Here is a 70,490-nt window from a genome sequence, read left to right as displayed (position 1 = left end):
TGACCTGCTAGGTCCTGAAAAGCTACGATAGGCAGGATGGTGACCAGACCCATGGTGGCACCAGTGCCAAGTTGGGCTGGTTTGATAGTACCAAGTGGCTCCTGCAATCCGCCATCAAAAAGTGGGAGGGCGAGTTTTGTTTTCCAGGGAAAAGCGCCGTTGTTTGTGTTTGGGTGCCTGTGGCAGGGAGTGGCCGGCTGGCTGCTTAGAATCCACGATACGCAGGATGGTTCCCAGACCCAAGGTGGCACCAGTGCCAAGTTGGGCTGGTTTGATAGTACCAAGTGGTTCCTGCAATCTGCCATCCAGAAGCGGGGTAGCTTACTTTTTTTTGCCAGGGAAACGGGCCGAGTATTGTGTCTGGGGGCCTATGGCTGCGAGTGACCGGCTGGCTCCTGAAAACTACGATAGGCAGGATGGTGACCAGACCCATGGTGGCACCAGTGCCAAGTTGGGCTGATTTGATAGTACCAAGTGGCTCCTGCAATCTGCCATCAAAAACTTGGCAGGCGAGTTTTGTTTTCCAGGGAAAAGCGCCGTTGATTGTGTCTGGGGGCCTGTGGCTGGAGTGGCCGGCTGGCTCCTTACAATGAACGATACGCAGGATGGTTCCCAGACCTGAGGTGGCACCAGTGCCTAGTCGGGCTAGTTTGATGGTGCAAAGTGGCTCCTGCAATCTGCCATCCAGAAGCGGGGTAGCTTACTTTTGTTTGCCAGGGAAACGGGCCGAGCTTTGTGTCTGGGCGCCTATGGCTTGGAGTGACCGGCTAGGTCCTGAAAAGCTACGATAGGCAGGATGGTGACCAGACCCATGGTGGCACCAGTGCCAAGTTGCGCTGGTTTGATAGTACCAAGTGGCTCCTGCAATCTGCCATCAAAAAGTTGGCAGGCGAGTTTTGTTTTCCAGGGAAAAGCGCCGTTGTTTGTGTTTGGGGGCCTGTGGCTGGGAGTGGCCGGCTGGCTCCTTAGAATCCACGATACGCGGCATGGTTCCCAGACCAGAGGTGGCACCAGTGCCAAGTTGGGCTGGTTTGATAGTACCAAGTGCGTCCTGCAATCTGCCATCCAGAAGCGGGGCAGCTTACTTTTGTTTGCCAGGGAAACGGGCCGAGGTTTTTGTCTGGGGGCCTATGGCTGGGAGTGACCGGCTGGCTCCTGAAAAGCTACGATAGGCAGGATGGTGACCAGACCCATGGTGGCACCAGTGCCAAGTTGGGCTGGTTTGATAGTACCAAGTGGCTCCTGCAATCTGCCATCAAAAAGTTGGCAGGCGAGTTTGTTATCCAGGGAAAATCGCCGTTGTTTGTGTTTGGGGGCCTGTCGCTGGGAGTGGCCGGCTGGCTCCTTAGAATCCACGATACGCAGGATGGTTCCCAGACCAGAGGTGGCACCAGTGCCAGGTCGGGCTGGTTTGATGGTGCAAAGTGGCTCCTGCAATCTGCCATCCAGAAGCGGGGTAGCTTACTTTTGTTTGCCAGGGAAACGGGCCGAGGTTTGTGACTGGGGGCCAATGGCTGGGAGCACCGGCTGGCGCCTGAAAAGCTACGATAGGCAGGATGGTGACCAGACCCATGGTGGCACCAGTGCCAAGTTGGGCTGGTTTGATAGTACCAAGTGGCTCCTGCAATCTGCCATCAAAAAGTTGGCAGGCCAGTTTTGTTTTCCAGGGAAAAGCGCCGTTGTTTGTGTTTGGAGGCCTGTGGCTGGGAGTGGCCGGCTGCCTCCTTTGAACCCAGGATACGCAGGATGGTTCCCAGAGCCAAGGTGGCGCCAGTGCCAAGTTGGGCTGGTTTGATAGTACCAAGTGGTTCCTGCAATCTGCCATCCAGAAGCGGGACAGCTTACTTTTGTTTCCCAGGGAAACGGGCCGAGGTATTTGTCTGGGGGCCTATGGCTGGGAGTGACTGGCTGGCTACTGAAAAGCTACGATAGGCAGGATGGTTACCAGACTCATGGTGGCACCAGTGCCAAGTCGGGCTGGTTTGATAATACTAAATAGCTCCTGCAATCTGCCATCCAGACGCGGGGCAGCGGATTTTTGTTTGCTGGAGAAAAGTTCCGTGGTTTTTTTTTGGGGGTATATGGCTGGACGTGGCCGGCTGGCTCCTTAAAAAGCTCGATACGCAGGATTGTTCCCTGACCCAAGGTGGCATCAGTGCCAAGTCGGGCTGTTTTCGTAGTACCAAGTGCGTCCTGCAATTTGCCATCCAGAAGAGGGGCAGTTGAGTTTTGTTTGCCAGAGAAAAGGGCCGTGGTATATGTTTGGGGGCATATGGTTGAGAGTGGCCGGCTGGCCCCTGAAAATCCACGATAGGCAGGATGGTTCCCAGAGCCAAAGTGGCACCAGTGCCAAGTTGGGCTGGTTTGATAATACCAAGTGGCTCCTGCAATCTGCCATCCAGAAGCGGGACAGCTTACTTTTGTTTCCCAGGGAAACGGGCTGAGGTATTTGTCTGGGGGCCTATGGCTGGGAGTGACCGGCTGGCTACTGAAAAGCTACGATAGGCAGGATGGTTACCAGACTCATGGTGGCACCAGTGCCAAGTCGGGCTGGTTTGATAATACTAAATAGCTCCTGAAATCTGCCATTCAGACGCGGGGCAGCGGATTTTTGTTTGCTGGAGAAAAGTTCCGTGGTTTTTTTTGGGGGTATATGGCTGGACGTGGCCGGCTGGCTCCTTAAAAAGATCGATACGCAGGATTGTTCCCTGACCCAAGGTGGCATCAGTGCCAAGTCGGGCTGTTTTCGTAGTACCAAGTGCGTCCTGCAATTTGCCATCCAGAAGAGGGGCAGTTGAGTTTTGTTTGCCAGAGCAAAGGGCCGTGGTATGTGTTTGGGGGCATATGGCTGAGAGTGGCCGGCTGGCCCCTGAAAATCCACGATAGGCAGGATGGTTCCCAGAGCCAAGGTGGCACCAGTGCCAAGTTGCGCTGGTTTGATAGTACCAAGTGGCTCCTGCAATCTGCCATCAAAAAGTTGGCAGGCGAGTTTTGTTTTCCAGGGAAAAGCGCCGTTGTTTGTGTTTGGGGGCCTGTGGCTGGGAGTGGCCGGCTGGCTCCTTAGAATCCACGATACGCGGCATGGTTCCCAGACCAGAGGTGGCACCAGTGCCAAGTTGGGCTGGTTTGATGGTGCAAAGTGGCTCCTGCAATCTGCCATCCAGAAGCGGGGCAGCTTACTTTTGTTTCCCAGGGAAACGGGCCGAGGTTTTTCTCTGGGGGCCTATGGCTGGGAGTGACCGGCTGGCGCCTGAACAGCTACGATAGGCAGGATGGTGACCAGACCCATGGTGGCACCAGTGCCAAGTTGGGCTGATTTGATAGTAGCAAGTGGCTCCTGCAATCTGCCATCAAAATGTTGGCAGGCGAGTTTTGTTTTCCAGGGAAAAGCGCCGTTGTTTGTGTTTGGGGGCCTGTGGGTGGGAGTGGCCGGCTGGCTCCTTAGAATCCACGATACGCAGCATGGTTCCCAGACCAGAGGTGGCACCAGTGCCAAGTCGGGCTGGTTTGATAGTACCAAGTGGCTCCGGCAATCTGCCATCCAGAAGCGGGGCAGCTTACTTTTGTTTGCCAGGGAAACGGGCCGAGCTTTGTGTCTGGGCGCCTATGGCTGGGAGTGACCTGCTAGGTCCTGAAAAGCTACGATAGGCAGGATGGTGACCAGACCCATGGTGGCACCAGTGCCAAGTTGGGCTGGTTTGATAGTACCAAGTGGCTCCTGCAATCCGCCATCAAAAAGTGGGAGGGCGAGTTTTGTTTTCCAGGGAAAAGCGCCGTTGTTTGTGTTTGGGTGCCTGTGGCAGGGAGTGGCCGGCTGGCTGCTTAGAATCCACGATACGCAGGATGGTTCCCAGACCCAAGGTGGCACCAGTGCCAAGTTGGGCTGGTTTGATAGTACCAAGTGGTTCCTGCAATCTGCCATCCAGAAGCGGGGTAGCTTACTTTTTTTTGCCAGGGAAACGGGCCGAGTATTGTGTCTGGGGGCCTATGGCTGCGAGTGACCGGCTGGCTCCTGAAAACTACGATAGGCAGGATGGTGACCAGACCCATGGTGGCACCAGTGCCAAGTTGGGCTGATTTGATAGTACCAAGTGGCTCCTGCAATCTGCCATCAAAAACTTGGCAGGCGAGTTTTGTTTTCCAGGGAAAAGCGCCGTTGATTGTGTCTGGGGGCCTGTGGCTGGAGTGGCCGGCTGGCTCCTTACAATGAACGATACGCAGGATGGTTCCCAGACCTGAGGTGGCACCAGTGCCTAGTCGGGCTAGTTTGATGGTGCAAAGTGGCTCCTGCAATCTGCCATCCAGAAGCGGGGTAGCTTACTTTTGTTTGCCAGGGAAACGGGCCGAGCTTTGTGTCTGGGCGCCTATGGCTTGGAGTGACCGGCTAGGTCCTGAAAAGCTACGATAGGCAGGATGGTGACCAGACCCATGGTGGCACCAGTGCCAAGTTGCGCTGGTTTGATAGTACCAAGTGGCTCCTGCAATCTGCCATCAAAAAGTTGGCAGGCGAGTTTTGTTTTCCAGGGAAAAGCGCCGTTGTTTGTGTTTGGGGGCCTGTGGCTGGGAGTGGCCGGCTGGCTCCTTAGAATCCACGATACGCGGCATGGTTCCCAGACCAGAGGTGGCACCAGTGCCAAGTTGGGCTGGTTTGATAGTACCAAGTGCGTCCTGCAATCTGCCATCGAGAAGCGGGGCAGCTTACTTTTGTTTGCCAGGGAAACGGGCCGAGGTTTTTGTCTGGGGGCCTATGGCTGGGAGTGACCGGCTGGCTCCTGAAAAGCTACGATAGGCAGGATGGTGACCAGACCCATGGTGGCACCAGTGCCAAGTTGGGCTGGTTTGATAGTACCAAGTGGCTCCTGCAATCTGCCATCAAAAAGTTGGCAGGCGAGTTTGTTATCCAGGGAAAATCGCCGTTGTTTGTGTTTGGGGGCCTGTGGCTGGGAGTGGCCGGCTGGCTCCTTAGAATTCACGATACGCAGGATGGTTCCCAGACCAGAGGTGGCACCAGTGCCAAGTCGGGCTGGTTTGATGGTGCAAAGTGGCTCCTGCAATCTGCCATCCAGAAGCGGGACAGCTTACTTTTGTTTCCCAGGGAAACGGGCCGAGGTATTTGTCTGGGGGCCTATGGCTGGGAGTGACTGGCTGGCTACTGAAAAGCTACGATAGGCAGGATGGTTACCAGACTCATGGTGGCACCAGTGCCAAGTCGGGCTGGTTTGATAATACTAAATAGCTCCTGCAATCTGCCATTCAGACGCGGGGCAGCGGATTTTTGTTTGCTGGAGAAAAGTTCCGTGGTTTTTTTTTGGGGGTATATGGCTGGACGTGGCCGGCTGGCTCCTTAAAAAGCTCGATACGCAGGATTGTTCCCTGACCCAAGGTGGCATCAGTGCCAAGTCGGGCTGATTTCGTAGTACCAAGTGCGTCCTGCAATTTGCCATCCAGAAGAGGGGCAGTTGAGTTTTGTTTGCCAGAGAAAAGGGCCGTGGTATATGTTTGGGGGCATATGGTTGAGAGTGGCCAGCTGGCCCCTGAAAATCCACGATAGGCAGGATGGTTCCCAGAGCCAAAGTGGCACCAGTGCCAAGTTGGGCTGGTTTGATAATACCAAGTGGCTCCTGCAATCTGCCATCCAGAAGCGGGACAGCTTACTTTTGTTTCCCAGGGAAACGGGCTGAGGTATTTGTCTGGGGGCCTATGGCTGGGAGTGACCGGCTGGCTACTGAAAAGCTACGATAGGCAGGATGGTTACCAGACTCATGGTGGCACCAGTGCCAAGTCGGGCTGGTTTGATAATACTAAATAGCTCCTGAAATCTGCCATTCAGATGCGGGGCAGCGGATTTTTGTTTGCTGGAGAAAAGTTCCGTGGTTTTTTTTTGGGGGTATATGGCTGGACGTGGCCGGCTGGCTCCTTAAAAAGATCGATACGCAGGATTGTTCCCTGACCCAAGGTGGCATCAGTGCCAAGTCGGGCTGTTTTCGTAGTACCAAGTGCGTCCTGCAATTTGCCATCCAGAAGAGGGGCAGTTGAGTTTTGTCTGCCAGAGCAAAGGGCCGTGGTATGTGTTTGGGGGCATATGGCTGAGAGTGGCCAGCTGGCCCCTGAAAATCCACGATAGGCAGGATGGTTCCCAGAGCCAAGGTGGCACCAGTGCCATGTTGGCCTGGTTTGATAGTACCATGTGGCTCCTGCAATCTGCCATCCAGAAGCGGGGCAGCTTACTTTTGTTTGCCAGGGAAACGGGCCGAGATATTTGTCTGGGGGCCTATGGCTGGGAGTGAGCGGCTGGCTCCTGAAAAGCTACGATAGGCAGGATGGTGACCAGACCCAAAGTGGAACCATTACCAAGTTGGGCTGGTTTGATAGTACCAAGTGGCTCCTGCAATCTGCCATCAAAAAGTTGGCAGGCGAGTTTTGTTTTCCAGGGAAAAGCGCCGTTGTTTTTGTTTAGAGGCCTGTGGCTGGGAGTGGCCGCCTGTCCTCGTAGAATCTACGTTACGCAGCATGGTTCCCAGAGCCAAGGTGGCACGAGGGCCAAGTCGGGCAGGTTTGATAGTACCAAATGCATCCTGCAATCTGCCATCCAAAAGCGGGGCAGTTTACTTTTGTTTGCCAGGGAAACGGGCCGAGGTTTGTGTCTGGGGGCCTATGGCAGGGAGTGACCGTCTGGCTCCTGAAAAGCTACGATAGGCAGGAGGTTTACCAGACCCATGGTGGCACCAGTGCCAAGTTGGGCTGGTTTGATAGTACCAAGTGGTTCCTGCAATCTGCCATCCAGAATCGGGGTAGCTTACTTTTTTTTGCCAGGGAAACGGGCCGAGTATTGTGTCTGGGGGCCTATGGCTGCAAGTGACCGGCTGGCTCCTGAAAACTACGATAGGCAGGATGGTGACCAGACCCATGGTGGCACCAGTGCCAAGTTGGGCTGATTTGATAGTACCAAGTGGCTCCTGCAATCTGCCATCAAAAACTTGGCAGGCGAGTTTTGTTTTCCAGGGAAAAGCGCCGTTGATTGTGTCTGGGGGCCTGTGGCTGGAGTGGCCGGCTGGCTCCTTACAATGAACGATACGCAGCATGGTTCCCAGACCTGAGGTGGCACCAGTGCCAAGTCGGGCTAGTTTGATGGTGCAAAGTGGCTCCTGCAATCTGCCATCCAGAAGCGGGGTAGCTTACTTTTGTTTGCCAGGGAAACGGGCCGAGCTTTGTGTCTGGGCGCCTATGGCTTGGAGTGACCGGCTAGGTCCTGAAAAGCTACGATAGGCAGGATGGTGACCAGACCCATGGTGGCACCAGTGCCAAGTTGGGCTGATTTGATAGTACCAAGTGGCTCCTGCAATCTGCCATCAAAAAGTTGGCAGGCGAGTTTTGTTTTCCAGGGAAAAGCGCCGTTGTTTGTGTTTGGGGGCCTGTGGCTGGGAGTGGCCGGCTGGCTCCTTAGAATCCACGATACGCGGCATGGTTCCCAGACCAGAGGTGGCACCAGTGCCAAGTTGGGCTGGTTTGATAGTACCAAGTGCGTCCTGCAATCTGCCATCCAGAAGCGGGGCAGCTTACTTTTGTTTGCCAGGGAAACGGGCCGAGGTTTTTGTCTGGGGGCCTATGGCTGGGAGTGACCGGCTGGCTCCTGAAAAGCTACGATAGGCAGGATGGTGACCAGACCCATGGTGGCACCAGTGCCAAGTTGGGCTGGTTTGATAGTACCAAGTGGCTCCTGCAATCTGCCATCAAAAAGTTGGCAGACGAGTTTGTTATCCAGGGAAAAGCGCCGTTGTTTGTGTTTGGGGGCCTGTGGCTGGGAGTGGCCGGCTGGCTCCTTAGAATCCACGATACGCAGGATGGTTCCCAGACCAGAGGTGGCACCAGTGCCAAGTCGGGCTGGTTTGATGGTGCAAAGTGGCTCCTGCAATCTGCCATCCAGAAGCGGGGTAGCTTACTTTTGTTTGCCAGGGAAACGGGCCGAGGTTTGTGACTGGGGGCCAATGGCTGGAAGCACCGGCTGGCGCCTGAAAAGCTACGATAGGCAGGATGGTGACCAGACCCATGGTGGCACCAGTGCCAAGTTGGGCTGGTTTGATAGTACCAAGTGGCTCCTGCAATCTGCCATCAAAAAGTTGGCAGGCCAGTTTTGTTTTCCAGGGAAAAGCGCCGTTGTTTGTGTTTGGAGGCCTGTGGCTGGGAGTGGCCGGCTGTCTCCTTTGAACCCAGGATACGCAGGATGGTTCCCAGAGCCAAGGTGGCGCCAGTGCCAAGTCGGGCTGGTTTGATGGTGCCAAGTGGCTCCTGCAATCTGCCATCCAGAAGCGGGACAGCTTACTTTTGTTTCCCAGGGAAACGGGCCGAGGTATTTGTCTGGGGGCCTATGGCTGGGAGTGACTGGCTGGCTACTGAAAAGCTACGATAGGCAGGATGGTTACCAGACTCATGGTGGCACCAGTGCCAAGTCGGGCTGGTTTGATAATACTAAATAGCTCCTGCAATCTGCCATCCAGACGCGGGGCAGCGGATTTTTGTTTGCTGGAGTAAAGTTCCGTGGTTTTTTTTTGGGGGTATATGGCTGGACGTGGCCGGCTGGCTCCTTAAAAAGCTCGATACGCAGGATTGTTCCCTGACCCAAGGTGGCATCAGTGCCAAGTCGGGCTGTTTTCGTAGTACCAAGTGCGTCCTGCAATTTGCCATCCAGAAGAGGGGCAGTTGAGTTATGTTTGCCAGAGCAAAGGGCCGTGGTATGTGTTTGGGGGCATATGGTTGAGAGTGGCCGGCTGGCCCCTGAAAATCCACGATAGGCAGGATGGTTCCCAGAACCAAGGTGGCACCAGTGCCATGTTGGCCTGGTTTGATAGTACCATGTGGCTCCTGCAATCTGCCATCCAGAAGCGGGGCAGCTTACTTTTGTTTGCCAGGGAAACGGGCCGAGATATTTGTCTGGGGGCCTATGGCTGGGAGTGACCGGCTGGCTCCTGAAAAGCTACGATAGGCAGGATGGTGACCAGACCCATGGTGGCACCAGTGCCAAGTTGGGCTGGTTTGATAGTACCAAGTGGCTCCTGCAATCTGCCATCAAAAAGTTGTCAGGCGAGTTTTGTTTTCCAGGGAAAAGCGCCGTTGTTCTTGTTTAGAGGCCTGTGGCTGGGAGTGGCCGGCTGCCTCCTTTGAACCCAGGATACGCAGGATGGTTCCCAGAGCCAAAGTGGCACCAGTGCCAAGTTGGGCTGGTTTGATAATACCAAGTGGCTCCTGCAATCTGCCATCCAGAAGCGGGACAGCTTACTTTTGTTTCCCAGGGAAACGGGCTGAGGTATTTGTCTGGGGGCCTATGGCTGGGAGTGACCGGCTGGCTACTGAAAAGCTACGATAGGCAGGATGGTTACCAGACTCATGGTGGCACCAGTGCCAAGTCGGGCTGGTTTGATAATACTAAATAGCTCCTGAAATCTGCCATTCAGACGCGGGGCAGCGGATTTTTGTTTGCTGGAGAAAAGTTCCGTGGTTTTATTTTGGGGGTATATGGCTGGACGTGGCCGGCTGGCTCCTTAAAAAGAACGATACGCAGGATTGTTCCCTGACCCAAGGTGGCATCAGTGCCAAGTCGGGCTGTTTTCGTAGTACCAAGTGCGTCCTGCAATTTGCCATCCAGAAGAGGGGCAGTTGAGTTTTGTTTGCCAGAGCAAAGGGCCGTGGTATGTGTTTGGGGGCATATGGCTGAGAGTGGCCGGCTGGCCCCTGAAAATCCACGATAGGCAGGATGGTTCCCAGAGCCAAGGTGGCACCAGTGCCATGTTGGCCTGGTTTGATAGTACCATGTGGCTCCTGCAATCTGCCATCCAGAAGCGGGGCAGCTTACTTTTGTTTGCCAGGGAAACGGGCCGAGATATTTGTCTGGGGGCCTATGGCTGGGAGTGACCGGCTGGCTCCTGAAAAGCTACGATAGGCAGGATGGTGACCAGACCCAAAGTGGAACCAGTACCAAGTTGGGCTGGTTTGATAGTACCAAGTGGCTCCTGCAATCTGCCATCAAAAAGTTGGCAGGCGAGTTTTGTTTTCCAGGGAAAAGCGCCGTTGTTTTTGTTTAGAGGCCTGTGGCTGGGAGTGGCCACCTGTCCTCGTAGAATCTACGTTACGCAGCATGGTTCCCAGAGCCAAGGTGGCTCGAGGGCCAAGTCGGGCAGGTTTGATAGTACCAAGTGCATCCTGCAATCTGCCATCCAAAAGCGGGGCAGTTTACTTTTGTTTGCCAGGGAAACGGGCCGAGGTTTGTGTCTGGGGGCCTATGGCAGGGAGTGACCGTCTGGCTCCTGAAAAGCTACGATAGGCAGGAGGTTTACCAGACCCATGGTGGCACCAGTGCCAAGTTGGGCTGATTTGATAGTACCAAGTGGCTCCTGCAATCTGCCATCCAGAATCGGAGCAGCTTACTTTTGTTTTCCAGGGAAACGGGCCGAGGTTTGTGTCTGGGGGTCTATGGCTGGGAGTGAGCGGCTGGCTCCTGAAAAGCTACGATAGGCAGGATGGTGACCAGACCCATGGTGGCACCAGTGCCAAGTTGGGCTGGTTCGATAGTACCAAGTGGCTCCTGCAATCTGCCATCCAAAAGTTGTCAGGCGAGTTTTGTTTTCCAGGGAAAAGCGCCGTTGTTTTTGTTTAGAGGCCTGTGGCTGGGAGTGGCCGGCTGCCTCCTTTGAACCCAGGATACGTAGGATGGTTCCCAGAGCCAAGGTGGCACCAGTGCAAAATTGGGCTGGTTTGATAGTACCAAGTGGTTCCTGCAATCTGCCATCCAGAAGCAGGGCAGCTTACTTTTGTTTGCCAGGGAAACGGGCCGAGCTTTGTGTCTGCGGGCCTATGACTGGGAGTGACCGGCTAGGTCCTGAAAAGCTAAGATAGGCAGGATGGTGACCAGACCCATGGTGGCACCAGTGCCAAGTTGAGCTGGTTTGATAGTACCAAGTGGCTCCTGCAATCTGCCATCAAAAAGTTGGCAGGCGAGTTTTGTTTTCCAGGGAAAAGCGCCGTTGTTTGTGTCTGGGGGCCTTTGGGTGGGAGTGGCCGGCTGGCTCCTTAGAATCCACGATACGCAGCATGGTTCCCAGACCAGAGGTGGCACCAGTGCCAAGTCGGGCTGGTTTTATAATACCAAGTGGTTCCTGCAATCTGCCATCCAGAAGCGGGGCAGCTTACTTTTGTTTGCCAGGGAAACGGGCCGAGGTTTTTGTCTGGGGGCCTATGGCTGGGAGTGACCGGCTGGCTCCTGAAAAGCTACGATAGGCAGGATGGTGACCAGACCCATGGTGGCACCAGTGCCAAGTTGGGCTGATTTGATAGTAGCAAGTGGCTCCTGCAATCTGCCATCAAAAAGTTGGCAGGCGAGTTTTGTTTTCCAGGGAAAAGCGCCGTTGTTTGTGTTTGGGGGCCTGTGGCTGGGAGTGGCCGGCTGGCTCCTTAGAATCCACGATACGCAGCATGGTTCCCAGACCAGAGGTGGCACCAGTTCCAAGTCGGGCTACTTTGATGGTGAAAAGTGGTTCCTGCAATCTGCCATCAAGAAGCGGGGCAGCTTACTTTGGTTTGCCAGGGAAACGGGCCGAGGTTTTTGTCTGGGCGCCTATGGCTGGGAGTGACCGGCTGGCTCCTGAAAAGCTACGATAGGCAGGATGGTTCCCAGACCTGAGGTGCAACCAGTGCCAAGTTGGGCTGATTTGATAGTACCAAGTGGCTCCTGCAATCTGCCATCAAATAGTTGGCCGGCGAATTATGTTTTCCAGGGAAAAGCGCCGTTGTTTCTGTTTGGGGGCCTGTGGCAGGGAGTGGCCGGCTGGCTCCTTATAATCCACGATACGCAGCATGGTTCCCAGACCCAAGGTGGCAACAGTGCCAAGGTGGGCTGGTTTGATAGTACCAAGTGGCTCCGGCAATCTGCCATCAAAAAGTTGGCAGACGAGTTTTGTTTTCCAGGGTAAAGCGCCGTTGTTTGCGTTTGGGGGCCTGTGGCTGGGAGTGGACGGATGGCTAATTAGAATCCACGATATGCAGGATGGTTCCCAGACCAGAGGTGGCACCAGTGCCAAATTGGGCTGATTTGATAGTACCAAGTGGCTCCTGGAATCTGCCATCCAGAAGCGGGACAGCTTACTTTTGTTTGTCAGGGAAACGGGCCGAGCTTTGTGTCTGGGGGCCTATGGCTGGGAGTGACCGGCTGGCTCCTGAAAAGCTACGATAGGCAGGATGGTGACCAGACCCATGGTGGCACCAGTGTCAAGTTGGGCTGGTTTGATAGTACCAAGTGGCTCCTGCAATCTGCCATCAAAAAGTTGGCAGGCGAGTTTTGTTTTCCAGGGAAAAGCGCCGTTGTTTGTGTTTGGGGGCCTGTGGCTGGGAGTGGCCGGCTGGCTCCTTAGAATCCACGATACGCAGCATGGTTCCCAGACCAGAGGTGGCACCAGTGCCAAGTTGGGCTGGTTTTATAGTACCAAGTGCGTCCTGCAATCTGCCATCCAGAAGCGGGGCAGCTTACTTTTGTTTGCCAGGGAAACGGGCCGAGGTTTTTGTCTGGGGGCCTATGGCTGGGAGTGACCGGCTGGCTCCTGAAATGCTACGATAGGCAGAATGGTGACCAGACCCATGGTGGCACCAGTGTCAAGTTGGGCTGGTTTGATAGTACCAAGTGGCTCCGGCAATCTGCCATCAAAATGTTGGCAGGCGAGTTTTGATTTCCAGGGAAAAGCGCCGTTGTTTCTGTTTGGGGGCCTGTGGCTGGGAGTGGACGGATGGCTAATTAGAATCCACGATACGCAGGATGGTTCCCAGACCCAAGGTGGCACCAGTGCCAAGTTGGGCTGGTTTGATAGTACCAAGTGCGTCCTGCAATCTGCCATCCAGAAGCGGGACAGCTTACTTTTGTTTGCCAGGGAAACGGGCCGAGGTTTGTGTCTGGGGGCCTATGGCTGGGATTGACCGGCTGGCTCCTGAAAAGCTACGATAGGCAGGATGGTGACCAGACCCATGGTGGCACCAGTGTCAAGTTGGGCTGGTTTGATAGTACCAAGTGGCTCCTGCAATCTGCCATCAAAATTTGGCAGGCGAGTTTTGTTTTCCAGGGAAAAGCGCCGTTGATTTTGTTTGGGGGCCTGTGGCTGGGAGTGGCCGGATGGCTAATTAGAATCCACGATACGCAGCATGGTTCCCAGACCTGAGGTGGCACCAGTGCCGAGTCGGGCTAGTTTGATGGTGCAAAGTGGCTCCTGCAATATGCCATCCAGAAGCGGGGCAGCTTGCTTTTGTTTGCCATGGAAACGGGCCGAGTATTGTGTCTGGGGGCCTATGGCTGGGAGTGACCGGCTGGCTCCTGAAAAGCTACGATAGGCAGGATGGTGACCAGACCCATGGTGGCACCAGTGCCAAGTTGGGCTGATTTGATAGTACCAAGTGGCTCCTGCAATCTGCCATCAAAAAGTCGGCAGGCGAGTTTTGTTTTCCAGGGAAAAGCGCCGTTGATTGTGTCTGGGGGCCTGTGGCTGGAGTGGCCGGCTGGCTCCTTAGAATCCACGATACGCAGGATGGTTCCCAGACCTGAGGTGGCACCAGTGCCAAGTCGGGCTAGTTTGATGGTGTAAAGTGGCTCCTGCAATCTGCCATCCAGAAGCGGGGTAGGTTACTTTTTTTTGCCAGGGAAACTGGGCGAGGATTTCTCTGGGGCCCTATGGCAGAGAGGGACCGTCTGGCTCCTGAAAAACTATGATAGGCAGGATGGTGACCAGACCCATGGTGGCACCAGTGCCGAGTTGGGCTGATTTGATAGTACCAAGTGGCTCCTGCAATCTGCCATCAAAATTTGGCAGGCGAGTTTTGTTTTCCAGGGAAAAGCGCCGTTGTTTGTGTTTGGGGGCCTGTGGCTTGGAGTGGCCGGCTGGCTCCTTAGAATCCACGATACGCAGGATGGTTCCCAGACCAGAGGTGGCACAAGTGCCAAGTCTGGCTAGTTTGATGGTGCAAAGTGGCTCCTGCAATCTGCCATCCAGAAGCGGGGCAGCTTACTTTTCTTTGCCAGGGAAACGGGCCGAGGTTTTTGTCTGGGGGCCTATGGCTTGGAGTGACCGGCTGGCTCCTGAAAAGCTACGATAGGCAGGATGGTGAGCAGACCCATGGTGGCACCAGTGCCAAGTTGGGCTGGTTTGATAGTACCAAGTGGCTCCTGCAATCTGCCATCAAAATGTTGGCAGGCGAGTTTTGTTTTCCAGGGAAAAGCGCCGTTGTTTGTGTTTGGGGGCCTGTGGCTGGGAGTGGCCGGCTGGCTGCTTAGAATCCACGATACGCAGGATGGTTCCCAGACCAGAGGTGGCACCAGTGCCAAGTCGGGCTGGTTTGATAATACCTAGTGGATCCTGCAATCTGCCATCCAGAAGCGGGACAGCTTACATTTGTTTGCCAGGGAAACGGGCCGAGCTTTGTGTCTGGGCGCCTATGGCTTGGAGTGACCGGCTAGGTCCCGAAAACCTACGATAGGCAGGATGGTGACCAGACCCATGGTGGCACCAGTGCCAAGTTGGGCTGATTTGATAGTACCAAGTGGCTCCTGCAATCTGCCATCAAAATGTTGGCAGGCGAGTTTTGTTTTCCAGGGAAAAGCGCCGTTGTTTGTGTTTGGGGGCCTGTGGCTGGGAGTGGCCGGCTGGCTCCTTAGAATCCACGATACGCAGCATGGTTCCCAGACCAGAGGTGGCACCAGTGCCAAGTTGGGCTGGTTTGATGGTGCAAAGTGGCTCCTGCAATCTGCCATCCAGAAGCGGGGCAGCTTACTTTTTTTTCCCAGGGAAACGGGCCGAGGTTTTTCTCTGGGGGCCTATGGCTGGGAGTGACCGGCTGGCGCCTGAACAGCTACGATAGGCAGGATGGTGACCAGACCCATGGTGGCACCAGTGCCAAGTTGGGCTGATTTGATAGTAGCAAGTGGCTCCTGCAATCTGCCATCAAAATGTTGGCAGGCGAGTTTTGTTTTCCAGGGAAAAGCGCCGTTGTTTGTGTTTGGGGGCCTGTGGCTGGGAGTGGCCGGCTGGCTCCTTAGAATCCACGATACGCAGCATGGTTCCCAGACCAGAGGTGGCACCAGTGCCAAGTCGGGCTGGTTTGATAGTACCAAGTGGCTCCGGCAATCTGCCATCCAGAAGCGGGGCAGCTTACTTTTGTTTGCCAGGGAAACGGGCCGAGCTTTGTGTCTGGGGGCCTATGGCTGGGAGTGACCTGCTAGGTCCTGAAAAGCTACGATAGGCAGGATGGTGACCAGACCCATGGTGGCACCAGTGCCAAGTTGGGCTGGTTTGATAGTACCAAGTGGCTCCTGCAATCCGCCATCAAAAAGTGGGAGGGCGAGTTTTGTTTTCCAGGGAAAAGCGCCGTTGTTTGTGTTTGGGTGCCTGTGGCAGGGAGTGGCCGGCTGGCTGCTTAGAATCCACGATACGCAGGATGGTTCCCAGACCCAAGGTGGCACCAGTGCCAAGTTGGGCTGGTTTGATAGTACCAAGTGGTTCCTGCAATCTGCCATCCAGAAGCGGGGTTGCTTACTTTTGTTTGCCAGGGAAACGGGCCGAGTATTGTGTCTGGGGGCCTATGGCTGCGAGTGACCGGCTGGCTCCTGAAAACTACGATAGGCAGGATGGTGACCAGACCCATGGTGGCACCAGTGCCAAGTTGGGCTGATTTGATAGTACCAAGTGGCTCCTGCAATCTGCCATCAAAAAGTTGGCAGGCGAGTTTTGTTTTCCAGGGAAAAGCGCCGTTGATTGTGTCTGGGGGCCTGTGGCTGGAGTGGCCGGCTGGCTCCTTACAATGAACGATACGCAGGATGGTTCCCAGACCTGAGGTGGCACCAGTGCCAAGTCGGGCTAGTTTGATGGTGCAAAGTGGCTCCTGCAATCTGCCATCCAGAAGCGGGGTAGCTTACTTTTGTTTGCCAGGGAAACGGGCCGAGCTTTGTGTCTGGGCGCCTATGGCTTGGAGTGACCGGCTAGGTCCTGAAAAGCTACGATAGGCAGGATGGTGACCAGACCCATGGTGGCACCAGTGCCAAGTTGGGCTGATTTGATAGTACCAAGTGGCTCCTGCAATCTGCCATCAAAAAGTTGGCAGGCGAGTTTTGTTTTCCAGGGAAAAGCGCCGTTGTTTGTGTTTGGGGGCCTGTGGCTGGGAGTGGCCGGCTGGCTCCTTAGAATCCACGATACGCGGCATGGTTCCCAGACCAGAGGTGGCACCAGTGCCAAGTTGGGCTGGTTTGATAGTACCAAGTGCGTCCTGCAATCTGCCATCCAGAAGCGGGGCAGCTTACTTTTGTTTGCCAGGGAAACGGGCCGAGGTTTGTGTCTCAGGGCCTATGGCTGGGAGTGACCGGCTGGCTCCTGAAAAGCTACGATAGGCAGGATGGTGACCAGACCCATGGTGGCACCAGTGCCAAGTTGGGCTGGTTTGATAGTACCAAGTGGCTCCTGCAATCTGCCATCAAAAAGTTGGCAGGCGAGTTTGTTATCCAGGGAAAAGCGCCGTTGTTTGTGTTTGGGGGCCTGTGGCTGGGAGTGGCCGGCTGGCTCCTTAGAATCCACGATTCGCAGGATGGTTCCCAGACCAGAGGTGGCACCAGTGCCAAGTCGGGCTGGTTTGATGTTGAAAAGTGGCTCCTGCAATCTGCCATACAGAAGCGGGATAACTTACTTTTGTTTGCCAGGGAAACGGGCCGAGGTTTTTGTCTGGGGGCCTATGGCTGGGAGTGTTTGGCTGGCTCCTGAAAAGCTACGATAGGCAGGATGGTGACCAGACCCATGGTGGCACCAGTGCCAAGTTGGGCTGGTTTGATAGTACCAAGTGGCTCCTGCAATCTGCCATCAAAAAGTTGGCAGGCGAGTTTTGTTTTCCAGGGAAAAGCGCCGTTGTTTGTGTTTGGGGGCCTGTGGCTGGGAGTGGCCGGCTGTCTCCTTATAATCCACGATACGCAGGATGGTTCCCAGACCAGAGGTGGCACCAGTGCCAAGTCGGGCTGGTTTGATGGTGCAAAGTGGCTCCTGCAATCTGCCATCCAGAAGCGGGCTTGCTTACTTTTGTTTGCCAGGGAAACGGGCCGAGGTATTTGTCAGGGGGCCTATGGCTGGGAGTGACCGGCTGGCTCCTGAAAAGCTACGATAGGCAGGATGGTGACCAGACCCATGGTGGCACCAGTGCCAAGTTGGGCTGGTTTGATAGTACCAAGTGGCTCCTGCAATCTGCCATCAAAAAGTTGTCAGGCGAGTTTTGTTTTCCAGGGAAAAGCGCCGTTGTTTTTGTTTAGAGGCCTGTGGCTGGGAGTGGCCGGCTGCCTCCTTTGAACCCAGGATACGTAGGATGGTTCCCAGAGCCAAGGTGGCACCAGTGTCAAGTTGGGCTGGTTTGATAGTACCAAGTGGCTCCTGCAATCTGCCATCCAGAAGCGGGGCAGCTTACTTTTGTTTCCCAGGGAAACGGGCCGAGGTATTTGTCTGGGGGCCTATGGCTGGGAGTGACCGGCTGGCTACTGAAAAGCTACGATAGGCAGGATGGTTACCAGACTCATGGTAGCACCAGTGCCAAGTCGGGCTGGTTTATAATACTAAATAGCTCCTGAAATCTGCCATTCAGACGCGCGGCAGCGGATTTTTGTTTGCTGGAGAAAAGTTCCGTGGTTGTTTTTTGGGGGTATATGGCTGGGCTGGGCCGGCTGGCTCCTTAAAAAGATCGATACGCAGGATTGTTCCCTGACCCAAGGTGGCATCAGTGCCAAGTCGGGCTGTTTTCGTAGTACCAAGTGCGTCCTGCAATTTGCCATCCAGAAGAGGGGCAGTTGAGTTTTGTTTGCCAGAGAAAAGGGCCGTGGTATGTGTTTGGGGGCATATGGCTGAGAGTGGCCGGCTGGCCCCTGAAAATCCAAGATAGGCAGGATGGTTCCCAGAGCCAAGGTGGCACCAGTGCCATGTTGGCCTGGTTTGATAGTACCATGTGGCTCCTGCAATCTGCCATCCAGAAGCGGGGCAGCTTACTTTTGTTTGCCAGGGAAACGGGCCGAGGTATTTGTCTGGGGGCCTATGGCTGGGAGTGACCGGCTGGCTCCTGAAAAGCTACGATAGGCAGGATGGTGACCAGACCCATGGTGGCACCAGTGCCAAGTTGGGCTGGTTTGATAGTACCAAGTGGCTCCTGCAATCTGCCATCAAAAAGTTGGCAGGCGAGTTTTGTTTTCCAGGGAAAAGCGAAGTTGCTTTTGTTTAGAGGCCTGTGGCAGGGAGTGGCCGCCTGTACTCGTAGAATCTAATTTACGCAGCATGGTTCCCAGAGCCAAGGTGGCACCAGGGCCAAGTCGGGCTGGTTTGATAGTACCAAGTGCATCCTGCAATCAGCCATCCAAAAGCGGGGCAGCTTACTTTTGTTTGCCAGGGAAACGGGCCGAGGTTTGTGTCTGGGGGCCTATGGCAGGGAGTGACCGGCTGGCTCCTGAAAAGCTACGATAGGCAGGATGTTTACCAGACCCATGGTGGCACCAGTGCCAAGTTGGGCTGATTTCATAGTACCAAGTGGCTCCTGCAATCTGCCATCCAGAATCGGGGCAGCTTACTTTTGTTTTCCAGGGAAACGGGCCGAGGTTTGTGTCTGGGGGCCTATGGCTGGGAGTGACCGGCTGGCTCCTGAAAAGCTACGATAGGCAGGATGGTGACCAGACCCATGGTGGCACCAGTGCCAAGTTGGGCTGGTTTGATAGTACCAAGTGGCTCCTGCAATCTGCCATCAAAATGTTGGCAGGCGAGTTTTGTTTTCCAGGGAAAAGCGCCGTTGTTTTTGTTTGGGGGCCTGTGGCTCAGAGTGGCCGGCTGGCTCCTTAGAATCCACGATACGCAGGATGGTTCCCAGACCCAAGGTGGCACCAGTGCCAAGTCGGGCTGGTTTGACACTACCAAGTGGCTCCTGCACTCTGCCATCCAGAATCGGGGCAGCTTAATTTTGTTTGCCAGGGAAACGGTCCGAGGTTTGTGTCTGGGGGCCTATGGCTGGGAGTGACCGGCTGGCTCCTGAAAAGCTACGATAGGCAGGATGGTTCCCAGATCCAAGATGGCACCAGTGCCAAGTCGGGGTGGTTTGATGGTGCAAAGTGGCTCCTGCAATCTGCCATCCTGACGCGGGGCAGCGGATTTTTGTTTCCAAGAGAAATGGTCCGTGGTTTGTTTTTGGGGCTATATGGCTGGGCGTGGCCTGCTGGCTCCTTAAAAAGCTACGATAGGCAGGATGGTTCCCTGACCCAAGGTGGCACCAGTGCCAAGTCGGGCGGTTTTCGTAGTACAAAGTGCGTCCTAAAATTTGCCATCCAGAAGAGGGTCAGTTGAGTTTTGTTTACCAGAGAAAAGGGCCGTGGTTTGTTTTTGGGGGCATATGGCTGATAGTGGCCGTCTGGCCCCTGAAAATCCACGATAGGCAGGATGGTTCCCAGACCAGAGGTGGCACCAGTGCCAAGTCGGGCTGGTTTGATAATACTAAATAGCACCTGCAATCTGCCATGCAGAAGCGGGGCAGCTTACTTTTGTTTGCCAGGGAAACGGGCCGAGGTTTGTGTCTGGGGGCCTATGGCTGGGAGTGACCGCCTGGCTCCTGAAAAGCTACGATGGGCCGGATGGTGACCAGACCCATGGTGGCACCAGTGCCAAATTGGGCTGGTTTGATAGTACCAAGTGGCTCCTGCAATCTGCCATCAAAAAGTTGGCAGGAGAGTTTTGTTTTCCAGGGAAAAGCGCCGTTGTTTGTGTTTGGGGGTCTGTGGGTGGGAGTGGCCGGCTGGCTCCTTAGAACACACGATACGCAGGATGGTTCCCAGACCCAAGGTGGCACCAGTGCCACGTCGGGCTGGTTTGATGGTGAAAAGTGGCTCCTGCAATCTGCCATCCTGAAGCGGGGTAGCTTACATTTGTGTACCAGGGAAACGGGCCGAGGTTTATGACTGGGGGCCTAGGGCTAGGAGTGACCGGCTGGCTCCTGAAAAGCAACAATAGGCAGGATGGTTCCCAGACCCAAGGTGGCACCAGTGCCAAGTTGGGCTGGTTTGATGGTACCAACTGGCTCCTGCAATCTGCCATCTAAAAGTTGTCAGGCGAGTTTTGTTTTCCAGGGAAAAGCGCCGTTGATTTTGTTTGGAGGCCGGTGGCTGGCAGTGGCTGCCTGTCGTCTTAGAATCCGGGTTACGCAGCATGGTTCCCAGAGCCAAGGTGGCACCAGTGTCAAGTTGGGCTGGTTTGATAGTACCAAGTGGCTCCTGCAATCTGCCATCCAGAAGCGGGGCAGCTTACTTTTGTTTGCCAGGGAAACGGGCCGAGGTATTTGTCTGGGGACCTATGGCTGGGAGTGACCGGCTGGCTCCTGAAAAGCTACGATAGGCAGGATGGTGACCAGACCCATGGTGGCACCAGTGCCAAGTTGGGCTGGTTTGATAGTACCAAGTGGCTCCTGCAATCTGCCATCAAAAAGTTGTCAGGCGAGTTTTGTTTTCCAGGGAAAAGCGCCGTTGTATTTGTTTGGGGGACTGTGGCTGGGAGTGGCCGGCTGGCTCCCTAGAACACACGATACGCAGGATGGTTCCCAGACCCAAGGTGGCACCAGTGCCAAGTCGGGCTGGTTTGATAACACCAAGTGGCTCCTGCAATCTGCCATCCAGAAGCAGGGCAGCTTACTTTTGTTTTCCAGGGAAACGGACCGAGGTTTTTGTCTGGGGGCCTATGGCTGGGAGTGACCGGCTGGCTCCTGAAAAGCTACGATAGGCAGGATGGTGAGCAGACCCATGGTGGCACCAGTGCCAAGTTGGGCTGGTTTGATAGTACCAAGTGGCTCCTGCAATCTGCCATCAAAATGTTGGCAGGCGACTTTTGTTTTCCAGGGAAAAGCGCCGTTGTTTTTGTTTGGGGGCCTGTGGCTGGGAGTGGCCGGCTGGCTCCTTAGAATCCACAATACGCAGCATGGTTCCCAGACCAGAGGTGGCACCAGTGCCAAGTCGGGCTGGTTTGATGGTGCAAAGTGGCTCCTGCAATCTGCCATCCAGAAGTGCGGTAGCTTACTTTTGTGTGCCAGGGAAACAGGCCGAGGTTTGTGTCTGGGGGCCTATGGCTGGGAGTGACCGGCTGGCTCCTGAAAAGCTACGATAGGCAGGATGGTGACCAGACCCATGGTGGCACCAGCGCCAAGTTGGGCTGGTTTGATAGTACCAAGTGGCTCCTGCAATCTGCCATCAAAAAGTTGGCAGGCGAGTTTTGTTTTCCAGGGAAAAGCGCCGTTGTGTGTGTTTTTGGGCCTGTGGCTGGGAGTGGCCAGCTGGCTCCTTAGAATCCACGATACGCAGGATGGTTCCCAGACCCAAGGTGGCACCAGTGCCAAGTCGGGCTGGTTTGTTAGTACCAAGTGGTTCCTGCAATCTGCCATCCAGAAGCGGGGCAGCTGTATTTTGTTTGCCAGAGAAAAAGGCTGTTGTTTGTGTTTCGGGGCCTGTGGCTGGCAGTGGACGGCTGGCTCCTGAAAATCCATGATACGCAGCATGGTTCCCAGACCCAAGGTGGCACCAGTGCCAAGTAGGGCTGGTTTCATAGTACCCAGTGGCTCCTGCAATCTGCCATCCAGAAGAGGGGCAGTTGAGTTTTGTTTTCCAGAGAAAAGGGCCGTGGTTTGTGTTTGGGGCCTATGGCTGAGAGTGACCGGCTGACCCCTGAAAATCCACTATACGCCGGATGGTTCCCAGATCCAAGGTGGCACCAGTGCCATGTTGTGCTGGTGTGATAGTCCCAAGTGGCTCCTGCAATCTGCCATCCAGAAGTGGGGCAGCTGAATTTTGTTTGCCAGAGAAAAAGGCTGTGGTTTTTGTTTGGGGGCCTATGGCTGGGAGTGGCCGGCTGGCTCCTGAAAATCCATGATACGCAGCATGGTTCCCAGACCCAAGGTGGCACCAGTGCCAAGTGGGGCTGGTTTCACAGTGTCAAGTGCCTCCTGCAATCTCCCATCCAGAAGCGGGGCAGCTGAGTTTTGTTTGCCAGAGGAAAGGGCCGTGGGTTGTGTTCGGGGGCATATGGCTGGGAGTGGCCGGCTGTCTCATTAAAAAGATCGATACGCACGATGGTTCCCAGACCCAAGGTGGCACCAGTGCCAAGTCGGGCTGTTTTTATAGTACCAAGTGCGTCCTGCAATTTGCCATCCAGAAGAGGGGCAGTTGAGTTTTGTTTGCCAGAGAAAAGCGCCGTTGTTTGTGTTTGGGGGCTTGTGGCTGGGAGTGGCCGACTGGCGCCTTAGAATCTGCGATACGCAGCATGGTTCCCAGACCCAAGGTGGCACCAGTTCCAAGTTGGGCTGGTTTGATAGTAGCAAGTGGCTCCTGCAATCTGCCATCCAGAAGCGGTGTAGCTTACTTTTGTTTGCCAGGGAAACGGGCCGAGGTTTGTGACTGGGGGCCTATGGCTGGGAGTGACCGGCTGGCTCCTGGAAAGCTACGATAGGCAGGATGGTGACCAGACCCATGGTGGCACCAGTGCCAAGTTGGGCTGGTTTGATAGTACCAAGAGGCTCCTGCAATCTGCCATCAAAAAGTTGGCAGGCGAGTTTTGTTTTCCAGGGAAAAGCGCCGTTGTTTGTGTCTGGGGGCCTGTGGCTGGAGTGACCGGCTGGCTCCTTAGAATCCACGATACGCAGGATGGTTCCCAGACCAGAGGTGGCACCAGCGCCAAGTCGGGCTGGTTTTATAGTACCAAGTGGTTCCTGCAATCTGCCATCCAGAAGCGGGGCAGCTTACTTTTGTGTGCCAGGGAAACGGGCCGAGGTTTGTGTCTGGGCGCCTATGGCTGGGAGTGACCGGCGAGGTCCTGAAAAGCTACGATAGGCAGGATGGTGACCACATCCATTGTGGCACCAGTGACAAGTTGGGCTGCTTTGATAGTACCAAGTGGATCCTGCAATCCGCCATCAAAAAGTTGGCAGGCGAGTTTTGTTTTCCAGGGAAAAGCGCCGTTGTTTGTGTTTGGGGGCCTGTGGCTGGGAGTGGCCGGCTGGCTCCTTAGAATCCACGATACGCGGCATGGTTCCCAGACCCAAGGTGGCACCAGTGACAAGTCGGGCTGGTTTGATAGTACCAAGTGCGTCCTGCAATCTGCCATCCAGAAGCGGGGCAGCTTACTTTTGTTTGCCAGGGAAACGGGCCGAGGTTTGTGTCTGGGGGCCTATGGCTGGGAGTGACCGGCTGGCTCCTTAAAAGCTACGATAGGCAGGATGGTGACCAGACCCATGGTGGCACCAGTGCCAAGTTGGGCTGGTTTGATAGTACCAAGTGGCTCCTGCAATCTGCCCTCAAAAATTTGGCAGGCGAGTTTTGTTTTCCAGGGAAAAGCGCCGTTGTTTGTGTTTGGGTGCCTGTGGCAGGGAGTGGCCGGCGGGCTCCTCAGAATCCACGATACGCAGGATGGTTCCCAGACCCAAGGTGGCACCAGTGCCAAGTTGGGCTGGTTTGATACTACCAAGTGCGTCCTGCAAACTGCCATCCAGAAGCGGGGTAGCTTACTTTTTTTTGCCAGGGAAACGGGCCGAGGTTTTTTTCTCGGGGCCTATGGCTGGGGGTGACCTGCTGGCTTCTGAAAAGCTACGATAGGCAGGATGGTGACCAGACCCATGGTGGCACCAGTGCCAAGTTTGGCTTATTTGATAGTTCCAAGTGGCTCCTGCAATCTGCCATCAAAATGTTGGCAGGCGAGTTTTGTTTTCCAGGGAAAAGCGCCGTTGTTTGTGTTTGGGGGCCTGTGGCTGGGAGTGGCCGGCTGGCTAATTAGAATCCACGATACGCAGGATGGTTCCCAGACCAGAGGTGGCACCAGTGCCAAGTCGGGCTGGTTTGATACTACCAAGTGCGTCCTGCAATCTGCCATCCAGAAGCGGGACAGCTTACTTTTGTTTGCCAGGGAAACGGGCCGAGGTTTGTGTCTGGGGGCCTATGGCTGGGAGTGACCGGCTGGCTCCTGAAAAGCTACGATAGGCAGGATGGTGACCAGACCCATGGTGGCACCAGTGCCAAGTTGGGCTGGTTTGATAGTACCAAGTGGCTCCTGCAATCTGCCATCAAAAAGTTGGCAGGCGAGTTTGTTATCTAGGGAAAAGCGCAGTTGTTTGTGTTTGGGGGCCTGTGGCTGGGAGTGGCCGGTTGGCTCCTTAGAATCCACGATACGCAGGATGGTTCCCAGACCAGAGGTGGCACCAGTGCCAAGTCCGGCTGGTCTGATAGTACCAAGTGCGTCCTGCAATCTGCCATCCAGCAGCGGGGCAGCTTAATTTTCGTTGCCAGGGAAACGGGCCGTGGTTTGTGTTTGGGGGCCTGTGGCTGGGAGTTGCCGACTGGCTCCTTAGGACCCATGATACGCAGGATGGTTCCCAGACCAGAGGTGGCACCAGTGCCAAGTTGGGCTAGTTTGATAGTACCAAGTGGCTTCTGCAATCTGCCATCCAGAAGCTGGGCAGCTTACTTTTGTTTGCCAGGGAAACGGGCCGTTGTTTGTGTTTGGGGGCCTGTGGCTGGGAGTTGCCGACTGGCTCCTTAGAATCCACGATACGCGGGATGGTTCCCAGACCAGAGGTGGCACCAGTGCCTAGTCGGGCTGGTTTGATAGTACCAAGTGGCTCCTGCAATCTGCCATCCAGAAGCGGGGCAGCTTACTTTTGTTTTCCAGGGAAAAGCGCCGTTGTTTGTGTTTGTGGGCCTGTGGGTGGGAGTGGCCGGATGGCTCCTTAGAATCCACGATACGCAGGATGGTTCCCAGACCAGAGGTGGCACCAGTGCCAAGTCGGGCTGGTTTGATAGTACCAAGTGGCTCCTGCAATCTGCCATCCAGAAGCGGGGCAGCTTACTTTTGTTTGCCAGGGAAACGGGCCGAGGTTTGTGTCTCAGGGCCTATGGCTGGGAGTGACCGGCTGGCTCCTGAAAAGTTACAATAGGCAGAATGGTGACCAGACCCATGGTGGCACCAGTGCCAAGTCGGGCTGGTTTGATAGTACCAAGTGGCTCCTGCAATCTGCCATGAAAAAGTTGGCAGGCGAGTTTTGTTTTCCAGGGAAAAGCGCCGTTGTTTGTGTTTGGGGGCCTGTGGCTGGGAGTGGCCGGCTGGCTCCTTAGAATCCACGATACGCAGCATGGTATCCAGACTTAAGGTGGCACCAGTGCCAAGTTGGGCTGGTTTGATAATACCAAGTGGTTCCTGCAAACTCCATCAAAAAGTTGGCAGGCGTGTTTTGTTTTCCAGGGAAGAGCGCCGTTGATTTTGTTTGGGGGCCTGTGGCTGGGAGTGGCCAGCTGGCTCCTTAGAATCCACGATACGCAGGATGGTTCCCAGACCCAAGGTGGCACCAGTGCCAAGTCGGGCTGGTTTGATTACACCAAGTGGCTCCTGCAATCTGCCATCCAGAAGTGAGGCAGCTAAGTTTTGTTTGCGAGAAAAAAGGGCCGTGGTTTTTGTTGGGGGCCTGTGGCTGGGAGTAGCTGGCTGGCTCCTTAAAATCCACGATAGGCAGGATGGTTCCCAGACCCAAGGTGGCACCAGTGCCAAGTCGGGCTGGTTTGATAGTACCAAGTGGCTCCTGCAATCTGCCATCCAGAAGCGGGGCAGCTGAGTTTTGTTTGCCAGAGAAAAAGGCTGTGGTTTTTGTTTGGGGGCCTGTGGCTGGCAGTGGCCGGCTGGCTCCTGAAAATCCACGATACGCAGCATGGTTCCCAGACCCAAGGTGGCACCAGTACAAAGTGGGGCTCGTTTGACAGTGTCAAGTGCCTCCTGCAATCTCCCATCCAGAAGCGGGGCAGCTGAGTTTTTTTTGCCAGGGAAACGGACCTTTGTTTTTGATTGGGGTCTGTGGCCGAGAGTGGTCGGCTGTCTCCTGACAATCCACAATACGCAGGATGGTTCCCAGACCAAAGGTGGCACCAGTGCCAAGTCGGGCCGGTTTGATAGTACCAAGTGCCTCCTGCAATCTGCCATCCAGAAGCGGGGCAGCTGAGTTTTGTTTGCCAGAGAAAAGGGCCATGGGTTGTGTTTGGGGGCATATGGCTGGGAGTGGCCACCTGGCTCCTTAAAATGCACGATACGCCGCATGGTAACCAGACGCAAGGTGGCACCAGTGCCAAGTCGGGCTGTTTTTGTAGTACCCAGTGGCTCCTGCAATTTGCCATCCAGAAGCGGGGCAGCTAAATTTTGTTTGCTAGAGAAAAGGGCTGTGGTTTGTGTTTGGGGGCCTATGGCCGAGAGTGGTAGGCTGGCCCCTGAAAATCAACGATAGGCAGGATGGTTCCCAGATCCAAGGTGGCACCAGTGCCAAGTAAGGCTGGTTGTATGGTTCAAAGTGACTCCTGCAATCTGCCATCCAGAAGCGGGACAGCTGAGTTTTTTTTGCCAGAGAAAAGGTCCGTGGTTTCTTTTTGGGGCATACGGCTGGGAATTGCCGGCTGGCTCCTTAAAATGCTCGATACGCAGGATGGTTCCCAGAGCCAAGGTGGCACCACTGCCAAGGCGGGCTCTTTTTGTAGTACCAAGTGCGTCCTGCAATTTGCCATCCAGAAGCGGGGCAGCTGAGTTTTGTTTGCCAGAGAAAAGGGCCGAGGTTTGTGTTTGGGAGCATATGGCTGGGAATGACCGGCTGGCCCCTGAAAATCCACGATACGCCGGATGGTTCCCAGATCCAAGGTGGTACCATTACCAAGTCGGGCTGGTTTGATAGTCCCAAGTGGCTCCTGCAAACTGCCATCCAGAAGCGGGGCAGCTGAGTTTTGTTTGCCAGGGAAATGGGCCGTTGTTTGTGTTTGGGGGCCTGTGGCTGGGAGTGTTCGGCTGGTTCCTGAATATGTACGATACGCAGGATTGTTCCCAGATCCAAGGTGGCAGCAGTGCCATGTTGTGCTGCTGTGATAGTCCCAAGTGGCTCCTGCAATCTGCCATCCAGAAGTGGGGCAGCTGATTTTTGTTTGCCAGAGAAAAGGTCCGTGGTTTGTGTTTGGGGGCATATGGCTGAGAGTGGCCGGCTGGCCCCTGAAAATCCACGATACACAGGATGGTTCCCAGATCCAAGGTGGCACCTGTGCCAAGTCGGGCTGATTTGATAGTACTAAGTAGCTCCTGCAATCTGCCATCCAGAAGCGGGGCAGCTTACTTTTGTTTGCCAGGGAAACGGGCCGAGGTTTCTGTTTGGGGGCCTATGGCTGGGAGTGACCGGCTGGCTCCTGAAAAGCTACAATAGGCAGCATGGTTCCCAGAGCCAAGGTGGCACCAGTGCCAAGTTGGGCTGGTTTGATAGTACCAAGTGGCTCCTGCAATCTGCCATCCAGAAGCAGGGCAGCTGAGTTTTGTTTGCCAGAGAAAAGGGCTTGGTTTGTGTTTGGGGGCATATGGCTGGGTGTGGCCAGCTGGCTCCTTAAAATGCACGATATGCAACATGGTTCCCAGACCAGAGGTGGCACCAGTGCCAAGTTGGGCTGGTTTGATAGTACCAAGTGGCTCCTGCGATCTTCCATGATCACGTGGAGAAATACTTTCTGGTTTCAGCCATATGCTCTTTCTTCTCTCCCTCAACTTCTCTATCACCTCTCATCTGGTTCACATGCGCTGTCTTCAAGGTCCACAGGCTACTTTTCACAGAATCTTCTGGCCTGATGAAGTAAGAATGATGAATAGAACAGAGCTGGGATCTATTTTCCAGTTTGGATAAAATGCATTCTGCACACAAATCCAAGGAGAACGGGCTGCCTCAATGCCCAGAAAATCTTTCACTCCTGCTAGTGTTCTACGTCAACCGCAACTTAGTCTGAAAGAAAAGCTTTTTCTCTGAGAGCATCTGAGAGGTTTGCATGAAGCACTGATATCTGACATATGCAATTTTGAATAGGAGAGGAAAAAGAAAATGGCAAGGAGTTTTTAATTTTAGTGGTTTCAATTTTAATTTCCGTGCACTTTTTCAAAACTTGTCAGCTCAAATGCCCATCAACATCTTTTAGTCATCTGTAAGTCAGTATTCATATAAAATGTGCTTCAAATCCAAAGAATTTCAAATTTGCACTCCAAGCTTCTATGCCTAGATTTATGATTTCCTACACATATTAGATGAAAGGAAGGCCTTTTTTACTGTGGGAGTGCTGGAACACTGGAACAGGTTGCCCAGAGAAGTTGTGGGTGTCCCATCCCTGAAAGTATTCAAGGTCACCTTGGACGGGGCTTGGAGCAGCAACAAAGGAGAAGCTTGATGGTAGAGAAACAAAGTTGGACTATAGAAGAAACTCGGATTGAAGTATAGGATCAAGTTTTCTCTCAGCTCTTGGGGTAAATTCAAAGTTGTACAAAATGACATTTATCTGTGCTATTCACTACTGTAACAGAAAGTTTCATGAAAACTGTACAGAAGATAGTAAATTTTAAAAGAGATAAGAATTACAGCATAAAATCCATGGGATAGGTTACAACATGAGACACTCTCTAAGAGAAAATCTCTGTGTTTCAGCACTTCATCGGGGTAAGATTTCATGAAGTGCCAAAGAAGGCGGCAAAATATCATTCGGGACATTATTTACTGGAATTCAGCCTGGCCATTAGTAGGAACTGCCTTTGAACATATCATGTAGATATACCACACACGCTTTCCCTTCACTGAAAAATTACTGTTTACAACAAATAAGCAATTGACGATCAAAATTGATTGAAAGCATCTTAAACATGTCAAGTATTTCATTGTAGATGATCTGTGATCCAAATGCTTCTTCCACCTTCGAGAGGGACAGAAGAATTCTTCCATATCATGATGGTTTAAAATTGTATCAACCAATGTTTTCTGCTGAAAAGATATCATCTATTTTTTTCTATTTTTGGAAGAAAATATTCCTAGACATACAACAGGTGAGAACTAAGTAATTTTAAAGAAACAAATGAAATGAAAATATTCTGTAAATAGAATGAAATGAAAAGCTGTGTTTTAAATAGGAGCTAAATATTAAACAGAATTTTTGTACCAGGCATTTGAATTACTGCACCAGCTCTTTTGCCCATCAAGAGAGGCATTTAGCATTTCAGTCTTTTCCAAGGTGTTCATGATCTGCTATGCTGATCTCTGTGTGTGCCTAGGTGTGTGTGGAGGGGGGGGCATATGAAGGGGAGTGTGTATGTTTGCTTTACAATTGTTGTGGCAGATTCATGCCTCAGCTCCACATTTTGTTTTAAAAAGGTCACACCGAGTGGATATGAAGTTTACTATCAACAAGAGATCGATTCCCAAATCATCCATTTGACTCTCCCTTATAAATCATGTGCTTTGTTGCATATTTTATCAAATATACTTTCAAGCCAGATGGAGGAAGGAGGATGTGGGAATCCCTCCACCATCTTGCAACTTTTATGTAAGTAGGTTTTCAAGAAAATCATCATTTCTCTTTTAAATATGTCTGGAACAGGCATGATGGTAGTGTCAACCTGTTGGAGTTTTTGTTGCTGGAAGAAGTTGTACAAAAGGATTGGTTTTTACATTGACCAGTTACTGAATCAAGCGCAGGAATACATTGGAAATTTAGCTGGGGGTTCCTTTTCCCAGCAGACTACTTCTAGAACGAGCTTGTACACTGAAGCTGACTCTTTTGCTCTCTTTTTGTTTCTTTCCTATTTTCTTGGCTTCTTTGCCACTATCTAGACAATTTTGGAACTTTGTTCCCAACTAAAATGGTTTCAATAGTCTGATTGTGATCATACATTTTTACAAGGAATTTTTAAAATCTTTCCTCGAGTCCAGAAAGTCAAGGACTTAGATCTTTTTCTTCCCTTATCAATATTGCCATGAAATTGATAAATAAAGACCAACTCTTTATTTTTGTTTTTAACCCACGTAGATAATTCCCATCCATTAATCCATTTTGTGGACCAATAGCTGCCATTCTGATGGAAGCTGTCACTTCTTAACAATAGGCATTCTGTGACTATGTTGACTGCACTTTGGGTGAAGATCCTAACTGGTCTTAGATATACATAGGGAGAAATTTGCTCAGCCAGTGTCAGTCTTAAGCATGCGTATCAGAAGATCTTTCTAGAGCTGGGAATTTTCCCATGAAAGGGATTCAGTTAGGGAAGAGACACTTGTGCCAGAGTTTTACATTCTTCTTGAACACTGCTTAAGGAACTTAGATGCCATGTCCATTTGGATCTCTGTCTGCACAGAACTTTGTCATGCCAGTGCTTTGAAATGCATCTTGAAGAGAATTCACTAGCACAGAATGAAAGAGAGTGGAAGGGGTTGGTGGGGCTAACCAGGCCCAACCCCCCTGCCTAAACCAGGATACCTAGAGCCTCTTGCCCAGGATTCTATCTGGGTGTACTTTTAATGTCTTCAAAGATCCAGGCTCCACAATCTTTCTGGGCAGTCTGTGCCGTGGTTCAGTCACCCTGACAGTAAAGAAACATTTACTGATGTTCAAAGGCAATCTCCTGTATTTCAGTGTGTGCCCACTGCCTCTTGTCTTTTCCCTCAGCATCACTGAAAAGACACTGATTCCCTCCCCTTTGCACTATTGCTTCCATATGTATGTGTGATGCCATGTAGAGGTATGTCAAAAACCTCCCTGAAGCCCAGGCAGATAATATTCCCTTCATCTACCAGTCAAGTTGATTCATCAGAGGAGTTTAAAGTGATGTTCAGCATGAAATTCCCCTGAAAAATCATGCTAACTACATTATTTGGTCATCTGTCATGTGCCTGGCAAGGATTTCCAGGAAGAGCTGCTTCATCAACTTCCTGGGGATAAAAAAGAGGCTGGCTGGTTTGTACTATGGCGAGTCCTCTTAATTGCCTTTTTTGAAGATGGGTGTCATTTGCTAACATCCACTCTTTAGCCTCTCTTGTCGTCTACATCTTAGCAAAACGCTTTTCCACTATGTCTGGCTAGGAAAAACTGTGCCAGCACAGAAAACATCTCCCATCGTGTTCTAGAAGTTGCACGGATGTCTGCCAAGTGTTTGGCAGGAAGAAAAGAAAAGTTGTCCAAAACAGCTTCCAATCGAATGTTCATGTGATTGGAAAAGTCAGGAGAGTGCAAAGGTACTGTTTTCTATCAGTTGGCAAGGTGCGCACACAATCCCAGTGTTGTACAGCTTGCTTCTTCACCTTCCCAAAGCTGCCGCTCTCGCCGGCTGCCGGAGCCCAAGAAGCGGCTTCTTCGCGCAAAGACGATTGTGCCGCTCACAGTGCTCTCCTTAGCGCGGCTTCTGTCGAAAGACGCCCGGCAGCGGCTCTTACCTCCGGAGAGCATCCTACCTTCGTCTTTAGCTCCTCTTCTCATCTACACCTCGGCAAAACGCTTTTCCACTATGTCTGGCTAGGAAAAACTGTGCCAGCACAGAAAACATCTCCCATCGTGTTCTAGAAGTTGCACGGATGTCTGCCAAGTGTTTGGCAGGAAGAAAAGAAAAGTTGTCCAAAACAGCTTCCAATCGAATGTTCCTGTGATTGGAAAAGTCAGGAGAGTGCAAAGGTACTGTTTTCTATCAGTTGGCAAGGTGCGCACACAATCCCAGTGTTGTACAGCTTGCTTCTTCACCTTCCCGAAGCTGCCGCTCTCGCCGGCTGCCGGAGCCCAAGAAGCGGCTTCTTCGCGCAAAGACGATTGTGCCGCTCACAGTGCTCTCCTTAGCGCGGCTTCTGCCGAAAGACGCCCGGCAGCGGCTCTTACCTCCGGAGAGCATCCTACCTTCGTCTTTCGCGTCTTTTGTAGTCTACATCTTAGCAAAACGCTTTTCCACTATGTCTGGCTAGGAAAAACTGTGCCAGCACAGAAAACATCTCCCATCGTGTTCTAGAAGTTGCACGGATGTCTGCCAAGTGTTTGGCAGGAAGAAAAGAAAAGTTGTCCAAAACAGCTTCCAATCGAATGTTCCTGTGATTGGAAAAGTCAGGAGAGTGCAAAGGTACTGTTTTCTATCAGTTGGCAAGGTGCGCACACAATCCCAGTGTTGTACAGCTTGCTTCTTCACCTTCCCGAAGCTGCCGCTCTCGCCGGCTGCCGGAGCCCAAGAAGCGGCTTCTTCGCGCAAAGACGATTGTGCCGCTCACAGTGCTCTCCTTAGCGCGGCTTCTGTCGAAAGACGCCCGGCAGCGGCTCTTACCTCCGGAGAGCATCCTACCTTCGTCTTTAGCTCCTCTTCTCATCTACACCTCGGCAAAACGCTTTTCCACTATGTCTGGCTAGGAAAAACTGTGCCAGCACAGAAAACATTTCCCATCGTGTTCTAGAAGTTGCACGGATGTCTGCCAAGTGTTTGGCAGGAAGAAAAGAAAAGTTGTCCAAAACAGCTTCCAATCGAATGTTCCTGTGATTGGAAAAGTCAGGAGAGTGCAAAGGTACTGTTTTCTATCAGTTGGCAAGGTGCGCACACAATCCCAGTGTTGTACAGCTTGCTTCTTCACCTTCCCGAAGCTGCCGCTCTCGCCGGCTGCCGGAGCCCAAGAAGCGGCTTCTTCGCGCAAAGACGATTGTGCCGCTCACAGTGCTCTCCTTAGCGCGGCTTCTGCCGAAAGACGCCCGGCAGCGGCTCTTACCTCCGGAGAGCATCCTACCTTCGTCTTTAGCTCCTCTTCTCATCTACACCTCGGCAAAACGCTTTTCCACTATGTCTGGCTAGGAAAAACTGTGCCAGCACAGAAAACATCTCCCATCGTGTTCTAGAAGTTGCACGGATGTCTGCCAAGTGTTTGGCAGGAAGAAAAGAAAAGTTGTCCAAAACAGCTTCCAATCGAATGTTCCTGTGATTGGAAAAGTCAGGAGAGTGCAAAGGTACTGTTTTCTATCAGTTGGCAAGGTGCGCACACAATCCCAGTGTTGTACAGCTTGCTTCTTCACCTTCCCGAAGCTGCCGCTCTCGCCGGCTGCCGGAGCCCAAGAAGCGGCTTCTTCGCGCAAAGACGATTGTGCCGCTCACAGTGCTCTCCTTAGCGCGGCTTCTGCCGAAAGACGCCCGGCAGCGGCTCTTACCTCCGGAGAGCATCCTACCTTCGTCTTTCGCGTCTTTTGTAGTCTACATCTTAGCAAAACACTTTTCCACTATGTCTGGCTAGGAAAAACTGTGCCAGCACAGAAAACATCTCCCATCGTGTTCTAGAAGTTGCACGGATGTCTGCCAAGTGTTTGGCAGGAAGAAAAGAAAAGTTGTCCAAAACAGCTTCCAATCGAATGTTCCTGTGATTGGAAAAGTCAGGAGAGTGCAAAGGTACTGTTTTCTATCAGTTGGCAAGGTGCGCACACAATCCCAGTGTTGTACAGCTTGCTTCTTCACCTTCCCGAAGCTGCCGCTCTCGCCGGCTGCCGGAGCCCAAGAAGCGGCTTCTTCGCGCAAAGACGATTGTGCCGCTCACAGTGCTCTCCTTAGCGCGGCTTCTGCCGAAAGACGCCCGGCAGCGGCTCTTACCTCCGGAGAGCATCCTACCTTCGTCTTTCGCGTCTTTTGTAGTCTACATCTTAGCAAAACGCTTTTCCACTATGTCTGGCTAGGAAAAACTGTGCCAGCACAGAAAACATCTCCCATCGTGTTCTAGAAGTTGCACGGATGTCTGCCAAGTGTTTGGCAGGAAGAAAAGTTGTCCAAAACAGCTTCCAATCGAATGTTCCTGTGATTGGAAAAGTCAGGAGAGTGCAAAGGTACTGTTTTCTATCAGTTGGCAAGGTGCGCACACAATCCCAGTGTTGTACAGCTTGCTTCTTCACCTTCCCGAAGCTGCCACTCTCGCCGGCTCCCGGAACCGAAGAAGCGGCTTCTTCGCGCAAAGACGATTGTGCCGCTCACAGTGCTCTCCTTAGCGCGGCTTCTGCCGAAAGACGCCCGGCAGCGGCTCTTACCTCCGGAGAGCATCCTACCTTCGTCTTTCGCGTCTTTTGTAGTCTACATATTAGCAAAACGCTTTTCCACTATGTCTGGCTAGGAAAAACTGTGCCAGCACAGAAAACATCTCCCATCGTGTTCTAGAAGTTGCACGGATGTCTGCCAAGTGTTTGGCAGGAAGAAAAGAAAAGTTGTCCAAAACGCTTCCAATCGAATGTTCCTGTGATTGGAAAATTCAGGAGAGTGCAAAGGTACTGTTTTCTATCAGTTGGCAAGGTGCGCACACAATCCCAGTGTTGTACAGCTTGCTTCTTCACCTTCCCGAAGCTGCCGCTCTCGCCGGCTGCCGGAGCCCAAGAAGCGGCTTCTTCGCGCAAAGACGATTGTGCCGCTCACAGTGCTCTCCTTAGCGCGGCTTCTGCCGAAAGACGCCCGGCAGCGGCTCTTACCTCCTGAGAGTGGCAGCTTCGGGAAGGTGAAGAAGCAAGCTGTACAACACTGGGATTGTGTGCGCGCCTTGCCAACTGATAGAAAACAGTACCTTTGCACTCCTGACTTTTCCAATCACATGAACATTCGATTGGAAGCTGTTTTGGACAACTTTTCTTTTCTTCCTGCCAAACACTTGGCAGACATCCGTGCAACTTCTAGAACACGATGGGAGATGTTTTCTGTGCTGGCACGGTTTTTCCTAGCCAGACATAGTGGAAAAGCGTTTTGCTAAGATGTAGACTACATAAGACGCGAAAGACGAAGGTAGGATGCTCTCCGGAGGTAAGAGCCGCTGCCGGGCGTCTTTCGGCAGAAGCCGCGCTAAGGAGAGCCCTGTGAGCGGCACAATCGTCTTTGCGCGAAGAAGCCGCTTCTTGGGCTCCGGCAGCCGGCGAGAGCGGCAGCTTCGGGAAGGTGAAGAAGCAAGCTGTACAACACTGGGATTGTGTGCGCACCTTGCCAACTGATAGAAAACAGTACCTTTGCACTCTCCTGACTTTTCCAATCACAGGAACATTCGATTGGAAGCTGTTTTGGACAACTTTTCTTTTCTTCCTGCCAAACACTTGGCAGACATCCGTGCAACTTCTAGAACACGATGGGAGATGTTTTCTGTGCTGGCACAGTTTTTCCTAGCCAGACATAGTGGAAAAGCTTTTTGCCGAGGTGTAGATGAGAAGAGGAGCTAAAGACGAAGGTAGGATGCTCTCCGGAGGTAAGAGCCGCTGCCGGGCGTCTTTCGGCAGAAGCCGCGCTAAGGAGAGCCCTGTGAGCGGCACAATCGTCTTTGCGCGAAGAAGCCGCTTCTTGAGCTCCGGCAGCCGGCGAGAGCGGCAGCTTCGGGAAGGTGAAGAAGCAAGCTGTACAACACTGGGATTGTGTGCGCACCTTGCCAACTGATAGAAAACAGTACCTTTGCACTCTCCTGACTTTTCCAATCACAGGAACATTCGATTGGAAGCTGTTTTGGACAACTTTTCTTTTCTTCCTGCCAAACACTTGGCAGACATCCGTGCAACTTCTAGAACACGATGGGAGATGTTTTCTGTGCTGGCACAGTTTTTCCTAGCCAGACATAGTGGAAAAGCGTTTTGCCGAGGTGTAGATGAGAAGAGGAGCTAAAGACGAAGGTATGATGCTCTCCGGAGGTAAGAGCCGCTGCCGGGCGTCTTTCGGCAGAAGCCGCGCTAAGGAGAGCACTGTGAGCGGCACAATCGTCTTTGCGCGAAGAAGCCGCTTCTTGGGCTCCGGCAGCCAGCGAGAGCGGCAGCTTCGGGAAGGTGAAGAAGCAAGCTGTACAACACTGGGATTGTGTGCGCACCTTGCCAACTGATAGAAAACAGTACCTTTGCACTCTCCTGACTTTTCCAATCACAGGAACATTCGATTGGAAGCTGTTTTGGACAACTTTTCTTTTCTTCCTGCCAAACACTTGGCAGACATCCGTGCAACTTCTAGAACACGATGGGAGATGTTTTCTGTGCTGGCACAGTTTTTCCTAGCCAGACATAGTGGAAAAGCTTTTTGCCGAGGTGTAGATGAGAAGAGGAGCTAAAGACGAAGGTAGGATGCTCTCCGGAGGTAAGAGCCGCTGCCGGGCGTCTTTCGACAGAAGCCGCGCTAAGGAGAGCACTGTGAGCGGCACAATCGTCTTTGCGCGAAGAAGCCGCTTCTTGGGCTCCGGCAGCCGGCGAGAGCGGCAGCTTCGGGAAGGTGAAGAAGCAAGCTGTACAACACTGGGATTGTGTGCGCACCTTGCCAACTGATAGAAAACAGTACCTTTGCACTCTCCTGACTTTTCCAATCACATGAACATTCGATTGGAAGCTGTTTTGGACAACTTTTCTTTTCTTCCTGCCAAACACTTGGCAGACATCCGTGCAACTTCTAGAACACGATGGGAGATGTTTTCTGTGCTGGCACAGTTTTTCCTAGCCAGACATAGTGGAAAAGCGTTTTGCTAAGATGTAGACGACAAGAGAGGCTAAAGAGTGGATGTTAGCAAATGACACCCATCTTCAAAAAAGGCAATTAAGAGGACTCGCCATAGTACAAACCAGCCAGCCTCTTTTTTATCCCCAGGAAGTTGATGAAGCAGCTCTTCCTGGAAATCCTTGCCAGGCACATGACAGATGACCAAATAATGTAGTTAGCAATATTTTTCAGGGGAATTTCATGCTGAACATCACTTTAAACTCCTCTGATGAATCAACTTGACTGGTAGATGAAGGGAATATTATCTGCCTGGGCTTCAGGGAGGTTTTTGACATACCTCTACATGGCATCACACATACATATGGAAGCAATAGTGCAAAGGGGAGGGAATCAGTGTCTTTTCAGTGATGCTGAGGGAAAAGACAAGAGGCAGTGGGCACACACTGAAATACAGGAGATTGCCTTTGAACATCAGTAAATGTTTCTTTACTGTCAGGGTGACTGAACCACGGCACAGACTGCCCAGAAAGATTGTGGAGCCTGGATCTTTGAAGACATTAAAAGTACACCCAGATAGAATCCTGGGCAAGAGGCTCTAGGTATCCTGGTTTAGGCAGGGGGGTTGGGCCTGGTTAGCCCCACCAACCCCTTCCACTCTCTTTCATTCTGTGCTAGTGAATTCTCTTCAAGATGCATTTCAAAGCGCTGGCATGACAAAGTTCTGTGCAGACAGAGATCCAAATGGACATGGCATCTAAGTTCCTTAAGCAGTGTTCAAGAAGAATGTAAAACTCTGGCACAAGTGTCTCTTCCCTAACTGAATCCCTTTCATGGGAAAATTCCCAGCTCTAGAAAGATCTTCTGATACGCATGCTTAAGACTGACACTGGCTGAGCAAATTTCTCCCTATGTATATCTAAGACCAGTTAGGATCTTCACCCAAAGTGCAGTCAACATAGTCACAGAATGCCTATTGTTAAGAAGTGACAGCTTCCATCAGAATGGCAGCTATTGGTCCACAAAATGGATTAATGGATGGGAATTATCTACGTGGGTTAAAAACAAAAATAAAGAGTTGGTCTTTATTTATCAATTTCATGGCAATATTGATAAGGGAAGAAAAAGATCTAAGTCCTTGACTTTCTGGACTCGAGGAAAGATTTTAAAAATTCCTTGTAAAAATGTATGATCACAATCAGACTATTGAAACCATTTTAGTTGGGAACAAAGTTCCAAAATTGTCTAGATAGTGGCAAAGAAGCCAAGAAAATAGGAAAGAAACAAAAAGAGAGCAAAAGAGTCAGCTTCAGTGTACAAGCTCGTTCTAGAAGTAGTCTGCTGGGAAAAGGAACCCCCAGCTAAATTTCCAATGTATTCCTGCGCTTGATTCAGTAACTGGTCAATGTAAAAACCAATCCTTTTGTACAACTTCTTCCAGCAACAAAAACTCCAACAGGTTGACACTACCATCATGCCTGTTCCAGACATATTTAAAAGAGAAATGATGATTTTCTTGAAAACCTACTTACATAAAAGTTGCAAGATGGTGGAGGGATTCCCACATCCTCCTTCCTCCATCTGGCTTGAAAGTATATTTGATAAAATATGCAACAAAGCACATGATTTATAAGGGAGAGTCAAATGGATGATTTGGGAATCGATCTCTTGTTGATAGTAAACTTCATATCCACTCGGTGTGACCTTTTTAAAACAAAATGTGGAGCTGAGGCATGAATCTGCCACAACAATTGTAAAGCAAACATACACACTCCCCTTCATATGCCCCCCCCTCCACACACACCTAGGCACACACAGAGATCAGCATAGCAGATCATGAACACCTTGGAAAAGACTGAAATGCTAAATGCCTCTCTTGATGGGCAAAAGAGCTGGTGCAGTAATTCAAATGCCTGGTACAAAAATTCTGTTTAATATTTAGCTCCTATTTAAAACACAGCTTTTCATTTCATTCTATTTACAGAATATTTTCATTTCATTTGTTTCTTTAAAATTACTTAGTTCTCACCTGTTGTATGTCTAGGAATATTTTCTTCCAAAAATAGAAAAAAATAGATGATATCTTTTCAGCAGAAAACATTGGTTGATACAATTTTAAACCATCATGATATGGAAGAATTCTTCTGTCCCTCTCGAAGGTGGAAGAAGCATTTGGATCACAGATCATCTACAATGAAATACTTGACATGTTTAAGATGCTTTCAATCAATTTTGATCGTCAATTGCTTATTTGTTGTAAACAGTAATTTTTCAGTGAAGGGAAAGTGTGTGTGGTATATCTACATGATATGTTCAAAGGCAGTTCCTACTAATGGCCAGGCTGAATTCCAGTAAATAATGTCCCGAATGATATTTTGCCGCCTTCTTTGGCACTTCATGAAATCTTACCCCGATGAAGTGCTGAAACAAAGAGATTTTCTCTTAGAGAGTGTCTCATGTTGTAACCTATCCCATGGATTTTATGCTGTAATTCTTATCTCTTTTAAAATTTACTATCTTCTGTACAGTTTTCATGAAACTTTCTGTTACAGTAGTGAATAGCACAGATAAATGTCATTTTGTACAACTTTGAATTTACCCCAAGAGCTGAGAGAAAACTTGATCCTATACTTCAATCCGAGTTTCTTCTATAGTCCAACTTTGTTTCTCTACCATCAAGCTTCTCCTTTGTTGCTGCTCCAAGCCCCGTCCAAGGTGACCTTGAATACTTTCAGGGATGGGACACCCACAACTTCTCTGGGCAACCTGTTCCAGTGTTCCAGCACTCCCACAGTAAAAAAGGCCTTCCTTTCATCTAATATGTGTAGGAAATCATAAATCTAGGCATAGAAGCTTGGAGTGCAAATTTGAAATTCTTTGGATTTGAAGCACATTTTATATGAATACTGACTTACAGATGACTAAAAGATGTTGATGGGCATTTGAGCTGACAAGTTTTGAAAAAGTGCACGGAAATTAAAATTGAAACCACTAAAATTAAAAACTCCTTGCCATTTTCTTTTTCCTCTCCTATTCAAAATTGCATATGTCAGATATCAGTGCTTCATGCAAACCTCTCAGATGCTCTCAGAGAAAAAGCTTTTCTTTCAGACTAAGTTGCGGTTGACGTAGAACACTAGCAGGAGTGAAAGATTTTCTGGGCATTGGGGCAGCACGTTCTCCTTGGATTTGTGTGCAGAATGCATTTTATCCAAACTGGAAAATAGATCCCAGCTCTGTTCTATTCATCATTCTTACTTCATCAGGCCAGAAGATTCTGTGAAAAGTAGCCTGTGGACCTTGAAGACAGCGCATGTGAACCAGATGAGAGGTGATAGAGAAGTTGAGGGAGAGAAGAAAGAGCATATGGCTGAAACCAGAAAGTATTTCTCCACGTGATCATGGAAGATTGCAGGAGCCACTTGGTACTATCAAACCAGCCCGACTTGGCACTGGTGCCACTATGGGTCTGGGAGCCATGTTGCATATCGTGCATTTTAAGGAGCCAGCTGGCCACACCCAGCCATATGCCCCCAAACACAAACCAAGCCCTTTTCTCTGGCAAACAAAACTCAGCTGCCCTGCTTCTGGATGGCAGATTGCAGGAGCCACTTGGTACTATCAAACCAGCCCAACTTGGCACTGGTGCCACCTTGGCTCTGGGAACCATGCTGCCTATTGTAGCTTTTCAGGAGCCAGCCGGTCACTCCCAGCCATAGGCCCCCAAACAGAAACCTCGGCCCGTTTCGCTGGCAAACAAAAGTAAGCTGCCCCGCTTCTGGATGGCAGATTGCAGGAGCTACTTAGTACTATCAAATCAGCCCGACTTGGCACAGGTGCCACCTTGGATCTGGGAACCATCCTGTGTATCGTGGATTTTCAGGGGCCAGCCGGCCACTCTCAGCCATATGCCCCCAAACACAAACCACGGACCTTTTCTCTGGCAAACAAAACTCAGCTGCCCCACTTCTGGATGGCAGATTGCAGGAGCCACTTGGGACTATCACACCAGCACAACATGGCACTGCTGCCACCTTGGATCTGGGAACAATCCTGCGTATCGTACATATTCAGGAACCAGCCGAACACTCCCAGCCACAGGCCCCCAAACACAAACAACGGCCCATTTCCCTGGCAAACAAAACTCAGCTGCCCCGCTTCTGGATGGCAGTTTGCAGGAGCCACTTGGGACTATCAAACCAGCCCGACTTGGTAATGGTACCACCTTGGATCTGGGAACCATCCGGCGTATCGTGGATTTTCAGGGGCCAGCCGGTCATTCCCAGCCATATGCTCCCAAACACAAACCTCGGCCCTTTTCTCTGGCAAACAAAACTCAACTGCCCCTCTTCTGGATGGCAAATTGCAGGACGCACTTGGTACTACAAAAAGAGCCCGACTTGGCAGTGGTGCCACCTTGGCTCTGGGAACCATCCTGCGTATCGAGCATTTTAAGGAGCCAGCCGGCAATTCCCAGCCGTATGCCCCAAAAAGAAACCACGGACCTTTTCTCTGGCAAAAAAAACTCAGCTGTCCCGCTTCTGGATGGCAGATTGCAGGAGTCACTTTGAACCATACAACCAGCCTTACTTGGCACTGGTGCCACCTTGGATCTGGGAACCATCCTGCCTATCGTTGATTTTCAGGGGCCAGCCTACCACTCTCGGCCATAGGCCCCCAAACACAAACCACAGCCCTTTTCTCTAGCAAACAAAATTTAGCTGCCCCGCTTCTGGATGGCAAATTGCAGGAGCCACTGGGTACTACAAAAACAGCCCGACTTAGCACTGGTGCCACCTTGCGTCTGGTTACCATGCGGCGTATCGTGCATTTTAAGGAGCCAGGTGGCCACTCCCAGCCATATGCCCCCAAACACAACCCACGGCCCTTTTCTCTGGCAAACAAAACTCAGCTGCCCCGCTTCTGGATGGCAGATTGCAGGAGGCACTTGGTACTATCAAACCAGCCCGACTTGGCACTGGTGCCACCTTTGGTCTGGGAACCATCCTGCGTATTGTGGATTGTCAGGAGACAGCCGACCACTCTCGGCCACAGACCCCAATCAAAAACAAAGGTCCGTTTCCCTGGCAAAAAAAACTCAGCTGCCCCGCTTCTGGATGGGAGATTGCAGGAGGCACTTGACACTGTCAAACGAGCCCCACTTTGTACTGGTGCCACCTTGGGTCTGGGAACCATGCTGCGTATCGTGGATTTTCAGGAGCCAGCCGGCCACTGCCAGCCACAGGCCCCCAAACAAAAACCACAGCCTTTTTCTCTGGCAAACAAAACTTAGCTGCCTCACTTCTGGATGGCAGATTGCAGGAGCCACTTGGTGTAATCAAACCAGCCCTACTTGGCACTGGTGCCACCTTGGGTCTGGGAACCATCCTGCGTATCGTGGATTCTAAGGAGCCAGCCGGCCACTCCCAGCCACAGGCCCCCAAACAAAATCAACGGCGCTGTTCCCTGGAAAACAAAACACGCCTGCCAAATTTTGATGGAGTTTGCAGGAACCACTTGGTATTATCAAACCAGCCCAACTTGGCACTGGTGCCACCTTGGGTCTGGATACCATGCTGCGTATCGTGGATTAAAACGAGCCAGCCGGCCACTCCCAGCCACAGGCCCCCAAACACAAACAACGGCGCTTTTCCCTGGAAAACAAAACTCGCCTGCCAACATTTTCATGGCAGATTGCAGGAGCCACTTGGTACTATCAAACCAGCCCAACTTGGCACTGGTGCCACCATGGGTCTGGTCACCATCCTGCCTATCGTAACTTTTCAGGAGCCAGCCGGTCACTCCCAGCCATAGGCCCTGAGACACAAACCTCGGCCCGTTTCCCTGGCAAACAAAAGTAAGCTGCCCCGCTTCTGGATGGCAGATTGCAGGAGCCACTTGGTACTATCAAACCAGCCCGACTTGGCACTGGTGCCACCTTGGGTCTGGATACCATGCTGCGTATCGTGGATTCTAAGGAGCCAGCCGGCCACTCCCACCCACAGGCCCCCAAACACAAACAACGGCGCTTTTCCCTGGAAAACAAAACTCGCCTGCCAACTTTTTGATGGCAGATTGCAGGAGCAACTTGGTACTATCAAACCAGCCAAACTTGGCACTGGTGTCACCATGGGTCTGGTCACCATCCTGCCTATCGTAGCTTTTCAGGAGCCAGCCGGTCACCCTCAGCCATAGGCCCCGAGACAAAAACCTCGGCCCGTTTCCCTGGCAAAAAAAAGTAAGCTACCCCGCTTCTGGATGGCAGATTGCAGGACGCACTTGGTACTATCAAACCAGCCCAACTTGGCACTGGTGCCACCTTGGGTCTGGGAACCATCCTGCTTATCGTGGATTCTAAGGAGCCAGCCGGTCACTCCCAGCCACAGGCCCCCAAACAAAATCAACGGCGCTTTTCCCTGGAAAACAAAACTCGCCTGCCAACATTTTGATGGCAGATTGCAGGAGCAACTTGGTACTATCAAATCAGCCCAACATGGCACTGGTGCCACCATGGGTCTGGTCACCATCCTGCCTATCGTAGCTTTTCAGGAGCCAGCCGGTCACTCCCAGCTATAGGCCCCCAGACAAAAACCTCGGCCCCTTTCCCTGGCATACAAAAGTAAGCTACCCCGCTTCTGGATGGCAGATTGCAGGAGCCACTTGGTACTATCAAACCAGCCCGACTTGGCACTGGTGCCACCTCTGGTCTGGGAACCATCCTGCGTATCGTGGATTCTAAGGAACCAGCCGGTCACTCCCAGCCACAGGCCCCCAAACACAAACAACGGCGCTTTTCCCTGGAAAAAAAAACTCGCCTGCCAACATTTTGATGGCAGATTGCAGGAGCCACTTGCTACTATCAAATCAGCCCAACTTGGCACTGGTGCCACCATGGGTCTGGTCACCATCCTGCCTATCGTAGCTTTTCAGGAGCCAGCCGGTCACTCCCAGCCATAGGCCCCAGACAAAAACCTCGGCCATTTTCCCTGGCAAACAAAAGTATGCTACCCCGCTTCTGCATGGCAGATTTCAGGAGCCACTTTGCAGCATCAAACTAGCCCGACTTGGCACTGGTGCCACGTCAGGTCTGGGAACCATCCTGCGTATCGTGGATTCCAATTAGCAAGCCGGCCACTCGCAGCCACAGGCCCCCAAACACAAACAACGGCGCTTTTCCCTGGAAAACAAAACTCTCCTGCCAACTTTTTGATGGCAGATTGCAGGAGCCACTTGGTTTTATCAAATCAGCCCAACTTGGCACTGGTGCCACCATGGGTCTGGTCACCATCCTGCCTATCGTAGCTTTTCAGGAGCCAGCCGGTCACTCCCAGCCATCCGCCCCCAGACAAAAAGCTCGGCCCGTTTCCCTGGCAAACAAAAGTAAGCTACCCCGCTTCTGGATGGCAGATTGCAGGAGCCACTTTGCACCATCAAACTAGCCCGTCTTGGCACTGGTCCCACCTTGGGTCTGGGAACCATCCTGCGTATCGTGGATTCTAATTAGCCAGCCGGCCACTCCCAGCCACAGGCCCCCAAACACAAACCTCGGCCCGTTTCCCTGGCAAACAAAAGTAAGCTGCCCCGCTTCTGGAAGGCAGATTGCAGGAGCCACTTGGTACTATCAAACCAGCCCGACTTGGCACTGGTGCCACCTCTGGTCTGGGAACCATGCTGCGTATCGTGGATTTTAAGGAGCCAGTCGGCCACTCCCAGCCATACGCCTCCAAACACAAACAACGGTCCGTTTCCCTGGCAAAAAAAAGTAAGCTGCCCCGCTTCTGGATGTCAGATTGCAGGAACCACTTGTTGCCAAGTTGGGGTGGTTTGATAGTACCAAGTGGCTCCTGCAATCTGCCATCAAAAAGTTTGCAAGCGAGTTTTGTTTTCCAGGGAAAAGCGCCGTTGTTTGTGTTTGGGGGCCTGTGGCTGGGAGTGGCCAGCTGTCTCCTTAGAATCCACGATACGCAGGATTGGTCCCAGACCAGAGGTGGCACCAGTGCCAAGTCGGGCTGGTTTGATGGTGCAAAGTGACTCCTGCAATCTGCCATCCAGAAGCGGGGCAGCTTACTTTTGTTTGCCAGGGAAACGGGCAGAGCTTTGTGTCTGGGGGCCTATGGCTGGGAGTGACCGGCTGGCTCCTGAAAAGCTACGATAGGCAGGATGGTGACCAGACCCATGGTGGCACCAGTGCCAAGTTGGGCTGGTTTGATAGTACCAAGTGGCTCCTGCAATCTGCCATCAAAAAGTTGGCAGGCCAGTTTTGTTTTCCAGGGAAAAGCGCCGTTGTTTCTGTTTGGAGGCCTGTGGCTGGGAGTGGCCGGCTGTCTCCTTTGAACCCAGGATACGCAGGATGGTTCCCAGAGCCAAGGTGGCGTCAGTGCCAAGTTGGGCTGGTTTGATAGTACCAAGTGGCTCCTGCAATCTGCCATCCAGAAGCGGGACAGCTTACTTTTGTTTCCCAGGGAAACGGGCCGAGGTATTTGTCTGGGGGCCTATGGCTGGGAGTGACTGGCTGGCTACTGAAAAGCTACGATAGGCAGGATGGTTACCAGACTCATGGTGGTACCAGAGCCAAGTCGGGCTGGTTTGATAATACTAAATAGCTCCTGCAATCTGCCATCCAGACGCGGGGCAGCGGATTTTTGTTTGCTGGACAAAAGTTCCGTGGTTTTTTTTTTGGGGTTATATGGCTGGACGTGGCCGGCTGCCTCCTTAAAAAGCTCGATATGCAGGATTGTTCCCTGACCCAAGGTGGCTTCAGTGCCAAGTCGGGCTGTTTTCGTAGTCCCAAGTGCGTCCTGCAATTTGCCATCCAGAATAGGGGCAGTTGAGTTTTGTTTGCCAGAGCAAAGGGCCGTGGTATGTGTTTGGGGGCATATGGCTGAGAGTGGCCGGCTGGCCCCTGAAAATCCACGATAGGCAGGATGGTTCCCAGAGCCAAGGTGGCACCAGTGCCATGTTGGCCTGGTTTGATAGTACCATGTGGCTCCTGCAATCTGCCATCCAGAAGCGGGGCAGCTTACTTTTGTTTGCCAGGGAAACGGGCCGAGATATTTGTCTGGGGGCCTATGGCTGGGAGTGACCGGCTGGCTCCTGAAAAGCTACGATAGGCAGGATGGTGACCAGACCCAAAGTGGAACCAGTACCAAGTTGGGCTGGTTTGATAGTACCAAGTGGCTCCTGCAATCTGCCATCAAAAATTTGGCAGGCGAGTTTTGTTTTCCAGGGAAAAGCGCCGTTGTTTTTGTTTAGAGGCCTGTGGCTGGGAGTGGCCGCCTGTCCTCGTAGAATCTACGTTACGCAGCATGGTTCCCAGAGCCAAGGTGGCACCAGGGCCAAGTCGGGCAGGTTTGATAGTACCAAATGCATCCTGCAATCTGCCATCCAAAAGCGGGGCAATTTACTTTTGTTTGCCAGGGAAACGGGCCGAGGTTTGTGTCTGGGGGCCTATGGCAGGGAGTGACCGTCTGGCTCCTGAAAAGCTACGATAGGCAGGATGTTTACCAGACCCATGGTGGCACCAGTGCCAAGTTGGGCTGATTTGATAGTACCAAGTGGCTCCTGCAATCTGCCATCCAGAATCGGGGCAGCTTACTTTTGTTTTCCAGGGAAACGGGCCGAGGTTTGTGTCTGGGGGTCTATGGCTGGGAGTGACCGGCTGGCTCCTGAAAAGCTACGATAGGCAGGATGGTGACCAGACCCATGGTGGCACCAGTGCCAAGTTGGGCTGGTTTGATAGCACCAAGTGGCTCCTGCAATCTGCCATCAAAATGTTGGCAGGCGATTTTTGTTTTCCAGGGAAAAGCGCCGTTGTTTGTGTTTGGGCGCCTGTGGCTCACAGTGGCCGGGTGGCTGCTTAGAATCCACGATACGCCGGATGGTTCCCAGACCCAAGGTGGCACCAGTGCCAAGTCGGGCTGGTTTGACACTACCAAGTGGCTCCTGCAATCTGCCATCCAGAATCGGGGCAGCTTAATTTTGTTTGCCAGGGAAACGGTCCGAGGTTTGTGTCTGGGGGCCTATGGCTGGGAGTGACCGGCTGGCTCCTGAAATGCTACAATAGGCAGGATGGTTCCCAGACCCATAGTGGCACCAGTGCCAAGTTGGGATGATTTGATAGTACCAAGTGGCTCCTGCAATCTGCCATCAAAAAGCTGGCAGGCGAGTTTTGTTTTCCAGGGAAAAGCGCCGTTGTTTTTGTTTGGGGCCCTGTGGCTGGCAGTGGCCGGCTGGCTCCTTAGAATCCACGATATGCAGGATTGTTCCCAGACCCAAGGTGGCACCAGTGCCAAGTCGGGCTGGTTTGATGGTGCAAAGTGGCTCCTGCAATCTGCCATCCAGACGCGGGGCAGCGGATTTTTGTTTCCATGAGAAATGGTCCGTGGTTTGTTTTTGGGGGTATATGGCTGGGCGTGGCCGGCGGGCTCCTTAAAAAGTTCGATATGCAGGATGGTTCCCTGACACAAGGTGGCACCAGTGCCACGTCGGGCGGTTTTCGTAGTACAAAGTGCGTCCTAAAATTTGCCATCCAGAAGAGGGGCAGTTGAGTTTTGTTTGCCAGAGAAAAGGTCCGTGGTTTGTTTTTGGGGGCATATGGCTGATAGTGGCCGGCTGGCCCCTGAAAATCCACGATAGGCAGGATGGTTCCCAGACCAGAGGTGTCACCAGTGCCAAGTCGGGCTGGTTTGATAGTACTAAATAGCTCCTGCAATCTGCCATGCAGAAGCGGAGCAGCTTACTTTTGGTTGCCAGGGAAACGGGCCGAGGTTTGTGTCTGGGGGACTATGGCTGCGAGTGACCGGCTGGCTCCTGAAAAACTACGATAGGCAGGATGGTGACCAGACCCATGGTGGCACCAGTGCCAAGTTGGGCTGGTTTGATAGTACCAAGTGGCTCCGGCAATCTGCCATCAAAAAGTTGGCAGGCGAGTTTTGTTTTCCAGGGAAAAGCGCCGTTGTTTGTGTTTGGGGGCCTGTGGCTGGGAGTGGCCAGCTGGCTCCTTAGAACCCACGATACGCAGGATGGTTCCCAGACCAGAGGTGGCACCAGTGCCAAGTTGGGCTGGTTTGATGGTGCAAAGTGGCTCCTGCAATCTGCGATCCAGAAGCGGGGTAGCTTACTTTTGTTTGCCAGGGAAACGGGCCGAAATATTTGTCTAGAGGCCTCTGGCTGGGGGTGGCTGGCTGGCACCTGAAAAGCTACGATAGGCAGGATGGTGACCAGACCCATGGTGGCACCAGTGCCAAGTTGGGCTGCTTTGATAAAACCAAGTGGCTCCTGCAATCTGCCATCAAATGTTTGGAAGGCGAGTTTTGTTTTCCAGGGAAAAGCACCGTTGTGTGTGTTTTGGGGCCTGTGGCTGGGAGTGGCCAGCTGGCTCCTTAGAATCCACGATACGCAGATTGGTTCACAGACCCAAGGTGGCACCAGTGCCAAGTCAGGCTGGTTTGTTAGTACCAAGTGGTTCCTGCAATCTGCCATCCAGAAGCGGGGCAGCTGAATTTTGTTTGCCAGAGAAAAAGGCTGTTGTTTGTGTTTCGGGGCCTGTGGCTGGCAGTGGCCGGCTGGCTCCTTAAAATCCATGATACGCAGCATGGTTCCCAGACCCAAGGTGGCACCAGTGCCAAGTAGGGCTGGTTTCATAGTACCCAGTGGCTCCTGCAATCTCCCATCAGGAAGAGGGGCAGTTGAGTTTTGTTTTCCAGAGAAAAGGGCCGTGGTTTGTGTTTGGGGCCTATGGCTGAGAGTGACCGGCTGGCCCCTGAAAATCCACGATAGGAAGGATGGTTCCCAGATCCAAGGTGGCAGCAGTGCCATGTTGTGCTGGTGTGATAGTCCCAAGTGGCTCCTGCAATCTGCCATCCAGAAGCGGGGCAGCTGAATTTTGTTTGCCAGAGAAAAAGGCTGTGGTTTGTGTTTGGGGGCCTGTGGCTGGGAGTGGCCGGCTGGCTCCTGAAAATCCATGATACGCAGCATGGTTCCCAGACCCAAGGTGGCACCAGTGCCAAGTGGGGCTGGTTTCACAGTGTCAAGTGCCTCCTGCAATCTCCCATCCAGAAGCGGGGCAGCTGAGTTTTCTTTGCCTGTGAAACGGGCCGTTGTTTTTGATTGGGGTCTGTGGCCTAGAGTGTTCGGCTGGCTCCTGACAACCCACAATACGCAGGATGGTTCCCAGACCCAAGGTGGCACCAGTGCCAAGTCGGGCTGGTTTGATAGTACCAAGTGGCTCCTGCAATCTGCCATCCAGAAGAGGGGCAGTTGAGTTTTGTTTGCCAGAGAATAGCGCCGTTGTTTGTGTTTGGGGGCTTGTGGCTGGGAGTGGCCGACTGGCGCCTTAGAATCTGTGTTACGCAGCATGGTATCCAGACCCAAGGTGGCACCAGTGCCAAGTTGGGCTGGTTTGATAGTACCAAGTGGCTCCTGCAATCTGCCATCCAGAAGCGGGGCAGCTTACTTTTGTTTTCCAGGGAAACGGGCCGAGGTTTGTGACTTGGGACCTATGGCTGGGAGTGACCGGCTGGCTCCTGGAAAGCTACAATAGGCAGGATGGTGACCAGACCCATGGTGGCACCAGTGCCAAGTTGGGCTGGTTTGATAGTACCAAGTGGCTCCTGCAATCTGCCATCAAAAAGTTGGCAGGCGAGTTTTGTTTTCCAGGGAAAAGCGCCGTTGTTTTTATTTGGGGGCCTATGGCTGGGAGTGGCCTCCTGGCTCCTTTGAACCCACGATACGCAGGATGGTTCCCAGACCAGAGGTGGCACCAGTGCCAAGTTGGGCTGGTTTGATACTACCAAGTGGCTCCTGCAATCTGCCATCCAGAAGCGGGGCAGCTTAATTTTGTTTGCCAGGGAAACGGGCCGTGGGTTTTGTATGGGGGCCTATAGCTGAGAGTGGCCGGCTGGCTCCTGAAAATCCACGCTAGGCAGCATGGTTCCCAGATGCAAGGTGGCACCAGTGCCAAGTCGGGCTGGTTTGATGGTGCAAAGTGGCTCCTGCAATCTGCCATCCAGAAGCGGGGCAGCTGATTTTTGTTTGCCAGAGAAAAATTCCGTGGATTGTTTTTGGGGGCATATTGCTGGGAGTGGCCGGCTGGCTCCTTAAAATGCTCGATACGCATGATGGTTCCCAGGCCCAAGGTGTCACCACTACCAAGTCGGCCTGCGGTTTTAGTATCAAGTTCATCCTGCAATTTGCCATCCAGAAGAGGGGCAGTTGAGTTTTGTTTGCCAGAGAAACGGGCCGAGGTTTCTGTTTGGGGACATATGGCTGAGAGTGGCCGGGTGGCCCCTGAATATCCACGATACACAGCATGGTTCCCAGATCCAAGGTGGCACCAGTGCCAAGTTGGGCTGGTTTGATAGTACCAAGTGTCTCCTGCAATCTGCCATCCAGAAGCGGGGCAGCTTACTTTTGTTTGCCAGAGAAATAGGCCTAGGTTTTTGTTTGGGGGCCTGTGGCTAGGAGTGGCCGGCTGGCTCCTAAGAATCCACGATACGCAGGATGTTTCCCAGACCCAAGGTGGCACCAGTGCCAAGTCGGGCTGGTTTGATAGTACCAAGTGGCTCCTGCAAACTCCATCAAAATGTTGGCAGACGTGTTTTGTTTTCCAGGGAACAGCGCCGTTGATTTTGTTTGGGGACCTGTGGCTGGGAGTGGCCGGCTGGCTCCTTAGAATCCACGATACGCAGGATGGTTCCCAGACCCAAGGTGGCACCAGTGCCAAGTCGGGCTGGTTTGATTACACCAAGTGGCTCCTGCAATCTGCCATCCAGAAGTGAGGCAGCTAAGTTTTGTTTGCCAGAAAAAAGGGCCGTGGTTTTTGTTGGGGGCCTGTGGCTGGGAGTAGCCGGCTGGCTCCTTAAAATCCACGATAGGCTGGATGGTTCCCAGACCCAAGGTGGCACCAGTGCCAAGTCGGGCTGGTTTGATAGTACCAAGTGGCTCCTGCAATCTGCCATCCAGAAGCGGTGCAGTTGAGTTTTGTTTGCCAGAGAAAAGGGCCGTGGGTTTTGTTTGGGGGCATATGGCTGGGAGTGGCCGGCTGTCTCATTAAAAAGATCGATACGCAGGATGGTTCCCAGAACCAAGGTGGCACCAGTGCCAAGTCGGGCTGTTTTTATAGTACCAAGTGCGTCCTGCAATTTGCCATCCAGAAGAGGGGCAGTGGAGTTTTGTTTGCCAGAGAATAGCGCCGTTGTTTGTGTTTGGGGGCTTGTGGCTGGGAGTGGCCGACTGGCGCCTTAGAATCTGTGTTACGCAGCATGGTTCCCAGACCAGAGGTGGCACCAGTGCCAAGTTGGGCTGGTTTGATAGTACCAAGTGGCTCCTGCAATCTGCCATCCAGAAGCGGGGCAGCTTACTTTTGTTTGCCAGGTAAACGGGCCGAGGTTTGTGACTGGGGACCTATGGCTGGGAGTGACCGGCTGGCTCCTGGAAAGCTACAATAGGCAGGATGGTGACCAGACCCATGGTGGCACCAGTGCCAAGTTGGGCTGGTTTGATAGTACCAAGTGGCTCCTGCAATCTGCCATCAAAAAGTTGGCAGGCGAGTTTTGTTTTCCAGGGAAAAGCGCCGTTGTTTGTATTTGGGGGCCTGTGGCTGGGAGTGGCCAGCTGGCTCCTTTGAACCCACGATACGCAGGATGGTTCCCAGACCCAAGGTGGCACCAGTGCCAAGTCGGGCTGGTTTGATACTACCAAGTGCGTCCTGCAATCTGCCATCCAGAAGCGGGGCAGCTTAATTTTGTTTGCCAGGGAAACGGGCCGTGGGTTTTGTATGGGGGCCTATAGCTGAGAGTGGCCGGCTGGCTCCTGAAAATCCACGCTAGGCAGCATGGTTCCCAGATGCAAGGTGGCACCAGTGCCAAGTCGGGCTGGTTTGATGGTGCAAAGTGGCTCCTGCAATCTGCCATCCAGAAGCGGGGCAGCTGATTTTTGTTTGCCAGAGAAAAATTCCGTGGATTGTTTTTGGGGGCATATTGCTGGGAGTGGCCGGCTGGCTCCTTAAAATGCTCGATACGCATGATGGTTCCCAGGTCCAAGGTGTCACCACTACCAAGTCGGCCTGCGGTTTTAGTATCAAGTTCATCCTGCAATTTGCCATCCAGAAGAGGGGCAGTTGAGTTTTGTTTGCCAGAGAAACGGGCCGAGGTTTCTGTTTGGGGACATATGGCTGAGAGTGGCCGGGTGGCCCCTGAATATCCACGATACACAGCATGGTTCCCAGATCCAAGGTGGCACCAGTGCCAAGTTGGGCTGGTTTGATAGTACCAAGTGTCTCCTGCAATCTGCCATCCAGAAGCGGGGCAGCTTACTTTTGTTTGCCAGAGAAATAGGCCTAGGTTTTTGTTTGGGGGCCTGTGGCTAGGAGTGGCCGGCTGGCTCCTAAGAATCCACGATACGCAGGATGTTTCCCAGACCCAAGGTGGCACCAGTGCCAAGTCGGGCTGGTTTGATAGTACCAAGTGGCTCCTGCAAACTCCATCAAAATGTTGGCAGACGTGTTTTGTTTTCCAGGGAACAGCGCCGTTGATTTTGTTTGGGGACCTGTGGCTGGGAGTGGCCGGCTGGCTCCTTAGAATCCACGATACGCAGGATGGTTCCCAGACCCAAGGTGGCACCAGTGCCAAGTCGGGCTGGTTTGATTACACCAAGTGGCTCCTGCAATCTGCCATCCAGAAGTGAGGCAGCTAAGTTTTGTTTGCCAGAAAAAAGGGCCGTGGTTTTTGTTGGGGGCCTGTGGCTGGGAGTAGCCGGCTGGCTCCTTAAAATCCACGATAGGCTGGATGGTTCCCAGACCCAAGGTGGCACCAGTGCCAAGTCGGGCTGGTTTGATAGTACCAAGTGGCTCCTGCAATCTGCCATCCAGAAGCGGTGCAGTTGAGTTTTGTTTGCCAGAGAAAAGGGCCGTGGGTTGTGTTTGGGGGCATATGGCTGGGAGTGGCCGGCTGTCTCATTAAAAAGATCGATACGCAGGATGGTTCCCAGAACCAAGGTGGCACCAGTGCCAAGTCGGGCTGTTTTTATAGTACCAAGTGCGTCCTGCAATTTGCCATCCAGAAGAGGGGCAGTGGAGTTTTGTTTGCCAGAGAATAGCGCCGTTGTTTGTGTTTGGGGGCTTGTGGCTGGGAGTGGCCGACTGGCGCCTTAGAATCTGTGTTACGCAGCATGGTTCCCAGACCAGAGGTGGCACCAGTGCCAAGTTGGGCTGGTTTGATAGTACCAAGTGGCTCCTGCAATCTGCCATCCAGAAGCGGGGCAGCTTACTTTTGTTTGCCAGGTAAACGGGCCGAGGTTTGTGACTGGGGACCTATGGCTGGGAGTGACCGGCTGGCTCCTGGAAAGCTACAATAGGCAGGATGGTGACCAGACCCATGGTGGCACCAGTGCCAAGTTGGGCTGGTTTGATAGTACCAAGTGGCTCCTGCAATCTGCCATCAAAAAGTTGGCAGGCGAGTTTTGTTTTCCAGGGAAAAGCGCCGTTGTTTGTATTTGGGGGCCTGTGGCTGGGAGTGGCCAGCTGGCTCCTTTGAACCCACGATACGCAGGATGGTTCCCAGACCCAAGGTGGCACCAGTGCCAAGTCGGGCTGGTTTGATACTACCAAGTGCGTCCTGCAATCTGCCATCCAGAAGCGGGGCAGCTTAATTTTGTTTGCCAGGGAAACGGGCCGTGGGTTTTGTTTGGGGGCCTATGGCTGAGAGTGGCCGGCTGGCTCCTGAAAATCCACGCTAGGCAGCATGGTTCCCAGATGCAAGGTGGCACCAGTGCCAAGTCGGGCTGGTTTGATGGTGCAAAGTGGCTCCTGCAATCTGCCATCCAGAAGCGGGGCAGCTGATTTTTGTTTGCCAGAGAAAAATTCCGTGGATTGTTTTTGGGGGCATATTGCTGGGAGTGGCCGGCTGGCTCCTTAAAATGCTCGATACGCATGATGGTTCCCAGGTCCAAGGTGTCACCACTACCAAGTCGGCCTGCGGTTTTAGTATCAAGTTCATCCTGCAATTTGCCATCCAGAAGAGGGGCAGTTGAGTTTTGTTTGCCAGAGAAACGGGCCGAGGTTTCTGTTTGGGGACATATGGCTGAGAGTGGCCGGGTGGCCCCTGAATATCCACGATACACAGCATGGTTCCCAGATCCAAGGTGGCACCAGTGCCAAGTTGGGCTGGTTTGATAGTACCAAGTGTCTCCTGCAATCTGCCATCCAGAAGCGGGGCAGCTTACTTTTGTTTGCCAGAGAAATAGGCCTAGGTTTTTGTTTGGGGGCCTGTGGCTAGGAGTGGCCGGCTGGCTCCTAAGAATCCACGATACGCAGGATGTTTCCCAGACCCAAGGTGGCACCAGTGCCAAGTCGGGCTGGTTTGATAGTACCAAGTGGCTCCTGCAAACTCCATCAAAAAGTTGGCAGGCGTGTTTTGTTTTCCAGGGAACAGCGCCGTTGATTTTGTTTGGGGGCCTGTGGCTGGGAGTGGCCGGCTGGCTCCTTAGAATCCACGATACGCAGGATGGTTCCCAGACCCAAGGTGGCACCAGTGCCAAGTCGGGCTGGTTTGATTACACCAAGTGGCTCCTGCAATCTGCCATCCAGAAGTGAGGCAGCTAAGTTTTGTTTGCCAGAAAAAAGGGCCGTGGTTTTTGTTGGGGGCCTGTGGCTGGGAGTGGACGGCTGGCTCCTTAGAATCCACCATACGCAGGATGGTTCCCAGACCCAAGGTGGCACCAGTGCCAAGTCGGGCTGGTTTGATAGTCCCAAGTGACTCCTGCAAACTGCCATCCAGAAGCGGGGCAGCTGACTTTTTTTTGCCAGGGAAATGGGCCGTTGTTTGTGTTTGGGGGCCGGTGGCTGGGAGTGTTCGGCTGGTTCCTGAATATGTACGATACGCAGGATTGTTCCCAGACCCAAGGTGGCACCAGTGCCAAGTCGGGCTGGTTTGATGGTGCAAAGTGGCTCCTGCAATCTGCCATCCAGACGCGGGGCAGCGGATTTTTGTTTCCATGAGAAATGGTCCGTGGTTTGTTTTTGGGGGTATATGGCTGGGCGTGGCCGGCTGGCTCCTTAAAAAGCTCGATATGCAGGATGGTTCCCTGACACAAGGTGGCACCAGTGTCACGTTGGGCGTTTTTCGTAGTACAAAGTGCCTCCTAAAATTTGCCATCCAGAAGAGGGGCAGTTGAGTTTTGTTTGCCAGAGAAAAGGTCCGTGGTTTGTTTTTGGGGGCATATGGCTGAGAGTGGCTGGCTGGCCCCTGAAAATCCACGATACACAGGATGGTTCCCAGATCCAAGGTGGCACCTGTGCCAAGTCGGGCTGATTTGATAGTACTAAGTAGCTCCTGCAATCTGCCATCCAGAAGCGGGGCAGCTTACTTTTGTTTGCCAGGGAAACGGGCCGAGGTTTGTGTTTGGGGGCCTATGGCTGAGAGTGACCGGCTGGCTCCTGAAAAGCTACAATAGGCAGGATGGTGACCAGACCCATGGTGGCACCAGTGCCAAGTTGGGCTGGTTTGATAGTACCAAGTGGTTCCTGCAATCTGCCATCCAGAAGCAGGGCAGCTGAGTTTTGTTTGCCAGAGAAAAGGGCCTTGGTTTGTGTTTGGGGGCATATGGCTGGGTGTGGCCAGCTGGCTCCTTAAAATGCACGATATGCAACATGGCTCCCAGACCCAAGGTGGCACCAGTGCCAAGTTGGGCTGGTTTGATAGTACCAAGTGGCTCCTGCAATCTTCCATGATCACGTGGAGAAATACTTTCTGGTTTCAGCCTCATGCTCTTTCTTCTCTCCCTCAACTTCTCTATCACCTCTCATCTGGTTCACATGCGCTGTCTTCAAGGTCCACAGGCTACTTTTCACAGAATCTTCTGGCCTGATGAAGTAAGAATGATGAATAGAACAGAGCTGGGATCTATTTTCCAGTTTGGATAAAATGCATTCTGCACACAAATCCAAGGAGAACGGGCTGCCCCGATGCCCAGAAAATCTTTCACTCCTGCTAGTGTTCTACGTCAACCGCAACTTAGTCTGAAAGAAAAGCTTTTTCTCTGAGAGCATCTGAGAGGATTGCATGAAGCACTGATATCTGACATATGCAATTTTGAATAGGAGAGGAAAAAGAAAATGGCAAGGAGTTTTTAATTTTAGTGGTTTCAATTTTAATTTCCGTGCACTTTTTCAAAACTTGTCAGCTCAAATGCCCATCAACATCTTTTAGTCATCTGTAAGTCAGTATTCATATAAAATGTGCTTCAAATCCAAAGAATTTCAAATTTGCACTCCAAGCTTCTATGCCTAGATTTATGATTTCCTACACATATTAGATGAAAGGAAGGCCTTTTTTACTGTGGGAGTGCTGGAACACTGGAACAGGTTGCCCAGAGAAGTTGTGGGTGTCCCATCCCTGAAAGTATTCAAGGTCACCTTGGACGGGGCTTGGAGCAGCAACAAAGGAGAAGCTTGATGGTAGAGAAACAAAGTTGGACTATAGAAGAAACTCGGATTGAAGTATAGGATCAAGTTTTCTCTCAGCTCTTGGGGTAAATTCAAAGTTGTACAAAATGACATTTATCTGTGCTATTCACTACTGTAACAGAAAGTTTCATGAAAACTGTACAGAAGATAGTAAATTTTAAAAGAGATAAGAATTACAGCATAAAATCCATGGGATAGGTTACAACATGAGACACTCTCTAAGAGAAAATCTCTTTGTTTCAGCACTTCATCGGGGTAAGATTTCATGAAGTGCCAAAGAAGGCGGCAAAATATCATTCGGGACATTATTTACTGGAATTCAGCCTGGCCATTAGTAGGAACTGCCTTTGAACATATCATGTAGATATACCACACACACTTTCCCTTCACTGAAAAATTACTGTTTACAACAAATAAGCAATTGACGATCAAAATTGATTGAAAGCATCTTAAACATGTCAAGTATTTCATTGTAGATGATCTGTGATCCAAATGCTTCTTCCACCTTCGAGAGGGACAGAAGAATTCTTCCATATCATGATGGTTTAAAATTGTATCAACCAATGTTTTCTGCTGAAAAGATATCATCTATTTTTTTCTATTTTTGGAAGAAAATATTCCTAGACATACAACAGGTGAGAACTAAGTAATTTTAAAGAAACAAATGAAATGAAAATATTCTGTAAATAGAATGAAATGAAAAGCTGTGTTTTAAATAGGAGCTAAATATTAAACAGAATTTTTGTACCAGGCATTTGAATTACTGCACCAGCTCTTTTGCCCATCAAGAGAGGCATTTAGCATTTCAGTCTTTTCCAAGGTGTTCATGATCTGCTATGCTGATCTCTGTGTGTGCCTAGGTGTGTGTGGAGGGGGGGGCATATGAAGGGGAGTGTGTATGTTTGCTTTACAATTGTTGTGGCAGATTCATGCCTCAGCTCCACATTTTGTTTTAAAAAGGTCACACCGAGTGGATATGAAGTTTACTATCAACAAGAGATCGATTCCCAAATCATCCATTTGACTCTCCCTTATAAATCATGTGCTTTGTTGCATATTTTATCAAATATACTTTCAAGCCAGATGGAGGAAGGAGGATGTGGGAATCCCTCCACCATCTTGCAACTTTTATGTAAGTAGGTTTTCAAGAAAATCATCATTTCTCTTTTAAATATGTCTGGAACAGGCATGATGGTAGTGTCAACCTGTTGGAGTTTTTGTTGCTGGAAGAAGTTGTACAAAAGGATTGGTTTTTACATTGACCAGTTACTGAATCAAGCGCAGGAATACATTGGAAATTTAGCTGGGGGTTCCTTTTCCCAGCAGACTACTTCTAGAACGAGCTTGTACACTGAAGCTGACTCTTTTGCTCTCTTTTTGTTTCTTTCCTATTTTCTTGGCTTCTTTGCCACTATCTAGACAATTTTGGAACTTTGTTCCCAACTAAAATGGTTTCAATAGTCTGATTGTGATCATACATTTTTACAAGGAATTTTTAAAATCTTTCCTCGAGTCCAGAAAGTCAAGGACTTAGATCTTTTTCTTCCCTTATCAATATTGCCATGAAATTGATAAATAAAGACCAACTCTTTATTTTTGTTTTTAACCCACGTAGATAATTCCCATCCATTAATCCATTTTGTGGACCAATAGCTGCCATTCTGATGGAAGCTGTCACTTCTTAACAATAGGCATTCTGTGACTATGTTGACTGCACTTTGGGTGAAGAACCTAACTGGTCTTAGATATACATAGGGAGAAATTTGCTCAGCCAGTGTCAGTCTTAAGCATGCGTATCAGAAGATCTTTCTAGAGCTGGGAATTTTCCCATGAAAGGGATTCAGTTAGGGAAGAGACACTTGTGCCAGAGTTTTACATTCTTCTTGAACACTGCTTAAGGAACTTAGATGCCATGTCCATTTGGATCTCTGTCTGCACAGAACTTTGTCATGCCAGCGCTTTGAAATGCATCTTGAAGAGAATTCACTAGCACAGAATGAAAGAGAGTGGAAGGGGTTGGTGGGGCTAACCAGGCCCAACCCCCCTGCCTAAACCAGGATACCTAGAGCCTCTTGCCCAGGATTCTATCTGGGTGTACTTTTAATGTCTTCAAAGATCCAGGCTCCACAATCTTTCTGGGCAGTCTGTGCCGTGGTTCAGTCACCCTGACAGTAAAGAAACATTTACTGATGTTCAAAGGCAATCTCCTGTATTTCAGTGTGTGCCCACTGCCTCTTGTCTTTTCCCTCAGCATCACTGAAAAGACACTGATTCCCTCCCCTTTGCACTATTGCTTCCATATGTATGTGTGATGCCATGTAGAGGTATGTCAAAAACCTCCCTGAAGCCCAGGCAGATAATATTCCCTTCATCTACCAGTCAAGTTGATTCATCAGAGGAGTTTAAAGTGATGTTCAGCATGAAATTCCCCTGAAAAATCATGCTAACTACATTATTTGGTCATCTGTCATGTGCCTGGCAAGGATTTCCAGGAAGAGCTGCTTCATCAACTTCCTGGGGATAAAAAAGAGGCTGGCTGGTTTGTACTATGGCGAGTCCTCTTAATTGCCTTTTTTGAAGATGGGTGTCATTTGCTAACATCCACTCTTTAGCTCCTCTTCTCATCTACACCTCGGCAAAAAGCTTTTCCACTATGTCTGGCTAGGAAAAACTGTGCCAGCACAGAAAACATCTCCCATCGTGTTCTAGAAGTTGCACGGATGTCTGCCAAGTGTTTGGCAGGAAGAAAAGAAAAGTTGTCCAAAACAGCTTCCAATCGAATGTTCCTGTGATTGAAAAAGTCAGGAGAGTGCAAAGGTACTGTTTTCTATCAGTTGGCAAGGTGCGCACACAATCCCAGTGTTGTACAGCTTGCTTCTTCACCTTCCCGAAGCTGCCGCTCTCGCCGGCTGCCGGAGCCCAAGAAGCGGCTTCTTCGCGCAAAGACGATTGTGCCGCTCACAGTGCTCTCCTTAGCGCGGCTTCTGCCGAAAGACGCCCGGCAGCGGCTCTTACCTCCGGAGAGCATCCTACCTTCGTCTTTAGCTCCTCTTCTCATCTACACCTCGGCAAAACGCTTTTCCACTATGTCTGGCTAGGAAAAACTGTGCCAGCACAGAAAACATCTCCCATCGTGTTCTAGAAGTTGCACGGATGTCTGCCAAGTGTTTGGCAGGAAGAAAAGAAAAGTTGTCCAAAACAGCTTCCAATCGAATGTTCCTGTGATTGGAAAAGTCAGGAGAGTGCAAAGGTACTGTTTTCTATCAGTTGGCAAGGTGCGCACACAATCCCAGTGTTGTACAGCTTGCTTCTTCACCTTCCCGAAGCTGCCGCTCTCGCCGGCTGCCGGAGCCCAAGAAGCGGCTTCTTCGCGCAAAGACGATTGTGCCGCTCACAGTGCTCTCCTTAGCGCGGCTTCTGCCGAAAGACGCCCGGCAGCGGCTCTTACCTCCGGAGAGCATCCTACCTTCGTCTTTCGCGTCTTTTGTAGTCTACATCTTAGCAAAACGCTTTTCCACTATGTCTGGCTAGGAAAAACTGTGCCAGCACAGAAAACATCTCCCATCGTGTTCTAGAAGTTGCACGGATGTCTGCCAAGTGTTTGGCAGGAAGAAAAGAAAAGTTGTCCAAAACAGCTTCCAATCGAATGTTCCTGTGATTGGAAAAGTCAGGAGAGTGCAAAGGTACTGTTTTCTATCAGTTGGCAAGGTGCGCACACAATCCCAGTGTTGTACAGCTTGCTTCTTCACCTTCCCGAAGCTGCCGCTCTCGCCGGCTGCCGGAGCCCAAGAAGCGGCTTCTTCGCGCAAAGACGACTGTGCCGCTCACAGTGCTCTCCTTAGCGCGGCTTCTGCCGAAAGACGCCCGGCAGCGGCTCTTAACTCCGGAGAGCATCCTACCTTCGTCTTTCGCGTCTTTTGTAGTCTACATCTTAGCAAAACGCTTTTCCACTATGTCTGGCTAGGAAAAACTGTGCCAGCACAGAAAACATCTCCCATCGTGTTCTAGAAGTTGCACGGATGTCTGCCAAGTGTTTGGCAGGAAGAAAAGAAAAGTTGTCCAAAACAGCTTCCAATCGAATGTTCCTGTGATTGGAAAAGTCAGGAGAGTGCAAAGGTACTGTTTTCTATCAGTTGGCAAGGTGCGCACACAATCCCAGTGTTGTACAGCTTGCTTCTTCACCTTCCCGAAGCTGCCGCTCTCGCCGGCTGCCGGAGCCCAAGAAGCGGCTTCTTCGCGCAAAGACGATTGTGCCGTTCACAGTGCTCTCCTTAGCGCGGCTTCTGCCGAAAGACGCCCGGCAGCGGCTCTTACCTCCGGAGAGCATCCTACCTTCGTCTTTCGCGTCTTTTGTAGTCTACATCTTAGCAAAACGCTTTTCCACTATGTCTGGCTAGGAAAAACTGTGCCAGCACAGAAAACATCTCCCATCGTGTTCTAGAAGTTGCACGGATGTCTGCCAAGTGTTTGGCAGGAAGAAAAGAAAAGTTGTCCAAAACAGCTTCCAATCGAATGTTCCTGTGATTGAAAAGTCAGGAGAGTGCAAAGGTACTGTTTTCTATCAGTTGGCAAGGTGCGCACACAATCCCAGTGTTGTACAGCTTGCTTCTTCACCTTCCCGAAGCTGCCGCTCTCGCCGGCTGCCGGAGCCCAAGAAGCGGCTTCTTCGCGCAAAGACGATTGTGCCGCTCACAGTGCTCTCCTTAGCGCGGCTTCTGCCGAAAGACGCCCGGCAGCGGCTCTTACCTCCGGAGAGCATCCTACCTTCGTCTTTAGCTCCTCTTCTCATCTACACCTCGGCAAAACGCTTTTCCACTATGTCTGGCTAGGAAAAACTGTGCCAGCACAGAAAACATCTCCCATCGTGTTCTAGAAGTTGCACGGATGTCTGCCAAGTGTTTGGCAGGAAGAAAAGAAAAGTTGTCCAAAACAGCTTCCAATCGAATGTTCCTGTGATTGGAAAAGTCAGGAGAGTGCAAAGGTACTGTTTTCTATCAGTTGGCAAGGTGCGCACACAATCCCAGTGTTGTACAGCTTGCTTCTTCACCTTCCCGAAGCTGCCGCTCTCGCCGGCTGCCGGAGCCCAAGAAGCGGCTTCTTCGCGCAAAGACGATTGTGCCGTTCACAGTGCTCTCCTTAGCGCGGCTTCTGCCGAAAGACGCCCGGCAGCGGCTCTTACCTCCGGAGAGCATCCTACCTTCGTCTTTCGCGTCTTTTGTAGTCTACATCTTAGCAAAACGCTTTTCCACTATGTCTGGCTAGGAAAAACTGTGCCAGCACAGAAAACATCTCCCATCGTGTTCTAGAAGTTGCACGGATGTCTGCCAAGTGTTTGGCAGGAAGAAAAGAAAAGTTGTCCAAAACAGCTTCCAATCGAATGTTCCTGTGATTGGAAAAGTCAGGAGAGTGCAAAGGTACTGTTTTCTATCAGTTGGCAAGGTGCGCACACAATCCCAGTGTTGTACAGCTTGCTTCTTCACCTTCCCGAAGCTGCCGCTCTCGCCGGCTGCCGGAGCCCAAGAAGCGGCTTCTTCGCGCAAAGACGATTGTGCCGCTCACAGTGCTCTCCTTAGCGCGGCTTCTGCCGAAAGACGCCCGGCAGCGGCTCTTACCTCCGGAGAGCATCCTACCTTCGTCTTTAGCTCCTCTTCTCATCTACACCTCGGCAAAACGCTTTTCCACTATGTCTGGCTAGGAAAAACTGTGCCAGCACAGAAAACATCTCCCATCGTGTTCTAGAAGTTGCACGGATGTCTGCCAAGTGTTTGGCAGGAAGAAAAGAAAAGTTGTCCAAAACAGCTTCCAATCGAATGTTCCTGTGATTGAAAAAGTCAGGAGAGTGCAAAGGTACTGTTTTCTATCAGTTGGCAAGGTGCGCACACAATCCCAGTGTTGTACAGCTTGCTTCTTCACCTTCCCGAAGCTGCCGCTCTCGCCGGCTGCCGGAGCCCAAGAAGCGGCTTCTTCGCGCAAAGACGATTGTGCCGCTCACAGTGCTCTCCTTAGCGCGGCTTCTGCCGAAAGACGCCCGGCAGCGGCTCTTACCTCCGGAGAGCATCCTACCTTCGTCTTTAGCTCCTCTTCTCATCTACACCTCGGCAAAACGCTTTTCCACTATGTCTGGCTAGGAAAAACTGTGCCAGCACAGAAAACATCTCCCATCGTGTTCTAGAAGTTGCACGGATGTCTGCCAAGTGTTTGGCAGGAAGAAAAGAAAAGTTGTCCAAAACAGCTTCCAATCGAATGTTCCTGTGATTGGAAAAGTCAGGAGAGTGCAAAGGTACTGTTTTCTATCAGTTGGCAAGGTGCGCACACAATCCCAGTGTTGTACAGCTTGCTTCTTCACCTTCCCGAAGCTGCCGCTCTCGCCGGCTGCCGGAGCCCAAGAAGCGGCTTCTTCGCGCAAAGACGACTGTGCCGCTCACAGTGCTCTCCTTAGCGCGGCTTCTGCCGAAAGACGCCCGGCAGCGGCTCTTACCTCCGGAGAGCATCCTACCTTCGTCTTTCGCGTCTTTTGTAGTCTACATCTTAGCAAAACGCTTTTCCACTATGTCTGGCTAGGAAAAACTGTGCCAGCACAGAAAACATCTCCCATCGTGTTCTAGAAGTTGCACGGATGTCTGCCAAGTGTTTGGCAGGAAGAAAAGAAAAGTTGTCCAAAACAGCTTCCAATCGAATGTTCCTGTGATTGGAAAAGTCAGGAGAGTGCAAAGGTACTGTTTTCTATCAGTTGGCAAGGTGCGCACACAATCCCAGTGTTGTACAGCTTGCTTCTTCACCTTCCCGAAGCTGCCGCTCTCGCCGGCTGCCGGAGCCCAAGAAGCGGCTTCTTCGCGCAAAGACGATTGTGCCGCTCACAGTGCTCTCCTTAGCGCGGCTTCTGCCGAAAGACGCCCGGCAGCGGCTCTTACCTCCGGAGAGCATCCTACCTTCGTCTTTAGCTCCTCTTCTCATCTACACCTCGGCAAAACGCTTTTCCACTATGTCTGGCTAGGAAAAACTGTGCCAGCACAGAAAACATCTCCCATCGTGTTCTAGAAGTTGCACGGATGTCTGCCAAGTGTTTGGCAGGAAGAAAAGAAAAGTTGTCCAAAACAGCTTCCAATCGAATGTTCCTGTGATTGGAAAAGTCAGGAGAGTGCAAAGGTACTGTTTTCTATCAGTTGGCAAGGTGCGCACACAATCCCAGTGTTGTACAGCTTGCTTCTTCACCTTCCCGAAGCTGCCGCTCTCGCCGGCTGCCGGAGCCCAAGAAGCGGCTTCTTCGCGCAAAGACGATTGTGCCGCTCACAGTGCTCTCCTTAGCGCGGCTTCTGCCGAAAGACGCCCGGCAGCGGCTCTTACCTCCGGAGAGCATCCTACCTTCGTCTTTCGCGTCTTTTGTAGTCTACATCTTAGCAAAACGCTTTTCCACTATGTCTGGCTAGGAAAAACTGTGCCAGCACAGAAAACATCTCCCATCGTGTTCTAGAAGTTGCACGGATGTCTGCCAAGTGTTTGGCAGGAAGAAAAGAAAAGTTGTCCAAAACAGCTTCCAATCGAATGTTCCTGTGATTGGAAAAGTCAGGAGAGTGCAAAGGTACTGTTTTCTATCAGTTGGCAAGGTGCGCACACAATCCCAGTGTTGTACAGCTTGCTTCTTCACCTTCCCGAAGCTGCCGCTCTCGCCGGCTGCCGGAGCCCAAGAAGCGGCTTCTTCGCGCAAAGACGATTGTGCCGCTCACAGTGCTCTCCTTAGCGCGGCTTCTGCCGAAAGACGCCCGGCAGCGGCTCTTACCTCCGGAGAGCATCCTACCTTCGTCTTTCGCGTCTTTTGTAGTCTACATCTTAGCAAAACGCTTTTCCACTATGTCTGGCTAGGAAAAACTGTGCCAGCACAGAAAACATCTCCCATCGTGTTCTAGAAGTTGCACGGATGTCTGCCAAGTGTTTGGCAGGAAGAAAAGAAAAGTTGTCCAAAACAGCTTCCAATCGAATGTTCCTGTGATTGGAAAAGTCAGGAGAGTGCAAAGGTACTGTTTTCTATCAGTTGGCAAGGTGCGCACACAATCCCAGTGTTGTACAGCTTGCTTCTTCACCTTCCCGAAGCTGCCGCTCTCGCCGGCTCCCGGAACCGAAGAAGCGGCTTCTTCGCGCAAAGACGATTGTGCCGCTCACAGGGCTCTCCTTAGCGCGGCTTCCGTCGAAAGACGCCCGGCAGCGGCTCTTACCTCCGGAGAGCATCCTACCTTCGTCTTTAGCTCCTCTTCTCATCTACACCTCGGCAAAACGCTTTTCCACTATGTCTGGCTAGGAAAAACTGTGCCAGCACAGAAAACATCTCCCATCGTGTTCTAGAAGTTGCACGGATGTCTGCCAAGTGTTTGGCAGGAAGAAAAGAAAAGTTGTCCAAAACAGCTTCCAATCGAATGTTCCTGTGATTGAAAAAGTCAGGAGAGTGCAAAGGTACTGTTTTCTATCAGTTGGCAAGGTGCGCACACAATCCCAGTGTTGTACAGCTTGCTTCTTCACCTTCCCGAAGCTGCCGCTCTCGCCGGCTGCCGGAGCCCAAGAAGCGGCTTCTTCGCGCAAAGACGATTGTGCCGCTCACAGTGCTCTCCTTAGCGCGGCTTATGCCGAAAGACGCCCGGCAGCGGCTCTTACCTCCGGAGAGCATCCTACCTTCGTCTTTAGCTCCTCTTCTCATCTACACCTCGGCAAAACGCTTTGCCACTATGTCTGGCTAGGAAAAACTGTGCCAGCACAGAAAACATCTCCCATCGTGTTCTAGAAGTTGCACGGATGTCTGCCAAGTGTTTGGCAGGAAGAAAAGAAAAGTTGTCCAAAACAGCTTCCAATCGAATGTTCCTGTGATTGAAAAAGTCAGGAGAGTGCAAAGGTACTGTTTTCTATCAGTTGGCAAGGTGCGCACACAATCCCAGTGTTGTACAGCTTGCTTCTTCACCTTCCCGAAGCTGCCGCTCTCGCCGGCTGCCGGAGCCCAAGAAGCGGCTTCTTCGCGCAAAGACGATTGTGCCGCTCACAGTGCTCTCCTTAGCGCGGCTTCTGCCGAAAGACGCCCGGCAGCGGCTCTTACCTCCGGAGAGCATCCTACCTTCGTCTTTAGCTCCTCTTCTCATCTACACCTCGGCAAAACGCTTTTCCACTATGTCTGGCTAGGAAAAACTGTGCCAGCACAGAAAACATCTCCCATCGTGTTCTAGAAGTTGCACGGATGTCTGCCAAGTGTTTGGCAGGAAGAAAAGTTGTCCAAAACAGCTTCCAATCGAATGTTCCTGTGATTGGAAAAGTCAGGAGAGTGCAAAGGTACTGTTTTCTATCAGTTGGCAAGGTGCGCACACAATCCCAGTGTTGTACAGCTTGCTTCTTCACCTTCCCGAAGCTGCCGCTCTCGCCGGCTGCCGGAGCCCAAGAAGCGGCTTCTTCGCGCAAAGACGATTGTGCCGCTCACAGTGCTCTCCTTAGCGCGGCTTCTGCCGAAAGACGCCCGGCAGCGGCTCTTACCTCCGGAGAGCATCCTACCTTCGTCTTTCGCGTCTTTTGTAGTCTACATCTTAGCAAAACGCTTTTCCACTATGTCTGGCTAAGAAAAACTGTGCCAGCACAGAAAACATCTCCCATCGTGTTCTAGAAGTTGCACGGATGTCTGCCAAGTGTTTGGCAGGAAGAAAAGAAAAGTTGTCCAAAACAGCTTCCAATCGAATGTTCCTGTGATTGGAAAAGTCAGGAGAGTGCAAAGGTACTGTTTTCTATCAGTTGGCAAGGTGCGCACACAATCCCAGTGTTGTACAGCTTGCTTCTTCACCTTCCCGAAGCTGCCGCTCTCGCCGGCTGCCGGAGCCCAAGAAGCGGCTTCTTCGCGCAAAGACGATTGTGCCGCTCACAGTGCTCTCCTTAGCGCGGCTTCTGCCGAAAGACGCCCGGCAGCGGCTCTTACCTCCGGAGAGCATCCTACCTTCGTCTTTCGCGTCTTTTGTAGTCTACATCTTAGCAAAACGCTTTTCCACTATGTCTGGCTAGGAAAAACTGTGCCAGCACAGAAAACATCTCCCATCGTGTTCTAGAAGTTGCACGGATGTCTGCCAAGTGTTTGGCAGGAAGAAAAGAAAAGTTGTCCAAAACAGCTTCCAATCGAATGTTCCTGTGATTGGAAAAGTCAGGAGAGTGCAAAGGTACTGTTTTCTATCAGTTGGCAAGGTGCGCACACAATCCCAGTGTTGTACAGCTTGCTTCTTCACCTTCCCGAAGCTGCCGCTCTCGCCGGCTGCCGGAGCCCAAGAAGCGGCTTCTTCGCGCAAAGACGATTGTGCCGCTCACAGGGCTCTCCTTAGCGCGGCTTCTGCCGAAAGACGCCCGGCAGCGGCTCTTACCTCCGGAGAGCATCCTACCTTCGTCTTTCGCGTCTTATGTAGTCTACATCTTAGCAAAACGCTTTTCCACTATGTCTGGCTAGGAAAAACCGTGCCAGCACAGAAAACATCTCCCATCGTGTTCTAGAAGTTGCAGAGATGTCTGCCAAGTGTTTGGGAGGAAGAAAAGAAAAGTTGTCCAAAACAGCTTCCAATCGAATGTTCCTGTGATTGGAAAAGTCAGGAGAGTGCAAAGGTACTGTTTTCTATCAGTTGGCAAGGTGCGCACACAATCCCAGTGTTGTACAGCTTGCTTCTTCACCTTCCCGAAGCTGCCACTCTCAGGAGGTAAGAGCCGCTGCCGGGCGTCTTTCGGCAGAAGCCGCGCTAAGGAGAGCCCTGTGAGCGGCACAATCGTCTTTGCGCGAAGAAGCCGCTTCTTGGGCTCCGGCAGCCGGCGAGAGCGGCAGCTTCGGGAAGGTGAAGAAGCAAGCTGTACAACACTGGGATTGTGTGCGCACCTTGCCAACTGATAGAAAACAGTACCTTTGCACTCTCCTGACTTTTCCAATCACAGGAACATTCGATTGGAAGCTGTTTTGGACAACTTTTCTTTTCTCCCTGCCAAACACTTGGCAGACATCCGTTCAACTTCTAGAACACGATGGGAGATGTTTTCTGTGCTTGCACGGTTTTTCCTAGCCAGACATAGTGGAAAAGCGTTTTGCTAAGATGTAGACTACATAAGACGCGAAAGACGAAGGTAGGATGCTCTCCGGAGGTAAGAGCCGCTGCCGGGCGTCTTTCGGCAGAAGCCGCGCTAAGGAGAGCCCTGTGAGCGGCACAATCGTCTTTGCGCGAAGAAGCCGCTTCTTGGGCTCCGGCAGCCGGCGAGAGCGGCAGCTTCGGGAAGGTGAAGAAGCAAGCTGTACAACACTGGGATTGTGTGCGCACCTTGCCAACTGATAGAAAACAGTACCTTTGCACTCTCCTGACTTTTCCAATCACAGGAACATTCGATTGGAAGCTGTTTTGGACAACTTTTCTTTTCTTCCTGCCAAACACTTGGCAGACATCCGTGCAACTTCTAGAACACGATGGGAGATGTTTTCTGTGCTGGCACAGTTTTTCCTAGCCAGACATAGTGGAAAAGCGTTTTGCCGAGGTGTAGATGAGAAGAGGAGCTAAAGACGAAGGTAGGATGCTCTCCGGAGGTAAGAGCCGCTGCCGGGCGTCTTTCGGCAGAAGCCGCGCTAAGGAGAGCACTGTGAGCGGCACAATCGTCTTTGCGCGAAGAAGCCGCTTCTTGGGCTCCGGCAGCCGGCGAGAGCGGCAGCTTCGGGAAGGTGAAGAAGCAAGCTGTACAACACTGGGATTGTGTGCGCACCTTGCCAACTGATAGAAAACAGTACCTTTGCACTCTCCTGACTTTTCCAATCACAGGAACATTCGATTGGAAGCTGTTTTGGACAACTTTTCTTTTCTTCCTGCCAAACACTTGGCAGACATCCGTGCAACTTCTAGAACACGATGGGAGATGTTTTCTGTGCTGGCACAGTTTTTCCTAGCCAGACATAGTGGAAAAGCGTTTTGCCGAGGTGTAGATGAGAAGAGGAGCTAAAGACGAAGGTAGGATGCTCTCCGGAGGTAAGAGCCGCTGCCGGGCGTCTTTCGGCAGAAGCCGCGCTAAGGAGAGCCCTGTGAGCGGCACAATCGTCTTTGCGCGAAGAAGCCGCTTCTTGGGCTCCGGCAGCCGGCGAGAGCGGCAGCTTCGGGAAGGTGAAGAAGCAAGCTGTACAACACTGGGATTGTGTGCGCACCTTGCCAACTGATAGAAAACAGTACCTTTGCACTCTCCTGACTTTTCCAATCACAGGAACATTCGATTGGAAGCTGTTTTGGACAACTTTTCTTTTCTTCCTGCCAAACACTTGGCAGACATCCGTGCAACTTCTAGAACACGATGGGAGATGTTTTCTGTGCTGGCACAGTTTTTCCTAGCCAGACATAGTGGAAAAGCGTTTTGCCGAGGTGTAGATGAGAAGAGGAGCTAAAGACGAAGGTAGGATGCTCTCCGGAGGTAAGAGCCGCTGCCGGGCGTCTTTCGGCAGAAGCCGCGCTAAGGAGAGCCCTGTGAGCGGCACAATCGTCTTTGCGCGAAGAAGCCGCTTCTTGGGCTCCGGCAGCCGGCGAGAGCGGCAGCTTCGGGAAGGTGAAGAAGCAAGCTGTACAACACTGGGATTGTGTGCGCACCTTGCCAACTGATAGAAAACAGTACCTTTGCACTCTCCTGACTTTTCCAATCACAGGAACATTCGATTGGAAGCTGTTTTGGACAACTTTTCTTTTCTTCCTGCCAAACACTTGGCAGACATCCGTGCAACTTCTAGAACACGATGGGAGATGTTTTCTGTGCTGGCACAGTTTTTCCTAGCCAGACATAGTGGAAAAGCGTTTTGCCGAGGTGTAGATGAGAAGAGGAGCTAAAGACGAAGGTAGGATGCTCTCCGGAGGTAAGAGCCGCTGCCGGGCGTCTTTCGGCAGAAGCCGCGCTAAGGAGAGCCCTGTGAGCGGCACAATCGTCTTTGCGCGAAGAAGCCGCTTCTTGGGCTCCGGCAGCCGGCGAGAGCGGCAGCTTCGGGAAGGTGAAGAAGCAAGCTGTACAACACTGGGATTGTGTGCGCACCTTGCCAACTGATAGAAAACAGTACCTTTGCACTCTCCTGACTTTTCCAATCACAGGAACATTCGATTGGAAGCTGTTTTGGACAACTTTTCTTTTCTTCCTGCCAAACACTTGGCAGACATCCGTGCAACTTCTAGAACACGATGGGAGATGTTTTCTGTGCTGGCACAGTTTTTCCTAGCCAGACATAGTGGAAAAGCTTTTTGCCGAGGTGTAGATGAGAAGAGGAGCTAAAGACGAAGGTATGATGCTCTCCGGAGGTAAGAGCCGCTGCCGGGCGTCTTTCGGCAGAAGCCGCGCTAAGGAGAGCACTGTGAGCAGCACAATCGTCTTTGCGCGAAGAAGCCGCTTCTTGGGCTCCGGCAGCCGGCGAGAGCGGCAGCTTCGGGAAGGTGAAGAAGCAAGCTGTACAACACTGGGATTGTGTGCGCACCTTGCCAACTGATAGAAAACAGTACCTTTGCACTCTCCTGACTTTTCCAATCACAGGAACATTCGATTGGAAGCTGTTTTGGACAACTTTTCTTTTCTTCCTGCCAAACACTTGGCAGACATCCGTGCAACTTCTAGAACACGATGGGAGATGTTTTCTGTGCTGGCACAGTTTTTCCTAGCCAGACATAGTGGAAAAGCGTTTTGCTAAGATGTAGACGACAAGAGAGGCTAAAGAGTGGATGTTAGCAAATGACACCCATCTTCAAAAAAGGCAATTAAGAGGACTCGCCATAGTACAAACCAGCCAGCCTCTTTTTTATCCCCAGGAAGTTGATGAAGCAGCTCTTCCTGGAAATCCTTGCCAGGCACATGACAGATGACCAAATAATGTAGTTAGCATGATTTTTCAGGGGAATTTCATGCTGAACATCACTTTAAACTCCTCTGATGAATCAACTTGACTGGTAGATGAAGGGAATATTATCTGCCTGGGCTTCAGGGAGGTTTTTGACATACCTCTACATGGCATCACACATACATATGGAAGCAATAGTGCAAAGGGGAGGGAATCAGTGTCTTTTCAGTGATGCTGAGGGAAAAGACAAGAGGCAGTGGGCACACACTGAAATACAGGAGATTGCCTTTGAACATCAGTAAATGTTTCTTTACTGTCAGGGTGACTGAACCACGGCACAGACTGCCCAGAAAGATTGTGGAGCCTGGATCTTTGAAGACATTAAAAGTACACCCAGATAGAATCCTGGGCAAGAGGCTCTAGGTATCCTGGTTTAGGCAGGGGGGTTGGGCCTGGTTAGCCCCACCAACCCCTTCCACTCTCTTTCATTCTGTGCTAGTGAATTCTCTTCAAGATGCATTTCAAAGCGCTGGCATGACAAAGTTCTGTGCAGACAGAGATCCAAATGGACATGGCATCTAAGTTCCTTAAGCAGTGTTCAAGAAGAATGTAAAACTCTGGCACAAGTGTCTCTTCCCTAACTGAATCCCTTTCATGGGAAAATTCCCAGCTCTAGAAAGATCTTCTGATACGCATGCTTAAGACTGACACTGGCTGAGCAAATTTCTCCCTATGTATATCTAAGACCAGTTAGGATCTTCACCCAAAGTGCAGTCAACATAGTCACAGAATGCCTATTGTTAAGAAGTGACAGCTTCCATCAGAATGGCAGCTATTGGTCCACAAAATGGATTAATGGATGGGAATTATCTACGTGGGTTAAAAACAAAAATAAAGAGTTGGTCTTTAT

Source organism: Melospiza melodia, chromosome 5 (assembly GCF_035770615.1).
Source record: "Melospiza melodia melodia isolate bMelMel2 chromosome 5, bMelMel2.pri, whole genome shotgun sequence".
NCBI lineage: Eukaryota > Metazoa > Chordata > Aves > Passeriformes > Passerellidae > Melospiza > Melospiza melodia.
This window is presented reverse-complemented; position numbering follows the sequence as displayed.